Source organism: Oncorhynchus mykiss, chromosome 18, assembly GCF_013265735.2.
Source record: "Oncorhynchus mykiss isolate Arlee chromosome 18, USDA_OmykA_1.1, whole genome shotgun sequence".
NCBI classification, from domain to species: domain Eukaryota; kingdom Metazoa; phylum Chordata; class Actinopteri; order Salmoniformes; family Salmonidae; genus Oncorhynchus; species Oncorhynchus mykiss.
Genome location: NC_048582.1, coordinates 44,557,588 through 44,616,926, shown reverse-complemented (window position 1 = coordinate 44,616,926; position 59,339 = coordinate 44,557,588). Strand labels below are relative to the sequence as shown.

Here is a 59,339-nt window from a genome sequence, read left to right as displayed (position 1 = left end):
GATCACAATATTCATTTTAATCCAAAAATTCTGGATGTTACATTTGCCCCCATGCCACAGGCAATTGTAACAGTAGCTGGGGTCTAATGTAACACCCCAAAAATTATAAACCAGAAACTCACTTAACTTAAAAATCAACAACATTATCATAGACATATGCAGTATAATGATTTTGCAAGAAAGATGACTATTTTTGCGTATGTAACCAATATTTACAGTAACACCCCTGTTTGTGCACGGCCATTTAGTTCCTCTCTAAACGCATTTTGAATAGTATGATCGTGCCCAGATCTATTTACAAGTTCTTTGGCAACCCAACCCAACCCAACCACTGCCTTACAATTGCCCCCAACCCTAGCAGCCATGAAAAAACCTCATGTGCCTAGTAAGAGACAATAATAGTGACATGTCAATCATGTCAATGTTTAGCCAACATAGTGATGAAAATGATGCTAGTTTGAATTCTTGGACATTAATGCTCAGGACAGTATAACAAATATACAGCCGGCGCAAATAATACTTTCACCCCCCAAAAACAAACTATTGCCAATAAAATGATCAAATAGTGATATATTTAGCTGAAATAGATTTTGCTGAAATAATATAATATTTCAAGCACGGAGAGAATCTAAATGGGCATGTACTGAGTGAGTTTCATCACTCTAGCTTGTTTCTGTTTGGAGTAATTCAAGGTGATACAATAGCTCCCATTTACAATTGACCAGTCTCCCCTACGCCTCTCGTTAGTTTTGTTGTAAGTAATGCAATGTAAATCAATGCTACGCTGCCAATTTGCGAATGATGTAGAATGTCACTCAGACAGAATTATTCGGGCTGTGTGGAGATCCAATTATCTGCAGATGGGTTTGGTGTCTGTCACCGGCAAACAGCGGGCATTAATATATCGGCCGAGAGAAAGGCCAGCCAACATTTGTGATATTTGAATTCTCCAGTCAGTGAACCTGACAGACCCTTTTCAAGCTGTCAGAGACTATGAGACATGTCATAACAAAGCACAGCTATTTTTGCACAATATTTTTTCTACACCCTGGTTGAAACAGTCGAGGATTGGGTATTGATCACCAACTAAACAGACTTGCTTTAAATAAGCATGCTGTTATTTTTTGGTTTAAACTTTCTTTTAGCTGTTCAGCCAATTAGTTTGTCTAGACTAGATGATGCATGAGATGTAAAAGTTAAACTTTCCATAGCAACTCTATGAAGAATTTAAAAGAACGGAAGAGAAGAGTGGCATAGAATATCAACATAGCCTTGCTACTGTACTATTATTTATCATTAAAAGACTGGGGATTTATTGTCATGGTAATAGGGAGGGAGGTGTGAACAGGTCAATTCTAAAGGGCTGACATTGAACTAGCGACATTGGTCTGACCCCATTACCAATGTCCCTAATCCTAAAGAGAGTAGACGGCAGGTAAACTGTTCATCAAAGTGATAATGAGCATCAGGGATTCTACAATGAGGGAGAAAAAATATACAGTGCCTTGCGAAAGTATTCGGCCCCCTTGAACTTTGCGACCTTTTGCCACATTTCAGGCTTCAAACATAAAGATATAAAACTGTATTTTTTTGTGAAGAATCAACAACAAGTGGGACACAATCATGAAGTGGAACGACATTTATTGGATATTTCAAACTTTTTTAACAAATCAAAAACTTAAAAATTGGGCGTGCAAAATTATTCTCCCACCTCAGCTGTAGATCTCTGCAGTTGGTTCAAAAAAAGTAAGCAAACACATTTGGTGTTCACCAAAAGGCATGTGGGAGACTCCCCAAAGATATGGAAGAAGGTTTTCTTATCAGATGAGACTAAAATTGAGCTTTTGCCCATCAAGGAAATCGCTATGTCTGCCGCAAACCCAACACCTCCCATACCCCCGAGAACACCAGTGAAACATGGTGGTGGCAGCATCATGCTGTGGGGCTGTTGTTCATCAGCAGGGACTGGGAAACTGGTCAGAAATGAAGGAAAGATGCATGGCACTAAAGACAGGGAAATTATTTTAAATCTCTTGGAATGGCCTAGTTAAAGCCCAGACCTCAATCCAATTGAGAATCTGTGGCATGACTTAAATATTGCTGTACACCAGCAGAACCCATCCAACTTGAAGCAGCTGGAGCAGTTTTTCCTTGAAGAATGAGCAAAAATCCCAGTGGCTAGATGTGCCAAGCTTATAGAGACTAGAGGTCGACCAATTATTTGGAATGGCCGATTAATTAGGACCAATTTCAAGTTTTCATAATCGTAAATCGGTATATTTGAACACTGATTTGGCCGATTCTTTTTTTACACCTTTATTTAATCTTTATTTAACTAGGCAAGTCAGTTAAGAACACATTCTTATTTTCAATGACGGCCTAGGAAAGGTGGGTTAATTGCCTTGTTCAGAGAACGACAGATTTTTACCTTGTCAGCTCGGGGATTCAACCTTGCAACCTTACAGTTAACTAGTCCAACACTAACCACCTGCCTCTCATTGCACTCCACGGGGAGCCTGCCTGTTACGCGAATGCTGTAAGCCAAGGTAAGAAGCTAGCTAGCATTAAACTTATCTTTAAAAAAAACAATCAATCAATCATAATCACTCGTTAACTACACATGGTTGATGATATTACTGTTTATCTAGCGTGTCCTGCGTTGCATACAATCGATGCGGTGCGTATTTGCGAAAAAGGACTGTCCTAGCTCCAATGTGTACCTAACCATAAACATCAATGCCTTTCTTAAAATCAATACACAGAAGTATATATTTTTAAACCTGCATATTTAGCTAAAAGAAATCCAGGTTAGCAGGCAATATAAACCAGGTGAAATTGTGTCACTTCTCTTGCGTTCATTGCACGCAGAGTCAGAGTACATGCAACAGTTTGGGCCGCCTAATTTGGCAGAATTGTACATAATTATGACATAACATTGAAGGTTGTGCAATGTAACAGGAATATTTAGATTTATGGATGCCACCCGTTAGATAAAATACGGAACGGTTCCGTATTTCACTGAAAGAATAAACGTCTTGTTTTCGAGATGATAGTTTCCGGATTTGACCATATTAATGCCCTAAGGCTCGTATTTCTGTGTGTTATTATGTTAGAATTAAGTCTATGATTTGATAGAGCAGTCTGACTGAGCGATAGTAGGCACCAGCAGGCTCGTAAGCATTCATTCAAACAGCACTTCCGTGTGTTATGCCAGCAGCTCTTTGCTGTGCTTCAAGCATTGTGCTGTTTATGACTTCAAGCCCATCATCTCCCGAGATTAGGCTGGTGTAACCGATGTGAAATGGCTAGCTATTTAGCGGTGTGCACGCTAAAAGCGTTTTAAACGTCACTCGCTCTGAGACTTGGGAGTTGTTATTCCCCTTGCTCTGCATGGGTAACGCTGCTTCGAGGGTGGCTGTTGTCGATGTGTTCCTGGTTCGAGCCCAGGTAGGGGAGAGGAGAGGGACGGAAGCTATACTGTTACACTGGCAATACTACAGTGCCTATAAGAACATCCAATAGTCAAAGGTACAGTGGGGAGAACAAGTATTTGATACACTGCCGATTTTGCAGGTTTTCCTACTTACAAAGCATGTAGAGTTCTGTAATTTTTATCATAGGTACACTTCAACTGCGAGAGACGGAATCTAAGGTGCGAGAGACAAAAATCCAGAAAATCACATTGTATGATTTTTAAGTAAATAATTAGCATTTCATTGCATGACATAAGTATTTGATACATCAGAAAAGCAGAACTAAATATTTGGTACAGAAACCTTTGTTTGCAATTACAGAGATCATATGTTTCCTGTAGTTCTTGACCAGGTTTGCACACACTGCAGCAGGGATTTTGGCCCACTCCTCCATACAGACCTTCTCCAGATCCTTCAGGTTTCGGGGATGTCGCTGGGCAATACGGACTTTCAGCTCCCTTCAAAGATTTTCTATTGGGTTCAGGTCTGGAGACTGGCTAGGCCACTCCAGGACCTTGAGATGCTTCTTACGGAGCCACTCCTTAGTTGCCCTGGCTGTGTGTTTCAGGTCGTTGTTATGCTGGAAGACCCAGCCATGACCCATCTTCAATGCTCTTACTGAGGGAAGGAGGTTGTTGGCCAAGATCTCGCGATACATGGCCCCATCCATCCTCCCCTCAATACGGTGCAGTCGTCCTGTCCCCTTTGCAGAAAAGCATCTCCAAAGAATGATGTTTCCACCTCCATGCTTCACGGTTGGGATGGTGTTCTTGGGGTTATACTCATCCTTCTACCTCCTCCAAACACGGCGAGTGGAGTTCAGACCAAAAAGCTCAATTTTTTTCTCATCAGCCCACATGACCTTCTCCCATTCCTCCTGTGGATCATCCAGATGGTCATTGGCAAACTTCAGACAGGCCTGGACATGCGCTGGCTTGAGCAGGGGGACCTTGCGTGCGCTGCAGGATTTTAATCCATGACGGCGTAGTGTGTTACTAGTAGTTTTCTTTCAGAATGTGGTCCCAGCTCTCTTCAAGTCATTGACCAGGTCCTGCCGTGTAGTTCTGGGCTGATCCCTCACCTTTCTCATGATCATTGATGCCCCACGAGGTGAGAGCTTGCATGGAGCCCCAGACCGAGGGTGATTGACAGTCATCTTGAACTTCTTCCATTTTCTAATAATTGCACCAACAGTTGTTGCCTTCTCACCAAGCTGCTTGCCTATTGTCCTGTAGCCCATCCCAACCTTTTGCAGGTCTACAATTCTATCCCTGATGTCCTTACACAGCTCTATGGTCTTGCTATTGTGGAGAGGTTGGAGTCTGTTTGATTGAGTGTGTGTATAGGTGTCTTTTATACAGGTAATGGGTTCAAACAGGTGCAGTTAATACATGCAATGAGTGGAGAACAGGAGGGCTTCTTAAAGAAAAACGAACAGGTCTGTGAGAGCCGGAATTCTTACTGGTTGGTAGGTGATCAAATACGTATGTCATGCATTATAATGCAAATTAATTACTTAAAAATCATACAATGTGATTTTCTGGATTTTTGTTTTAGATTCTGTCTCTCACAGTTGAAGTGTACATATGATAAAAATTACAGAGCTCTACATGCTTTGTAAGTAGGAAACCTTCAAAATCGGCATTGTATCAAATACTTGTTTTCCCCACTGTACATGAAATACAAATGGTATAGAGAGAAATAGTCCTATAATTCCTATAATAACTACAACCTAAAACTTCTTACCTGGGAATATTGAAGACTTGTGTTAAAAGGAACCACCAGCTTTCATATGTTCTCATGTTCTGATTATGGAACTTAAACGTTAGCTTTCTTACATGGCACATATTGCACTTTTACTTTCTTCTCCAACACTTTGTTTTTGCATTATTTAAACCAAATTGAACATGTTTCATTATTTATTTGAGGCTAAATTGATTTTATTGATGTATTGTATTAAGTTAAAATAAGTGTTCATTCAGTATTGTTGTAATTGTCATTATTACAAATAAATAAGTTAAAAATACATTTTTAAAAATATCGGACGATTAATTGGTATCGGCTTTTTTTTGGTCCTCCAATAAATCGGTATCGGTATCGGTGTTGAAAAATCATATTCGGTCGACTTCTAATAGAGACATACCCCAAGATACTTGCAGCTGTAATTGCTGCAAAAGGTGGCTCTACAAAGTATTGACTTTGGGGAGGTGAATAGTTATGCACAATCAAGTTCTGATTTTTTGTCTTATTTCTTGTTTGTTTCACAATAAAAAATATTTTGAATCTTCAAAGTGGTAGGCATGTTGTGTATATCAAATGATACTACCCCCCCCCCCCCCCCCCCCCCCCAAAAAAAAATATATATTTTAGTTGTACGGCAGAAAATAGGAGAAATGCCAAGGGGGTGAATCTTTTCACAAGCCACTCTACAACCATATGTGTGTGTGGTACAATGTAAATGAGGTCTAAGTCACCAGCCCCCACCAGCCTTCTAATTAAAGAGAGAAGGAATTATCTGACCACTGCTTTTATTATCTATCCATTGACATGTACAAAGATCATGTGTTAGGGCCACTCTCTCTCAGTCGAAGTAGTCCAAGTTATCCTGGGTGGGAATTCCTCTCCAAGATTATAACACATGCCCTTTAAATGTAAGATTTGATGAGCAGGGGCATTGTCACATAGCCGAGACATGGGACACATTCCAACATTTGTCTAAAAGTCACCCAGAAACCGTGGGAAAGGGCTTAACTACTGTGTTCACAAAGTAATTCTAGTGTTGTTGTCACCTTCAGTTTACCTGGTTTCCTGAGGAAGGCAAGATTTAGAGCTTCTGAAATGGCATTTTTTGCATGTTTTTTTATGCTAAATTGGGTATTCATCTCACTCTATATATTTTTGGAAAGAAAAAGCTAGAGATATATTGAATGATCAATATCACATTATTAAAGGTACAAAATTAAACGTTACAACTCATAAGAATTTGTAATGGTACCCTCTGTATATAGCCTCGCTATTGTTATTTTACTGCTGTTCTTTAAAATGATTTGTTACTTTTATTTCTTATTCTTATTTTTTTTTTAACTGCATTGTTTGTTGAGGGCTTGTAAGTAAGCATTTCACTGTAAGGTTCAAACACCTGTTGTATTCGGCACATGTGACAAATACAATTTGACTTGAATGAATGTCTTCTTCATGACAGTTGAGTGTAACATTGTGGAACTGGATGCAGATATACAGAACATGCATCATTAATTGCTTTGTCAATGTCAACCTGAATGGAATGCACTGGATGCATTTGGGGGTGTGGGGGGTGTGGGGGGTGTAACCGGTCCAGCGAGGACAGAGTGTGATGATAAAATGTCTTTGATCTAAGATCTGTTAGTCCTTTGGCTGTGAATTCGTTTTATATTCTAAAAAGGTAGAGCTCCCTTTCGTACTGTATTGATTCCCCTCTCTTACTCCAAATTGTTTTCAAAAGTTATTATACTGTTAGTGAAGGTGGGAGTGTGCTAACAGATGGAGACTAATGACCTTGTACGTTTTTGTGCTCCTGAATTGAACGGCCATCCTGTATTTCTCAGATCAGATCAAAGCAGGTGTTTAAAAACCTATTAAATGAAACTAAATGTAAATCTAAAATGCAATCTACGTAATCCAACAAAGTAATTATTTACTCTATCATGAGAGGGCCATAAACAAGACTAGTTATACTGCCTACTCCAAGAAAGGTTAAAATCTTAACTTTCTGGTAAAAATAGTTATAAATTACTGAGATGTAGTCATTTGAGGATACAGTACACAGTACAAATGATAAAAATATGATTCAACAAAACTGTAGGAATCAGGCTTGAAATGACTTATATTTTTTCTAATTTTAGTATAATGAATTTATAAAATGACTATCTATAAGATATCACATTCCTTATAACTTTAAAATACATATTTGTATATTTATTGTTAGAGAAAATGTGCATATTTTCTGAAGGTCTCTCTTTATCAAAAAGTCTACCCCTATCGCTGAGAATGTCTCACAGAGCTCTAGCTTGGCTTCCTGAACTCGTCAGGAACTGTCACGAATCCCGCCGAAGATGGTGCCTCTTCCTGTTCGGGGCGGCGCTCGGCGGTCGTCGTCGCCGGCCTACTAGCTGCCACCGATCCCCTTTTCTGTTTCATTTAGTGTTGTCTGATTAGTTGCGCCTGTTTCTTGTTCGGGTTTTGGGATATTTAAACCCGGTAGGCATGCCGGCTTTTGTGTGGGCTTGTTTTTCTGTATTTGGTGTGTATATATTTTGTGGATTTTATTCCCCGAACCGTTTCGTCCTGTTTGTTTTGGACTGGGTCTTTTAGTGCCCGTGTGTGTGGCGTTGACCGACACTCTGGGAATAAATATATATCCACTTATCAAACTACCCTGCTCTCTGCGCCTGACTCCTCCACCCACTACTTCTAGAAGTCCTGACAGGAACTCGCCTTTCCTCCTGCTGTGTTCCGGTCGAATTGGACCGATTTACATGTTCATTTAATCTGATTGTCATAAGGTTCCATGACATTGTCCACACAGTGCATCTGAACACACAAAATACATTTACAATATTTTCATTACATTTTGGGTGTTTTATTTAAATTTTGTACACATTTTTTATTTATTTTTATTTCACCTTTATTCAACCAGATAGGCCAGTTGAGAACAAGTTCTCACAAGTTCTCATTTACAACTGCGACCTGACCAAGATAAAGCAAAGCAGTGCGACACAAACAACAAGGATGTGTTTGGCAGCATGAGTGAAGGATGCTTTTTTACGAAATAGGAAGCTGATGTTAGATTTCATTTTATATTGGAGATGCTTAATGTGAGTCTAGAAGGAGAGTTTACAGTCTAACCAGACACTTAGGTATTTGTCCACATATTCTAAGTCCGAACCATCCAGAGTAGTGATGCTGGATGGGCGGGCAGGTGCGGGCAGCGATCGGTTGAAGAGCATGCATTTAGTTTTACTTGCATTAAAGAGCAGTTGGAGGCCATGGAAGGAGAGTTGTAATGGCATTGAAGCTCGTCTGGAGGTTGGTTGACACAGTGTCCAAAGAAGGGCCAGAAGTATACAGAATGGTGTCGTCTGCGTAGAGGTGGATCAGAGAATCACCTGCAGCAAGAGCGACATCATTGATGTATACAGAGAAGAGAGTCGGCCCGAGAATTGAACCCTGTGACAGCCCCATAGAGACTGCCAGAGGTCCGGACAACAAGCCCTCTGATTTGACACACTGAACTCCGTCTGAGAAGTAGTTGGTGAACCAGGCGAGGCAGTCATTTGAGAAACCAAGGCTGTTGAGTCTGCCGATAAGAATGTGGTGATTGACAGAGTCGAAAGCCTTGGCCAGGTCGATGAATACGGCTGCACAGTATTGTCTCTTATCAATGGCGTTTATGATATCGTTTAGGACCTTGAGCGTTGCCGACCATCTCGGAAACCAGGTTGCATAGCGGATAAGGTACGGTGGGATTCGAAATGGTTGGTGATCTGTTTGTTAACTTGGCTTTCAAAGACCTTAGAAAGGCAGGGTACGATAGATATAGGTTTGTAACAGTTTGGGTCTAGAGTGTCTCCCCTCCACGGCAGCTTTCCAATCACTGGGGATCTCAGACGATACGAAAGCGAGGTTGAACAGGGTAGTAATAGGGGTTGCAACAATTGCGGCGGATAATTTTAGGAAGAGAGGGTCCAGATTGTCTAGCTCAGCTGATTTGTAGGGATCCAGATTTTGAAACTCTTTCAGAACATCACCTACAGTGCCTTGCGAAAGTATTCGGCCCCCTTGAACTTTGCGACCTTTTGCCACATTCCAGGCTTCAAACATAAAGATATAAAACTGTATTTTTTTGTGAAGAATCAACAACAAGTGGGACACAATCATGAAGTGGAACGACATTTATTGGATATTTCAAACTTTTTTAACAAATCAAAAACTGAAAAATTCGGCGTGCAAAATTATTCAGCCCCTTTACTTTCAGTGCAGCAAACTCCCTCCAGAATTTCAGTGAGGATCTCTGAATGATCCAATGTTGACCTAAATGACTAATGATGATAAATACAATCCACCTGTGTGTAATCAAGTCTCCGTATAAATGCACCTGCACTGTGATAGTCTCAGAGGTCCGTCAAAAGCGCAGAGAGCATCATGAAGAACAAGGAACACACCAGGCAGGTCCGAGATACTGTTGTGAAGAAGTTTAAAGCCGGATTTGGATACAAAAAGATTTCCCAAGCTTTAAACATCCCAAGGAGCACTCTGCAAGCGATAATATTGAAATGGAAGGAGTATCAGACCACTGCAAATCTACCAAGACCTGGCCGTCCCTCTAAACTTTCAGCACATACAAGAAGAAGACTGATCAGAGATGCAGCCAAGAGGCCCATGATCACTCTGGATGAACTGCAGAGATCTACAGCTGAGGTGGGAGACTCTGTCCATAGGACAACAATCAGTCGTATATTGCACAAATCTGGCCTTTATGGAAGAGTGGCAAGAAGAAAGACATTTCTTAAAGATATCCATAAAAAGTGTCGTTTAAAGTTTGCCACAAGCCACCTGGGAGACACACCAAACATGTGGAAGAAGGTGCTCTGGTCAGATGAAACCAAAATTGAACTTTTTGGCAACAATGCAAAACGTTATGTTTGGCGTAAAAGCAACACAGCTGAACACACCATCCCCACTGTCAAACATGGTGGTGGCAGCATCATGGTTTGGGTCTGCTTTTCTTCAGCAGGGACAGGGAAGATGGTTAAAATTGATGGGAAGATGGATGGAGCCAAATACAGGACCATTCTGGAAGAAAACCTGATGGAGTCTGCAAAAGACCTGAGACTGGGACGGAGATTTGTCTTCCAACAAGACAATGATCCAAAACATAAAGCAAAATCTACAATGGAATGGTTCAAAAATAAACATATCCAGGTGTTAGAATGGCCAAGTCAAAGTCCAGACCTGAATCCAATCAAGAATCTGTGGAAAGAACTGAAAACTGCTGTTCACAAATGCTCTCCATCCAACCTCACTGAGCTCGAGCTGTTTTGCAAGGAGGAATGGGAAAAAAATTCAGTCTCTCGATGTGCAAAACTGATAGAGACATACCCCAAGTGACTTACAGCTGTAATCGCAGCAAAAGGTGGCGCTACAAAGTATTAACTTAAGGGGGCTGAATAATTTTGCACGCTGAATTTTTCAGTTTTGGATTTGTTAAAAAAGTTTGAAATATCCAATAAATGTCGTTCCACTTCATGATTGTGTCCCACTTGTTGTTGATTCTTCACAAAAAAATACAGTTTTATATCTTTATGTTTGAAGCCTGAAATGTGGCAAAAGGTCGCAAAGTTCAAGGGGGCCGAATACTTTCGCAAGGCACTGTATCTGGATTTGGGTGAAGGAGAAATGTGGGATACTTGGGCAAGTTGCCATGGGGAGTCCAGGGCTGTTGACCAGGGTAGGGGTAGCCAGGGGGAAAGCATGGCCAGCTGTAGAAAAATGCTTATTTAAATTCTCGATTATCGTGGATTTATCGGTATTAACAGTGTTTCCCAGCAGTGTTTCCTAGCAGTTGGGAGGAGGTGCTCTTATTCTCCATGGACTTTATAGTGTCCCAGAACTTTTTGGAGGTTGTGCTACCGTTTCACTTTCACGCAGTAGGTTTTGCTTCCACACCTGACATTTTTAAAAACAGCAGACGGAGCTCATTGCCTTCTTCAATCATGCAGAGATGGGCATCATGAAGGTCTTGGCGTTGATTTTGATGGAAAGGGGAGAAATTGTGCTTTACAATGGTATTGATATTACAGTTGATCTGGAAGTATTACGTTTTTTGGGCGCTAAAATAAGGTCAATTGTACGGACCAGCCCAATGTACAAAAGTGAGTTAGTTACCATTAAACAATGAACCTAGCTAGGTTAACAATGCTTAAGATCACATACACGTAACACGTAACATAAGCTAATGAGCCAGCCAGCTAACGTTAAACAACAATGAACAAAGTGGAAACTTTTCATTAGCTAGCTAACATTAGACTAACTAGAAAAGCAAACGGCACTGGGAAACAAATAACGTCAGCTAGGGAGCCAGACAGATAATGTTAGCTAGCTAACAGAACACTTTAGCATGTAATGAAACCCTTTCTGTCAAAAGTAGAAACATGTAATATATGAAAATGCAGCTAGCTAACGCCAGACTATTTTACCTGCATACATCAACATGCATCATGGACGCCTCTCCCTGTCAGGAATGCCATACCACGGTTGACCTTAGTTTGAAAATGTAATCCGGAGACAGGTGTTTTCTCCATCTATCATAATCTAATTCCACTGATTTCAAAACTTGATCCTCCAGAAAATTAAGAGCAACACTTTTGCAGCTCCACAACACAATACATTCTTTAAAAAATCTGTGTTCGACAGGATTACCAACACAGACTGATGAGCTCAAATAGAAAGACGCCCTCAACATGGCAGACCTATCCGAAATCCTCTCTCGGCATGTCCAGCCCACTCCTTATCTCAGCCAATCATTGCTATTGGGATGGTTGCTCACTTTTTCTGTGGCTTAACCAACAAGGCTCGTAATTAACAATTGCACATGAAAGTTCACATGTTCCAGTAGGCATTTCTGGCCCCAAAAAATCATTTTGATAAAAAATATTTTTTATGTTCAAACAACTCTCCTGTGAAGTCTTGACTTGCGACATATGCCTAGTTTCCTGAATCGGGTTACAAATGTCCGTCCCCCTCCTTGTAGGATAAGTGACCCATACGCTTCTATACTCATAATCTGCCTGTCTTTGTTAATGTTCCATACAACTTCCTTACTACACTATTTTATTTAACTAGGCAAGTCAGTTAAATTATTATTTACAATGACACCCTAGGAACAGTGGGTTAACTGTTCAGGGGCAGAACAACATACCTGTTTTTTTACCTTGTCAAGGGGTTCTGGTCTAGCAATCTTTCAGTTACTGGTCCGACGCTCTAACCACTAGGCTACCTGCCACCCCAAATCTAAAATACAGAACTAAGCACCACTTTGCACTTTAAGTTAACGGCATCAAGAGACAATCCCTCAGTAAACGTTAACTTGTGTTTGTTCTCCTCTTTCACAAGGCTTTTGATACCCTTCGGATCCCCGTCTGTAAATAAGGATTTTATCTATACACTACAAGGTACTATGTAAGCATGGTTTTACAGAGCCAGTTCAGTTCTCTGAGAAACAGGGAACCTGAGGTGTTAAGAGGTCTAGAAATGGAAATCCAGCACCTCCAGCTGAGAGAGAACAAGGCTTCTGAGCTTTAACGGGCTAAGTGCCTCTGTGCTCCTACAGAGCACCTGCCACTGAATTTTAGCTGGATATAACTGAGAGGAAGGTCACCGTGACTGCTCAACACAGCTGGACCCTACCAAACCATGAATGGAACAGCTCAATGTCACAACAAGCAATAAACTGGTCAACAGGTCAATCCCACAAGAAGGCAGGAAACTGAACACAGCTCGATATTTAAAGCCAGAAACTGAATTTAGCTTGATATTACAGTCGTACAAAGCCATGAACTGAACAGGGCTCAATGTCACAAGACAGGAAATTGAACAAAGCTCAATGTTCCAACAAGACAGGAAGCTTAACATAACTTGATTTTCAAAACCAGAAAGTAAGCACAGCTCAATGTCACAGCAAGAAAGGAACAGAGCTGATGAAAAATAATGTGGCACAACACGTCCTGAGAGTCTTCAAGAGATGAAGAGAATATAAAATAAGAATGGCTGAGATTGAGACTTAATGTGAACTCAGTGCGCCCACAATGACATCTCAGTCACTCTGAGGCGTGTATCTGCAAATGCAATTGCCACTTATTCGTTTCCTGGGCCACTTTCACTTGCGTCACTTCTCTCATAAATCCAAAATTGCTCCATTTTGTCCAGCCGCTGTTCCCCCAAGGAATATTTCCCCCATTACTATTCAACGTTGCTCAATGACAGTACACTATCTCAGCTGAGAGTATGGAACTATTACCCCCTGCAAATGACCAACAAAATGTGAAAAGACTCGCAGAGCCTTAAAGGGTAGGTTAGTCTTTGATCACACATTTTCCAGCAGGACCAGCTGGTAAAGGAGTGTACTCCTTTTTTCACGAATACCTTTTTTAAAATATTTTTTATACATAACAGTAACTGTATAAAAGGGGGTAAATATGGGTTGCTTATTAAAGGTGTAACCTGAGACAGATGGTAAAAATCTGTGTTCACACAGGCAAACCAATTCTGATATTTTCCCCAATTATTTGCAAAAGAACTGATCTGATTGGTCAAAAGAGCAATTGGTGGAAAAAGATCACAGCTGCATTTTATTGATGGCAATAAAAGGACACTCTAAAAATGTGCAGTTTTGTCACACGACACAATGCCACAGATGTCTCAAGTTTCAAGGGAGCGTTCAATTGGCATGCTGACTGCAGGAATGTCCACCAGAGCTGAATGCACAGAAATACCATGACGTGATCCTGAGGCCCGTTGTCATGCCATTCATCCACCGTCATTACTTCATGTTTCAGCATGATAATGCACAGCCCCATGTCGCAAGGATCTGTACACAATCCCTGGAAGATGAAAATGTCCTGGCCTGTATATGCACCAGACAAAGAGCATGTTTGGGATGCTCTGGATCGACGTGTATAACAGCGTGTTCCAGTTCCCACAAATATCCAGCAACTTCGCACAGACATTGAAGAGGAGTGGGACAGCATTCCACAGGCCGCTATCAACAGCCTGATCAACTCTATGTGAAGGAGGCTATGTATGTGAGAGGTTATAGACCTACAGTCTGTGTCCAGTTTTCAGTTTCCATTTAACCCATTTGAACAGTAAGCTACTGTACAGTTTCCTTGACGTGCTATCGGACTATTGGAAGTCCCCATCTTGTTGAATTTGTATAGCCCTCACAATCATCACACATAACATAGCTGGCACTGCCATCATCCTCTTTTTCCAGTTCACCAAATCTCTTCCAAACATTACTTTGATGGCACTCCCTTCTCTTTATTTTCAACTCTCCATTTCGCAACTTTTCTCTTATTGTATATAACTTCGACATTGTCCTTTTTGCCTCTGTGGATTGAAGTTAACTTTTTCTGCCCGTTCCCAAAATAATTTGGTGATTGGCGTGTAGGTTATTCGGCATGCGTACAGTTTGGCCCTGAAGTTTATGCTTATGCACGAATACCAGATAGCCTAAAATAATGAAAGAAAAACCTCAAAGTAGCCTATAGATATATATTGCACAAGAATTACACATATATGGATTTCTTAAGGTCATGTTTTTCTCTGTATTCAACCTGCCTGTCACCCACCAACCCTTTATCCTAACCTGGTCTCAGAGCATTTAATATTACTCTGTATGTAAATCTGAGATACTCAATTTAGTATGATATGTTAGATTTCGTAGGATTACATAAGACAGATGGTTACTTAAGGTAAATATGAAAGTAGGGTGGTTGGTCAGGGTTGATGGGTTGATGGTAGCCATATAACGCAAACATCTAGCAACCCAACGTCTAGCAAATCTCATCACGGACAACTTCAGCATTTGAGCTAATTAGCAACTTTTCAACTATTTCCCCTAACCCTAAATACAATTTGGCAATGTGTTTTTTGTGTGATAATCCTGAACATACAGTTCCTTCAGAAAGTATTCATAGCCCTGGACTTTTCCACATTTTCTTGTGTTACAGCCTGAATTGAAAATGGATTACATATGGATTTTGTGTTACTGGCCTACAAACAATACCCCATAATGTCAAAGTTGAATTATGTTTTTAGAAATTTTTGTTTTGGCATGCGTAAATAAGTTCATGAGCTTAGCAACTCTGTGTCCATTAAAAGTGTTTAACAGGATTTTTTTTTCTATACCACACACATACAATTAATTATCTGTAGGGTCCCTCAGTCGACCAGTGAATTTCAAACACAGATTCAACCACAAAGACCAGGGAGGTTTTCCAATGCCACGCAAAGAAGGGCACCTATTGGTAGATGGGTAAAAATAAAACAAAGCAGACATTGAATACCCTTTTGAACATGGTGAAGTTATCCAAACTTACACTTTGGATGGTGAATAAATACACTCAGTCACTACAAAGATTCAGGCATCCTTCGTAACTCAGTTGCCAGAGAGGAAGGAAACCGCTCAGGGATTTCACTATGAAAACACTTTAAAAATAGTCATGTTTGAAAACTGAGGATGAAAACTGAGGATGGATCAACAATACTAACATAAATGACAAATATTCCAAAACATGCATCCTGTTTGCAATAAGGCACTAAAGTTATGTTATGGGTATACTTGTCATCGGCAAGGACTAGGGACAATTTTTTTTAAATAAAAGAGACGGAATAGAGCTAAGCACAGGCAAAATCCTAGAGGAAAACCTGGTTCAGTCTGCTTTCCAACAGACACTGGGAGACAAATGTACCTTTCAGCAGGACGATAACCTTAAACACAAGGCCTAATATACAATGAATGTTCCTGAGGGGTCTAGTTACAGTTTTGACTTAAATTGGCTTGAAAATCTATGGCAAGTCTTCAATTGCTGTCTAGCAATGATCAACAACCAAATTTAGAGCGCTTGGAGAACTTTAAAAAATAAAGTTCAAAAAAGCTCTTAGAGACTTACCCAGAAAGACTCACAGCTGTAACCACTGCCAAAGTAGATTATAACAGGTGTGTGAACTTATGTAAATTAGATATTTCTGTATTTCCTTTTCAATACATTTGTAAAAACATGTTTTCAAATTGTTATTATGGGGTATTGTGTGTAGATGGGTGAGAGAAAAATATACTATTTTTCAGGACCTTGTCTTTCAAAGATAATTCTTTAAAAATCCAAATAACTTCACAGATCTTCATTGTAAAGGGTTTTTAAACACTGTTTCCCATGCTTGTTCAATGAACCATAAACAATTAATGAACATGCACCTGTGGAATGGTTGTCAAGACACTAACAGCATTCAGACGGTAGGCAATTAAGGTCACATTCATGAAAACTTAGAATACTAAAGAGGATACTAATGAGGCCTTTCTACTGAAAAACACCAAAAGAAAGATGCCCAGGGTCCCTGCTCTTCTGCGTGAACGTGCCTTAGGCATGCCGCAAGGAGGCATGAGGACTGCAGATGTTGCCAGGGCAATGAATTGCAATGTCCGTACTGTGATAAGCCTAAGAAAGCGCTACAGGGACACAGGACGGACAGCTGATCATCCTCATAGTGGCAGACCACGTGTAACAACACCTGCACAGGATCGGTACATCCGAACATCACACCTGCGGGACAGGTACAGGATGGCAACAACTGCCCGAGTTACACTAGGAAAGTACAATCCCTCCGTCAGTGCTCAGAATGTCTGCAATAAGCTGAGAGAGGCTGTACTGAGGGCTTGTAAAGCCTGTTGTAAGGCTGGTCCTAACCAGACATCACCAGCAACAACGTCACCTATGGGCAGGAACCCACCGTCGGTGGACCAGACAGGACTGGCAAAAAGTGCTCTTCACTGATGAGTCACGGTTTTGTCCCACCAGGGGTGACCCCTGGACAAGGCAGTTAACCCACTGTTCCCTGGTAGCCTTTCATTATAAATAAGAATGTGTTCTTTACTGACTTGCCTAGTTAAATAAAGGTTAAATAATAAAAACATCACTTTGGATCTAAGCAATTACAATTAATACCTGACCATGAATGCCGTGTTCAGACAGGCAGTCCAATACTGATGATTTTTCCATTAATTGGTGTTTTGACCAATCACATCAGATCCTTTTCAGAGCTTTTGTGATTGGTCAAAAGACGAATTTGTGAATAAAAGATCAGAATTGTGCTTGACTGTCTAAATGCAGCCTAAAATACAGTGGAACATTTTAGCCGTGCATGGCATGTTGACAATAGTTGAATAAATCAGATTAATAAACAGAGACGATTAGGCTGAGAACAACACAAGACATTGAGAAAACACAAATACTTGTACATACATTTGTTCCTTATTAAACTATGACCAGTTGCCTACTCACTGGAGTTTGATTTTCTGGGGCTACCAGATAACGTCACTGGCTCCACGGAAACCTAAATTGTGAATGTCTTCCCTTTGACTGAAGCGGTAAACATTTTATTAGAAACAGTGTATCACAACACATTTTCTGTCTTTATATTATTAGCATCCCCATTAGCTGTTGCAAAAGCAGCAGCTACTCTTTCTGGGGACCACATAAAACATGAAACATGACATAATACAGAACATGAATAGACAAGAATAGCTCAAGGACAGAACTACATCAATTAAAAAAATAAATGAAGCCTGTGGACAGACTCACTCGGGAATTAGTTGTAATGAGTGTTTGGTTCAACAATGCATGTCAAGTGTGCCCAGTTCATCTTGATGTAATTCCAGTGAGATGATCCAGAGGACAGAAATTCAAGAGAAGTCCTGAAGTTCTGTCCTCCCTGGCCAAAGTCCCAAAGTATGTGGTCCAAAATGTTTTATAGTAACTATGATCTTCCTTGTGTATATAAGAGTGGTTTGGTTCGTGTCAGAAGCAGAGCGGTTTTCTAGGAAGTCTACACTGTTCTGTAAATATGATCTCATGTACTGCAAACAGGGTCTTCACTGCAATCTCAAAGTGCAAAGTAATTCAGTGAAGATATGGACTATTAATCGAAGGTACTAGTTAACTAGATATTCTCCCAGAGACTGGTTGAAAGGAAATGTTTGAGTCTTTTGTGTAAGACACTGGAGGTCTTTACATTCATAGTGGAACTGGCGAGATCCCCTCAGTAATAGGGGTAATGTTCTCGAATCCTTTCTAAAATTATCCCAGCTTTGTGTAGCTGTATGTGACACAGGAAATAGGGCCAGTTTTCCTGGTCCAGATTAAGCACAAACCAAGACAAAAAAGCTTTTTCAATTGAGTCTCCATTGTCCACGTGTTTGGTTAAGTCGTCTTAGGTCTCTATTCAATCTGTATCGCTGAAGCGTTACAGATTGCGCAATAGAAATGTAAAGATAATTTCCGATTGTGCTGACATACTGTATGTAGCGTTTACCGTGAATGCTAATGCGGGAACCATATCTTTAAATTTCAATCACACTGTAATGTTGAACTTCAGCGATACAAATTGAATAGAACCCTTAATTTGGGTCTGGGAAATGGGCACTAAAGAGTTCAGGGAGTAAAATAATCTGTATACCACACACTGTAAAAAAAAAAAACAATTTAACCAATTGATTAATCAGCATTATTCTGTTAGTTGAGTGGACTTCAAAAAGACAATAATTTGAGCTAATGTTTAAGTGTGTTTACTCAACAATCTCTGCTTGAAGTGAAGTCAGCTGAATTTGTAAAAGCTTGTTGAGAAACTCAAACCGATGCCATCATTATCATATTTCCCAGCATGCTCTCCTGCGGGTTAATTTTCAGAATTGTTTGTTTTAATAACTGTGTTTTTGCATGTACTTTGATTGGTTGATTCATCTTATGCTACACAAACATAAATAACATACATTTTTCTAAACGTATCCAATCTGTTAGTAGTGGACTTTTCTGAGATAGTTTATATGATTTAGGTAGGTCTCCATAATAAATCTTCCCTACCCCGCAGTCATTCTGAATGCAGGTTGCGTGCGATTAAAAGTTTCAGTTGTTGGATATCCTTACTCTGGCTGGATTCCAATAGGGATTACACATCACTGCAAGCCAGCATAATGTGATTTGTAGGTTTGATGTGGCCTGTAAATTAGGAGTTTCAGACTTCTGTGTTAGGGTCTAATTAGGCCCTCAGAGAAAGGCCTTATGATTTATGTAATGTATTGTCATAAAGAGTTGAATTTTAAAGATAACATATTCACTTAGACACTCACTTGGTGAAGGCTACGGTACTGAAAACCATTGAACACAACAACCATGTTTCTGTTGCTAACAAATACAGCCATGGGTGGTAATTACAATTCACTCGAAAGGCTGGGAAATGTGAACAGTTCTCTGGTAAATATGCAAATACGGTAGAATATATTCTCAAATTAAATTATATGTTCACTCAACATAAAATTCAAAGTCGAGTGAACAAATTTTGAGCAACCTCACAATCCTGTTGCAGCTGGTTGTCTTACAATTGTAGGTTGAATCAACTTCAATGCTATTTTGTTGCTATTTTTCTGCATTTTACAATGCAGTTAAACAAGAGGCCCACCGATATCTACCCCAGGTTTCCACTTGGCTGGTCGCCACTGGGGTTATCAGACTCTGCCTCACCGCTTGCCCTGACCCTCCGACACGCCAGGCGGTCCAGGGACCTTGGGGAGATGCTCTGCGATCGGCAGCGGCAGCAGCAGTGGACCACATCAGCCAGATCGGCCCGGAAGGAGGGCGTGAAAAAGCCGTATATCACTGGGTCGCAGCATGTGTTGAGGTTGCCGAAGACGAAAAGGGCGTGGTGGACATACTCGGGCGTCTCCTGAAGCATGGCCGGCTGGAACCAGTACCAGATACCCAGGAGGTAGTAGGGCGTCCAGCAGATCACGAAGGACGCCACGATCACGATGGTCATCTTCAGGGTCTTCATTCGGGCCTTGGGGATCATGTCTGTGCCACTTCGCCTCAGGCATGGCGCCCCACCTGGAGTGATTTCATACATACACAGTTTGTGAGTAGAAATGGAATAGTACTATGTAAATTGAAGGTTGTGATGCCCTGAGTCTTCCTGACCATGTGACCCGACCAGGACCTGCCTCTGTTTGATTGATTAATTTGTACTAGATGTACAAAAATATGAGATTTTCCTGATCAGACAGTAACACATTTTGGCCCTAAATATGACAAGTATGTGTTGTCAAAACGTTCCATAGTCAAGTATATCACATGGGAGCAAAGAATGAAGTGTGCAGTCTCTTCACCTTTTACACTAACACACACACACAGACAAACACACACACACCTTTGCCTTTGTGCATCTGACGGCTGATCTCGATGAGGATGCGGGTGTAGCAGAAGCTCATTACTAACAGGGGGAACACATAAAGCGTGACAAAGTGAAACATGTTGTAGGCCGTCTCTTGCCAGCGATGGTGGAAGCTTCCATGCGTCACACACTGAGTGAATTCCACTCCCTCTGCTTTGATTGCTCGAAAGATGAACAGCTATGAGAGAAAGAGAGACAAAGGGGAAGTGAGAAATCATGATAAAGATATATCAATCAATCAACAAAATGTGTCATCTCGAGCCCTTTTGACTCTAACAGTTGTCGCAAAGGTCTTTAAAGTAAACTGGACCTATGCATACTAAAGCACAGTGGCAAGGAAAATCTCCCTAGAGGGAAGAAACCTAGAGACAAATGAGATTCAGGGCTCAATTCAATCGAGATAGAGTGATTGAAATTTAAAGGCAATGTTTCTGCATCCTTGGAGACTGCATTCACAGTAAACGCTGCCTATGCTGGCTCAATCAGAAATTACCTTCAAATTCCAATAGCGCTATAGCGCTGAACTGTTGCGATACGGATTGAATCAAGCCCTCAGAGGGTGGGGCCCATTCTCTGGCTGTATAGGATAGAGGATATGTAGCACCCATCCGAAATAAAGGAAGAGTATTTCTGTCTGTAATAAAGCCCCTTTGTGGGGAAAAACACATTTTGATTGGCTGGGCCTGGCTCCCCCGTGCATGGGCCTGGCTCCCAAGTGGGTGGGCCTATTCCCTCCCAGGCCCACCCATGGCTGCGCCCATGCCCAGTTATGTGAAATCCATAGATTAGGGCCTAATGAATTTATTTAAATGAACTGATTTCCTCATATGAACTGTAACTCAGCAACATTTTGGCGTTTATATTTTTGTTCAGTAAGTGGAGTGAAGAAAAGTATAATTACAAAGGAATGACGCACATGCAGCAGCCTTTTAATGACCTAATCAGAAATCTATTACAAAATCAATCTATTCTAATCTGTTAGAATGATGATTCCTTTCAATCCAGTTTCTGCACCAGAGGTGATGATATAGAAGTGTTATAATACACTACATGAATGAAAGTTTGTGGACACCTGCGCGTTGAACATCTCATCCAAAATCATGGGTATTACTAAGGAGTTGGCCCCCCCATTGCTGCTATAACAGCCTTCACTCTTGGAAGGATTTCCACTAGATGTTGGAACATTTCTGTGGGGACTTGCTTCCATTCAGCCACAAGAGCTCTAGTGAGGTTGTGCACTGATGTTGGGCGATTAGGCCTGGCTCGCAGTCGGCGTTCCAATTCATCCCAAAGGTGTTCGATGGGGTTGAAGTCAGGACTCTGTGCAACTTCTTCCACACTGATCTCGACAAACCATTTCTGTATGGACCTCACTTTGTGCACGGGGGCATTGTGATGCTGAAACAGGAAAGGGTCTTCCCCAAACTGTTGCCACAAAGTTGGAAGCACAGAATTGTCTAGAATGTCATTGTATAGTGTAGTTGTCATGTATTGTCATGTTGTGTCCTGTTCCTGTTCTTTCTCTTCACCCTGTCTCCCTCTGCTGGTCGTATTAGGTTACCTTTTCTTCCCCTCTTTCCCCCAGCTGTTCCTTGTCTTCTCTAACTACCTCGTTCACCCCTTTTCCCACCTGTTCCCTTTTTCCCTCTGATTAGTTCTCTATATCTCTCTCTGTTTCTGCTTCTGTCTTTGTCGGATTCTCGTTTGTGTTACTCATGCCTGAACCAGACTATCGTCGTGTTTGCTGCAACCTTGTCCTGTCCTGTCGGAATCTGCCTGTTCATCTAACCTTGTCCTGTCCTGTCGGAATCTGCCTGTCCATCTGAGCCTACGTGTGTTTCGTCATTAAAGAAACTCTGTTTTGTTAATTCGCTTTTGGGTCCTCATTCACGCACCTGACAGAAGAATCCGACCAAGAATGGACCCAGCGACTTCGGATCCTCTCCACTCAGCCGTCGAGATCCAGGGAGCGATGCTAGGCAGACACGAGCAGGAATTGTCTGCTGCTCGACATGCCGTTGAGACCCTGGCCACCCAAGTCTCCAACCTCACAGAACAGGTTCACCATCTCCGCCTCGATCCACCGGCCACTTCCAGGGCTTTCGAATCTCCGGAGCCCAGAATCAATAACCCGCCGTGTTACTCTGGGGAACCCACTGAATGCCGCTCGTTCCTCACCCAGTGTGATATTGTGTTTTCTCTCCAGCCCAACACTTACTCCAGGAGCACTGCTCGTATCGCCTACGTCATATCTCTCCTTACTGGACGGGCTCGTGAGTGGGGCACGGCAATCTGGGAGGCAAGGGCTGAGTGTACTAACCAGTATCAGGACTTTAAGGAGGAGATGATACGGGTTTTTGATCGATCTGTTTTTGGGGAGGAGGCTTCCAGGGTCCTGTCTTCCCTATGTCAAGGTAATCGATCCATAACAGACTACTCTATTGAGTTTCGCACTCTTGCTGCCTCCAGTGGCTGGAACGAGCCGGCTTTGCTCGCTCGTTTTCTGGAGGGTCTCCGCGCAGAGGTAAAGGATGAGATTCTCTCCCGGGAGGTTCCTTCCAGCGTGGATTCCTTGATTGAACTCGCTATTCGCATTGAGCGACGGGTTGATCTTCGTCACCGAGCTCGTGGAAAGGAGCTCGCGTTCTCCGTTGCCCCCCTCTCCGCATCACTACCATCTTCCTCTGCCGGCTCGGGTGCTGAGCCTATGCAGCTGGGAGGTATCCGCATCTCGACTAAAGAGAGGGAACGGAGAATCACCAACCGCCTCTGTCTCTATTGCGGTTCCGCTGGTCATTTTGTCACTTCATGTCCAGTAAAAGCCAGAGCTCATCAGTAAGCGGAGGGCTACTGGTGAGCGCTACTACTCCTGTCTCTCCTTCAAGATCCTGCACTACCTTGTCGGTCCATCTACGCTGGACCGGTTCGTCAGCTTCCTGCAGTGCCTTGATAGACTCTGGGGCGGAGGGCTGTTTTATGGACGAGACCTGGGCTCGGGAACATGACATTCCTCTCAGACAGTTAAGGGAGCCCACGGCCTTGTTCGCCTTGGATGGTAGTCCTCTCCCCAGGATTCAGCGTGAGACGCTACCTTTAACCCTCACTGTCTCTGGTAATCATAGCGAAACCATTTCTTTTTTAATTTTTCGTTCACCTTTTACACCTGTTGTTTTGGGCCATCCCTGGCTAGTTTGTCATAATCCTTCTATTAATTGGTCTAGTAATTCTATCCTCTCCTGGAACGTCTCTTGTCATGTGAAATGTTTAATGTCTGCTATCCCTCCTGTTTCCTCTGTCTCTTCTTCACAGGAGGAGCCTGGTGATTTGACAGGGGTGCCGGAGGAATATCACGATCTGCGCACGGTGTTCAGTCGGTCCAGGGCCACCTCTCTTCCTCCACACCGGTCGTATGATTGTAGTATTGATCTCCTTCCGGGAACCACTCCCCCCCGGGGTAGACTATACTCTCTGTCGGCTCCCGAACGTAAGGCTCTCGAAGATTATTTGTCTGTAGCTCTTGCCGCCGGTACCATAGTCCCCTCCTCCTCTCCCGCCGGAGCGGGGTTTTTTTTTGTTAAGAAGAAGGACGGGTCCCTGCGCCCCTGCATAGATTATCGAGGGCTGAATGACATAACAGTGAAGAATCGTTATCCGCTTCCTCTTATGTCTTCAGCCTTCGAGATCCTGCAGGGAGCCAGGTTTTTCACTAAGTTGGACCTTCGTAACGCTTACCATCTCGTGCGCATCAGGGAGGGGGACGAGTGGAAGACGGCGTTTAACACTCCGTTAGGGCACTTTGAATACCGGGTTCTTCCTTTCGGCCTCGCTAACGCTCCAGCTGTCTTTCAGGCATTAGTCAATGATGTCCTGAGAGACATGCTGAACATCTTTGTTTTCGTTTACCTTGACGATATCCTGATTTTTTCACCGTCACTCCAGATTCATGTTCAGCACGTTCAACGTGTCCTCCAGCGCCTTTTAGAGAATTGTCTTTTTGTGAAGGCTGAGAAGTGCACTTTTCATGCCTCCTCCGTCACATTTCTCGGTTCTGTTATTTCCGCTGAAGGCATTAAGATGGATCCCGCTAAGGTCCAAGCTGTCATTGATTGGCCCGTCCCTAAGTCACGCGTCGAGCTGCAGCGCTTTCTCGGCTTCGCGAACTTCTATCGTCGTTTCATCCGTAATTTCGGTCAGGTGGCAGCTCCTCTCACAGCCCTTACTTCTGTCAAGACGTGCTTTAAGTGGTCCGTTTCCGCCCAGGGAGCTTTTGATCTCCTCAAGAATCGTTTTACATCCGCACCTATCCTTGTTACACCTGACGTCTCTAGACAGTTCGTTGTCGAGGTTGACGCGTCAGAGGTGGGCGTGGGAGCCATTCTTTCTCAGCGCTCCCTCTCTGACGACAAGGTCCACCCTTGCGCGTATTTTTCTCATCGCCTGTCGCCGTCGGAACGTAACTATGATGTGGGAAACCGCAAACTGCTCGCCATCCGCTTAGCCCTAGGCGAATGGCGACAGTGGTTGGAGGGGGCGACCGTTCCTTTTGTCGTTTGGACTGACCATAGGAACCTTGAGTACATCCGTTCTGCCAAACGACTTAATGCGCGTCAGGCGCGCTGGGCGCTGTTTTTTGCTCGTTTCGAGTTCGTGATTTCTTATCGTCCGGGCTCTAAGAACACCAAGCCTGATGCTTTATCTCGTCTCTTCAGTTCTTCAGTAGCCTCCACTGACCCCGAGGGGATTCTCCCTGAGGGGCGTGTTGTCGGGTTGACTGTCTGGGGAATTGAGAGGCAGGTAAAGCAAGCACTCACTCACACTCCGTCGCCGCGCGCTTGTCCTAGGAACCTTCTTTTCGTTCCCGTTCCTACTCGTCTGGCCGTTCTTCAGTGGGCTCACTCTGCCAAGTTAGCCGGCCACCCTGGCGTTCGGGGTACGCTTGCTTCCATTCGCCAGCGTTTTTGGTGGCCCACCCGGGAGCATGACACGCGTCGTTTCGTGGCTGCTTGTTCGGTCTGCGCGCAGACTAAGTCCGGTAACTCCCCTCCTGCCGGCCGTCTCAGGCCGCTTCCCATTCCCTCTCGACCGTGGTCTCACATCGCCTTAGATTTTATCACCGGACTGCCTTCGTCAGCGGGGAAGACTGTTATTCTTACGGTTGTCGATAGGTTCTCTAAGGCGGCTCATTTTATTCCCCTTGCTAAGCTTCCTTCTGCTAAAGAGACGGCACAAATCATCATCGAGAATGTTTTCAGAATTCATGGCCTTCCGTCAGACGTCGTTTCGGACAGAGGTCCGCAATTCACGTCTCAATTTTGGAGGGAGTTTTGCCGTTTGATTGGGGCTTCCGTCAGTCTCTCTTCCGGCTTTCACCCCCAGTCTAACGGTCAAGCAGAACGGGCCAATCAGACTATTGGTCGCATCTTACGCAGTCTTTCTTTTCGCAACCCTGCGTCTTGGTCAGAACAGCTCCCCTGGGCAGAATACGCCCACAACTCGCTTCCTTCGTCTGCGACCGGGCTATCTCCTTTTCAGAGTAGCCTCGGGTACCAGCCTCCGCTGTTCTCATCTCAGTTCGCCGAGTCCAGCGTCCCCTCCGCTCAGGCTTTTGTCCAACGTTGCGAGCGCACCTGGAAGAGGGTCAGGTCTGCACTTTGCCGTTATAGGGCGCAGACTGTGAGAGCTGCTAATAAGCGTAGAACTAAGAGTCCTAGATATTGTCGCGGTCAGAGAGTTTGGCTCTCCACTCAGAACCTTCCCCTTAAGACAGCTTCTCGCAAGTTGACCCCGCGGTTCATTGGTCCGTTCCGTATTTCTCAGATCATTAATCCTGTCGCAGTGCGACTTCTTCTTCCGCGATATCTTCGTCGCGTCCACCCGGTCTTCCATGTCTCCTGTGTTAAGCCCGTTCTTCGCGCCCCCGCTCGTCTCCCCCCCCCCCCCCCATCCTTGTCGAGGGCGCACCTATCTACAGGGTCCGTAAGATTTTGGACATGCGTCCTCGGGGCCGTGGTCACCAGTACCTAGTGGATTGGGAGGGGTACGGTCCTGAGGAAAGGAGTTGGGTTCCCTCTCGGGACGTGCTGGACCGTTCGCTGATCGATGATTTCCTCCGTTGCCGCCAGGTTTCCTCCTCGAGTGCGCCAGGAGGCGCTCGGTGAGTGGGGGGGTACTGTCATGTATTGTCATGTTGTGTCCTGTTCCTGTTCTTTCTCTTCACCCTGTCTCCCTCTGCTGGTCGTATTAGGTTACCTTTTCTTCCCCTCTTTCCCCCAGCTGTTCCTTGTCTTCTCTAACTACCTCGTTCACCCCTTTTCCCACCTGTTCCCTTTTTCCCTCTGATTAGGTCTCTATATCTCTCTCTGTTTCTGCTTCTGTCTTTGTCGGATTCTCGTTTGTGTTACTCATGCCTGAACCAGACTATCGTCGTGTTTGCTGCAACCTTGTCCTGTCCTGTCGGAATCTGCCTGTTCATCTAACCTTGTCCTGTCCTGTCGGAATCTGCCTGTCCATCTGAGCCTACGTGTGTTTCGTCATTAAAGAAACTCTGTTTTGTTAATTCGCTTTTGGGTCCTCATTCACGCACCTGACAGTAGTGTTAAGGTGTCCCTTCACTGGAACTAAGGGGCCTAGCCCGAACCATGAAAAACAGTCCCAGACCATTATTCCGCCTCCATCAAACGTTATAGTTGGCATTATGCATTAGGGCAGGTTGTGTTCTCCTCCACCAAAGACAGATTGGTCCGTCGGACTGCCAGATGGTGACGTGATATATCACTCCAGAGAATACGTTTCCACTGCTCCAGAGTCCAATGGTGGTGAGCTTTACACCACTCCAGCCAACATTCGGCATTGCGCATGGTGATCTTAGGCTTCTGTGCGGCTGCTCGGCCATGGAAACCAATTTCATGCAGCCCCCGCTGAACAGTCCTTGTGCTGACGTTGCTTCCAGAGGCAGTTTTCAACTCGGTTGTGAGTGTGAAAACTGAGGAGAGACGATTTTTACGAGCTACGCGTTTCCGCACTCAGTGGTCCCGTTCTGTGAGCTTGTGTGTTCCATTACTTCGCAGCTGAGCCGTTGGTGCACCTAGACATGTATATTTTTGTCAGCAAATTTTCACAAATCTTCTCCATTACCTGCACTGTAAATAAATACCACCTATTTATGCACCTGATCTACTGACTCCGTCTGCTTCTCTATTTTAACACTGAGCACAAGTGTGAGATGGTTAGGCCAATGCTTCGTGTTATTGTTGAGGGTGGCAATAAATTCATACACTTTCCGTAAGAGCTGGTACTAGATATCGGGAATGGAGGAAATTAACTGTCTATGCTTTTATCTTTTCCACTGTATTTTTTTCATTTTGCTGGATGATAACTTCCTATTAATGCAAATTCTTGCACATTCTCAGTAATTAATTTGATTAATGACAGACTGTCATACACTCCACTTCTTCTTGCTAGCTATTTTCCACTTCCTCCAGCACTAGTACACACATTGTCACACCCTGATCTGTTTCACCTGTCTTCTACTTGTCTCGATCCTCCACCAAGTGGCTCCTATTTTTCCCCATTATCCCCTGTGTATTTATACCCGCATTTTCGTTTTTTCCGTTGCCTGACTCGGACCAGCTCTGCAACACAGTCTCCCTCCAAGGAGCCACCATTGGAAGACATGAGGAGTTACTTCATAACCTTGTGGAGAGAAACTAACCTGCCGGGTGTTTCTCTCCCAGTGCTCCCTAATCTTCGAGCTATAGCCCTCTTAGTTTCCTTCGGATCGTTTGAAGATAGCGTATCTTATAATGCTGATGTCCGGGAGGGGGCTCGCATAGGCTACGGCGGTGTGGGAGCAGCAATCCACCATTTGCCTTAGTCTGGTGGATTTCATGGAGGAGGTAAAGAAGGTGTTTGGAAGCTACTTTGGCTGCGTCAAGACTCCCGTAGTGTGGCAGACTACGCGGTAGATTTTCACACATTGGCCACCGACAGTGCCTGGAACCTGGAGTCCCTGTTCGAAACCTTCCTTCGCGGACTATCGGAGGGAATTAAAGATGAGCTCGCAGCCAGGGAACTGCCCATGGACCTCGGCTCCCTCATAGCCTTGACCATTAGGATCAATGAGCTGTTACGGGAATGCAGCAGGGAAAGGTCTGTTCCTGGCCACACGCGCTTGTTCACGGGTTCCCCCTCGCCTCCGAAGAATCGCGGAAGTCCCCGACGCCTGCATTCCCTCGGGAATCATCGAGGACTGTCGACTCATCTTCACTGGAGCCCATGCAACTGAGCATGGCTAGATTGTCTCCTGAGGAATGTTTACACAGACTGAGCTCCAAAAGTTGTATTGTGGTACTTCAGGAAATTACATATCCACCTGTCCAATAAAATACCAGGCTCATCAGTACAGTAGGTATGAGTACGCTGGTGGGCCATACAGGGAGTCTCCCATCTCCCATTACTCATACTCCTCTCCATGCTATCCTGCTGTGGGGTGACCCCTCTCCATTCCCATGGAAGCCAGAGCGTTGGACGGATGCTCTATTGGCAGGGTCACTGACAGTACTGGTCCCATCAGTCTGCGAGTGTCAGGTCACCACAGTGGTTGTGGTTCTGGCTGCAGGGTTCATTCATGCATCCGCCTCCCCGACTGGCTCAGGGTTCTTCTTTGTCAAGAAGAAGGAAAAGGCCCTGCGCCAGTGTATCGACTACCAGGGCCTTAATGACATCACAGTAAAAATACCTTACCCTCTACCACTCCTCTCCTCGGCTTTCGAGCCTCTCCAGGGGGTGACCATTTTCTTGAAGTTGGACCTTTGGAACACCTGGGAATGAGACGAATGGAAGACAGCATTTAACACAGCTAGCAGGCACTATGAGTACCTGGTTATGCCATTCGGACTGACCAACGCTCCCGCAGTATTCCAGGCCCTGGTCAACAACATGATGAACAGTTTCATCCAAGAGAGCATGTTCTCCACGTCCAACAAGTACTCAAGCACCTCCTGGAGAACCAGTTGTTTGTTAAAGGATATTTTCTGGAATACGTCATCGCTGCAGGGAACATTCAGATGGATCCTAACAAGGTGAGAGCGATGGTGGAGTGGCCCCATCCCACATCGAGAGTGCAGCTTCAACATTTCCTGGGATTTGCACATTTCTACCGGCGCTTCATCAGGGGCTACAGCACGCTGGCTTCCCCCCTCTCTGCACTCACCTCACCCAAGATTCAGTTCATGTGGTCACAAGCTGCTGACTGGTCATTTTCGGATTCACTACAGGCTCCATCTTAATCCATCCGGACTCATCCCGTCAGCTTGTGATGGAGGTCGACGCCTCGGACGTTGGAGTGGAGGCCGTCCTGTCCCAGCTTTCTGCCCAGGATCAAAAGCTGCATCCCTGCCCTTTCCTGTCCCGTCGTCTTAATCCCGCTGAGAGGAACTACGACGTGGGAAATAGGGAACTTCATGCAGTCATGATGTCCCTGGAGGAGTGGAGACACTGGCTAGAAGGGGCGGAACATCCATTCTTAGTGTGGACTGGCCATAAGAATCTGGAATATCTCTGCACCGCCAAGGGCCTCAACTCAGGCTCGTTGGGATATGTTGTTCACTCGTTAGCCAGGCCCCCTCACGGGTCCGTCTGGGAACACTGCACCTTGCGAACCAAGTTCTCGATAACCCAGACGAGTGTAGCTGCCAGACAGGAGGTAGGGAGGATGGTCTCTGTGTCAGACGGTGTAGCTGCGGAGTTATGCAGGCGAGAAAGGGCATCAGGCTTCACATTCTTGGATCCAGAGTGGTAGGAGATGGTAAAATTAAAATGAGTGAACAACAGCCTGAGTTGAGGTTCCTGGCGTCTCCACGTTCGTCGCCGCCTGCACTGTGTGAGTGCAGAATAAGACTCTGCGGCAAGCTGTGGCAGGCCTCCTACAACCACTCCCTGTTCCTCACCGCCCATGGTCTCATATATCCCTGGACTTTGTCACTGGTTTCCCTCCATCTGATGGCAACATCACCATCCTTATGGTAGTGGATATGTTTTCCAAAGCCGCCTATTTCATTCCCCTTCAGCATGTCTTCCGGATCCATGGACTTCTGGTTGACATGGTCTCTGATCGTGGTCCTCATTTCTCGTCCCGATTCTGGAAGGCGTTCTGCACCCTCATTGGGTCATCTGCCAGCCTGTCCTCAAGGGTTTCATCCTCACTCTAAAGGCCAGTCGGAGAGAGCCTATCTGGACCTGGAGACAATCCTTTGTTGCCTCGTCTCTGCCAACCCCACCACCTGGAATCAGCAACTTGTGTGGAGTACACCCGCAACACCCTTCCCTGCTCGGCCACTGGTGTCTCGCCCTTCGAGTGTTCCGTCCACTCTTCAACCACCTCCATGTACGGGTGACAGGCTGACCACCACCGGACCCCGGTTCCCTGCTATCATTAGGGGCAGAGGGTATGGCTCTCCACTCAGGATCTGCCCCTCTGGGTCGAGTCCCGTAAACTTTCCCCTGCTTTATCGGCCCTTTCCCAATCTCTAAAATACTTAGCCCCACGGCAGTTGGTCTTCTGGTCTTCTACCAGAGTGTTTCCTGTTTCTCCTGTTCTCAAGTTCTTGTTTTCTAGTCTTCCCGGTTCTGAACTCTCTGCCTGTCCTGAACCTGCATGCCGTTCTATCCCTGGGTCATATCCTGAGTCGTGACACATCAATGTTAATTAGAATATTTTCTCTGGCTTTGTCAGCTTTGCAGACACCTCTATCAGACACACTAATCTCCTATAATTACACAAAACACAATGGCACAGGGAACCAGATGATAATAACTTCCCTTCCCTTGTAACACATTCCATCATAATTTCCCCATATCTATAGCTATCCTAGCAGGCAAAAGTTGGTGACATAATTTATTATGATGACATATGATTGTAAATTGGTTTTCTGGTTGTAGAAACGTCAGAGATATTACATCTAGGTAAATGTTTCTTTCTGGGCTAGTTTAAAAATAGTATATACCCATGACGTCAGAATAACGCCACTGTAACCAGTTTTGCCAGCTGGGATAGCTTCACTTCGCTATTGTATTTTTGCCGCTGTTTTTGATGAGGGTGTTTGCCATTGTTCTGCTGTATTGAAGTGCTAATTAAATCGGCCTGCAGTTACCTCCCACTGGGCACAGACGTCATTTCAACGTCTACTTTGGATTTACATTTGGTAGAGTTGTCAACTAACATGAATTCAACTTGAAATCAACAAAAAAATGACCATATCATTGGATTTAGGTTAAAAGTTGGGTGAAAAAAATACGAATCCAATCCATTTCCCACATTGAGTCAACATCATCACATCTCTAAATGACGTGGAAACAACTTTTATTCAACCATGCTTTGTGCTGAATTACTTTAACCGCTTGCCATCTCCACCAATCCTTGAAAGTCATTGGTCAATTAGTACGCATGAACAAGGAAACACTCAAAATGAGATGGCTTCAGTCGGCACATATCTACTTGATTATCATAATGTAAAGTGTGTGCGTGTGTGCCTGCGTGTGTGCGTGCGTGGGTGCTTAGTAAATTAGATGGACTCTTCACAGCCGCAGTCAACAGTGCTGTGTTTAGTCACCATAAGATGGGTTGCCTTAATTGCTTAACCAGGAACATGCATTTGCTGTAGAATGACCATCCATGTCAAGCATGTGCGTGTGGTTGGGAAAGGGGGCATATTGATCTGTCCACAACTCACCACCAAACCTCCTGTCTTAAGCTGTCTAACATCTGTCCCTTCTCCACGTTCGACTGGCTCCCCCGCCTTGTGTCTCTCCCTCTGTCCCTCTTCCTACAGCAGAAGTTCTGTGTTTTTCCCTTCTTCCTGTTCATTTGGAACACCATTTACTGACTAGCACCTCAAAGGTCGCATCCACTTACAGCCAGAAAGGTCACCTCTACGAGACTCTGACATTAAGGGGATTGGATTTGTGGAAACTCTCTCTCTCTGTGACAGTAAAAACAAGGAGGGAACACTCAGCTTTCCTTCCCAGCATGGTTAGATTTCTATTTTCTCTTAGTGCAGTGTAAGGAGACCTTCAACTATGAACTGTAATTGATGGAGTGTTCAAAGTACTTTACGTCCGACTACAAATTGATCTGTGAGCATGGAATAAAATCTACTCCCACATTTAAAACAATTCAAATCAAATTCAGTGCTTATTGGCATGAAATACATGTAAATAGAAAAATATTACAAAATAAATTATTTGAATATGAGTAAAATTGCATAAATCCACATGCTTTGTTTCTAAAGACCAATTGACAATACATCTCATATTTTTGGATATACAGTACTTACATTTGAGTGAACACAATCTCTGTCTCCCTCCCTGCCTTCTCTCTCTCCCTACTTGTCAGGGTGGGTAAAGGCTTATGTCATTCACAGCCCTACTGTTTGGATTGAGGTGGGACTATTATCAATATGCAGGTGACCTCCTGAGCCAATTTAATCATTTTATTTGATCATAGAAACACTTTGTTACCAAACTGACAAATGCTTTAGCTGCTTCCATTTCTAAGCCATTCAACTCACATTACTAAAGCCATCAATCAAGAGCTGGTGTGCTTGTCCTATTGAATTAAAGTTGAATACACTGAATGCTCTCTATTTTGCTGAGAGATTATTTCCTAACAATGCACCACCCACCTACCCATAGGACTTAATTTGATTGGCAGATCACTGACAGTATGCTCTATTGTGTGAGGAAGACAGTGAACAACTTAAGCTCGATTGCTGCCCTGCAGTCTTACTAGCCAAGAATCCAAACAGAATAGCGCTCCATTTCACTATTGCTCCAATACACTGATTCATTCTGGACCTGTTCCATCAGAAGGGCACTTGGACCGGCTAGAGAGTATTCCTCTAAGAAAATATAGGAATGTTTAGTCTACAACTCACGTGGACAAATGTTGCCCAACAAAATATTTTTGTTGGGCAACATTTGTGGATGGTGATCCTGTCATCGACCGATTCGTTATGCATAAACGTTACAGACATAGGCGCAAATGATTAATTGAATGCGTGCGTGCGCAAGGTGATTCAGTGAAGGGAAACCATAATGAAATAGAGTGATAATCAGTGTGGATAGCAGGCTAGTAACAGCAATCTCAAATGGACCACTGACTTCCTAACATAAGAGAGAAATACAAGACTTACTAATGAATATCCATGTTGTTATGTTGTAGTCTGAGAACAATGTAGTGGCTACCGTATGTACACCCACCTGTGGGGAGGCCAGGAGCAAGCTGAGGACCCAGGCAACCAGCAGCATCCTCTTGTTCCTGCGTCCGGCGTCCAGCGCATCCAGTGGATGCAGAATAGCATGGTGGCGATCCAGGCTGACCACCACCAGGATGAAGGCAGACGAGTGCATGGCAAACAGCTTGAGGAAGCACAGCAGCTTGCACATGGCATCACCGGCGTACCACTGTACGGTGACGTTCCACGCCGCATCCAGCGGCATCACCACGAACGTCATCACCAGGTCTGCAGAGGCCAGGCTGGCAATGAGTGGACGGAGATGGGCGGCCAGGCGGCGCCCGCGGCCCCGTGCCACACTGATCAGCACAGAGAGGTTGGAGAAGGCAGCGAACACAAAGAGGACCATGGTGGCGGCCACGCGGACGCGGGCAGCGGCGGTGAAGGTGGGAGCCTCCCAGTCCATGAATGATGGAGGGAGGGAGGTGTTAAAAGAGGAGTTCACTACTGGGAACATTGGAGTCACCGATGACATCCTGTCATCCGACATCCTAGGAGGAAGAAGGGAATAAAATCATTATCCTTATCGTCATCATATCCTCATCATCATAATAGTTTTCATTTGTAATGAGCTTTTCATAGGAAGAAATCACTGTTCAAAGTGATTCCCTTTACTTGATTTGGTTTATCTGAAAGGGACAATGCACATTAGTCAACATTTTTATAAATGTGCCAGATTTAGCCAGCCGGATCATTTTCAACGGTTCTAAGTGAAAACATAAATTAATGTAACATTGGCCCAACAAGGACAACATTCTCTTGGCACTAATAATTCATTTTGGATGATGAATATAGGAGCACAGGCACACTGCCAGCTTACTGCCTAAGTGCAGTTTCAGCCTCCTAAAGCTGATATACGGTTTGGCAAATGATAAATGGTTTGGCAGCTGATACCGGTTTGGCAACTGATAAACAATTTTCCAGCTGATAAACGGTTTGGCAGCTGATATACAGTTTGCCAGCTGATAAACGGTTTGGCAGCTGATATACAGTTTGCCAGCTGATAAACAGTTTGGCAGCTGATATACAGTTTGCCAGCTGATAAACGGTTTGGCAGCTGATATACGGTTTGGCAGATGATATACGGTTTGGCAGCTGATAAACGGTTTGGCAGCAGATATACAGTTTAGCAGATGATATACAGTTTAGCAGATGATATACAGTTTGGCAGATGAAAAACAGTTTGCCAGCTGATAAACGGTTTGGCAGCAGATATACAGTTTAGCAGATGATATACAGTTTAGCAGAGGATATACAGTTTGGCAAATGATATACAGTTTGCCAGCTGATATACGGTTTGGCAGCAGATATACAGTTTGCCAGTGTATTCCTTTGCAGCTGCAAAATAAACTAATGATGGGTCCGTTATTTTGACCTCAGTAATATTCCTTAACACCTGCAGTATTTTAAATTATGATAAAGCTTTATAGCTAAGGCAATATAGAATACCAGTATAGATGGGACACCAACTGCTAAGCTAATGGTTGATCAAATATTTTCTCTTCAGTAATGTTCCCTAACAACACCCATCTTAATTTCTGAATTAGGCAGGTTCAACAGGTCATACATACAGTACCAGTTTGGACACACCTACTTATTCAAGGGTTTTTCTTTATTTGTACTATTTTCTACGTTGTAGAATAATGGTTAGAGCGTTGGACTAGTAACCGGAAGGTTGCAAGTTCAAACCCCCAAGCTGTCGTTCTGTCCCTGAACAGGCAGTTAACCCACTGTTCCTAGGCCGTCATTGAAAAATAAGAATTTGTTCTTAACTGACTTGCCTAGTTAAATAAAGGTAAAATAAATGTATTAACCAAAACATTTTTCATTTAAATCATTTTATATTTTATATTCTTCAAAGTAGCCACTGCATTGATGACAGCTTTGCACACTCTTGGCATTCTCTCAACCAGCTTCACCTGGAATGCTTTTCCAACAGTCTTGAAGGAGTTCCCACATATGCTGAGCACTTGCTGGCTGCTTTTCCTTCGCTCTGCAGTACAACTCATGCCAAACCATCTCAATTGGGTTGAGGTTGGGTGATTGTGGAGGCCAGGTCATCTGATGCAGCACTCCATCACTCTCCTTCTTGGTCAAATAGCCCTTACATAGCCTGTAGGTGTGTTGGGTCATTGTCCTGTTGAAAAACAATTGATAGTCGCACTAAGCTCAAACCAGATGGTATGGTTTATTGCTGCAGAATGCTGTGGTAGCCATGCTGGTTGAGTGTGCATTGAATTCTAAATAAATCACAGACAGTATCTCCAGCAAAGCACCCCCACAACAACATGACAATGGGCCTCAGGATCTCATCACCGTATCTCTGTGCATTCAAATTGCCATTGATAAAATGCTTAATGTGTTCGTTGTCTGTAGCTTATGCTTTCCCATACCATAACCCCACTGCCAAGGTTGACATCAGCAAAATGCTGCAATCTGCCCGATACAGTTGAAACCGGTATTCATCCGTGAAGAGCACATTTCTCCAGCTTGCCAGTGGCCATCGAAGGTGAGCATTTGCCCACTGAAGTCTGTTACAATGCCGAACTGCAGTCAGGTCAAGACCCTGGTGAGGATGACGAGCATAAAGATGAGCTTCCCTGAGACAGTTTCTGACAGAAATTTGGTTGTGCAAACCAACAGTTTCATCAGCTGTCCGGGTTGCTCGTCTCAAATGATCCCGCAGGCGAAGAAGCCGGATGTGGAGGTCATGGGCTGGCGTGGTTACACTTGGTCTGCGGTTGTGAGAAATGAACATTATATTTTCTGGCAATATCTTTGGTGGACATTCCTGCAGTCAGCATGCCAATTGCACGCTCCCTCAAAAGTTGAGACATCTGTGGCAAAACTGCACATTTTAGAGTGGCCTTTTATTGTCCCCAGCACAAGGTGCACCTGTGTAATGAGCATGGTTTTTAATCAGCTTCTTGATATGCTACACCTGTCATGCTACACCTGTCATGTGGATGGGTTATCTTGGCAAAGGAGAAATGCTCACTAACAGGGATGTAAACAAATTTTTGAACAAAATGTGATAGAAATAAGGTATTTGTGCGTATGGTGCTGGGTTTTTTATGCGCAACAGTTTTCCATGTGCATCAAGATTGGTCAACCACCCAAAGGACATCCAGGCAACTTGACACAGCTGTGGGAAGAATTGGAAGAATGGAGGGGATGGCTGCCATTTTACCTGCTCCTAACAAACTATGCCATATTAGTTTTTTTGCGTTGTGACTTATTTTTTACTTATTTTGGACATTCATTTGCTGCTACCGTCACTTATGACCAAAAATAACTTCTGGACATCAGAATAGCGATTACTCACCTCGAACTGGACGAATATGTTTTCTTTAACGAGTATTGGCGAGAAGCATATACTGCTTTCTCGGGAACGGGCCCTAATCCCCATCATTTGATTGAAGAAAAGAAGGATAAAAAGATGAGCGGAGGACGGGCTGCCTTCTGAGAAATCGTAGTGAGTCAACCCCCTATACCATCAGTCCTATTAGCCAACGTGCAATCATTGGATAACAAAATGGATGAGCTACAATCAAGAAAATCCTACCAACGGTACATTAAAAACTGTAATATCTTATGTTTCACCGAGTCGTGGCTGAATGACGACATGGATAACATACAGCTGGAGGGGTTTTCGGTCCTTCGGCAAGATAGAACAGCTGCCCCCGGTAAGACAAGGAGTGGAGGTCTGTGTCTATTTGTAAATAACAGCTAGTGCACGAAATCTAATAGTAAGGAAGTTTCAAGGTTTTGGTCGTCTGAGGTAGAGTATCTCATAATAAACTATAGACCACATTTTTTACCAAGAGAGTTTTCATCTATATTTTTCGTAGCTGTCTATTTACCACCACAAACTGATGCTGGAACTAAAACAGCACTCAACGAGCTGTATAGGGCCACAAGCAAATTGGAAAATGCTCATCCAGAGGCTGAGCTCTTAGTGGCAGAGGACTTTAATGCAGGGAAACTTACATCTGTTTTTACCTAATTTCAACTAGCTTGTTAAATGTGCAACCTGAGGGGAAAAAAACTCTAGACCACCTTTACTCCACACACAGAGACACATACAAAGCTCTCCCTCGCCCTCCATTTGGCAAATCTGACCATAACTGTATCCTCCTGATTCCTGCTTACAAGCAAAAACTAAAACAGGAAGTACCAGTGACTCGCTCAATGAGGAAGTGGTCAGAGGATGCAGATGCTAAGCTACAGGACTGCTTTTCTAGCACAGACTGGAATACGTTCTGGGATTCTTCCGAGGGCACAGAGGAGTTCACCACATGGCACACTGGCTTCATCAATAAGTGCATTGATGACGTCGTCCCCACAGTGACCGTACATACGTAACCCAACCAGAATCCATGGATTACAGGCAACATTCACACTGAGCTAAAGGCTAGAGCTGCCACTTTCAAGGAGCGGGACTCCAACCTGGACGCTTATAAGAAATCCCACTATGCCTGCCGACGAAACATCAAGCAGGCAAAGCGTCAATACTAGACTGAGACTGAATCGTACTACACTGGCTCTGATGCTCTTCAGATGTGGCAGAGCTGGCAAACTATGACGGACTACAAAGGGAAGCACAGCCACGAGCTGCCTAGTGACAAGAGCCTACTAGACGAGCTAAATAACTTATATGCTCGCTTCGAGGCAAGCAACACTGAAGCAAGCATGAGAACATTAGCTGTTCCGGACGACTGTGTGATCATGCTCTCTGTAGCCGATGTGAGTAAGACCTTTAAACCGGTCAACATTCACAAGGCCGAAGGGCTAGAGGCATTACCAAGACATGCACTCCGAGCAAAAGCTGACCAACTGGCAAGTGTCTTCACTGAGATTTTCAATCTGTCCCTGACCGAGTCTGTAATACCAACATGTTTCAATCAGACCACCATAGTCCCTGTGCCCAAGACCACCAAGGTAGCCTGCCTAAATGACTACTGAACCATAGCACTCACATTTGTAAGCATGAAGTGGTTTGAAAGGCTGGTCATGGATCACATCAACACCATTATCCCTGAAACCCTAGACCCACTCCAATTTACATACCACCCCAAAAGATCTACAGATGATGCTATCTGTATTGCACTCCAAACTGCCCTTTCCCACCTGGACAAAAGGAACACCTACGTGAGAATGCAATTAATAGACTACAGCTCAGCGTTCAACACCATAGTGCCCTCAAAACGTATTGCTAAGCTAAGGACACTGGGACTAAACACCTCCCTCTGGAACTGGATCCTGGACTTCCTGACAGGCCACCCACAGGTGGTAAAGGTATGTAACAACAGATCTTTCAAACTGATCCTGATGTGCGGGTCAACAGAAGACGAACAGCAGAGGAGATAAGAATCTTGGAGATGGGGAAAGGGCCAATAAAATGTGGGGAAAGTTTGTGGGACTCCACCCGGAGCGGCAGATCTCGAGTGGACAGCCATACCCTCTGCCCTAGACAATAGTGGGGAGCCGGGGTCCGGTGGCAGTCCGCTTGTCGTCGATAGCTGGAGGTGGTCTTGAGGAGAGCTGACCGGGCTCTCTTCCATGCACGACGACAGTGGCGGATGAATATCTGGGCCAAGGGTATGCCGACCTCTTCCTCTTGCTTCGGGAAGAGCAGGGGCCGATAACCCAGGGAACACTCAAAAGGCGAGAGACCAGTGGCAGAGCAGGGGAGGGTGTTGCGGGCGTATTCAACCCACACGAGTTGCTGGCTCCAGGTGGTGGGGTTGGCGGAGACAAGGCAGAGAAGAGTCGTCTCCGGGTCTTGATTGGCACGCTCCGACTGGCCATTAGACTGAGGGTGGAACCCTTGAGGAGAGGCTGGCCGACGACCCAATGAGTGTGCAGAATGCCTTCCAGAACCGGGACGAGAACTGAGGACTCTGGTCAGAGACCATGGCCACTAGGAGTCCATGGATCCGGAAGAAGCACTGCACCATGAGCTGGGCCGTATCTTTGGCAGAGGGTAGCTTGGGGAGAGGAATGAAATGGGCGGATTTGGAAAATGATCGACTACTGTCAGGGGGACGGTGTTGCAATCAGACAGGGGGAGACCCGTGACAAAGTCCAGCGATATGTGTGACCAGGGACGTCGAGGGACAGGAAGTGGTTGAAGGAGACCAGCCGAAGCTCGCCGAGAAGTCTTGTTCTGCGCACAGATCGTGCAGGCAGTGACAAACACGGAGACGTCAGGGACCACGGTAGACCACCAAAAGCTTTGTCGCACAAAGGCCAGGGTCTGATGGGAGCCCGGGTGGCTGGCAAGCCTGGAAGAGAGGGCCCACTCCAGGACCGAGGAGCGGACAGCATCAGGGACAAACATCCGGTTATCTGGGCCCCCATTCAGCTGGGAACGCTGCGCCTTGCGGACTTGATTCTCTATTTCCCAGTGGAGTACCATCGCCAGGCACAAGGTGGGAAAGATGGTCTCGGGATCCGAGGGTGTAGGCTTGACATTCTTGGATCCCGGTCGGTAGGAGAGGGAGAAGTGAAAAGCAGGGCACCCCTAGCTTGCCTGGAAATGAGACACTTGTTGGTGCGGAGATATTCTAAGTTCTTGTGATTTGTCCACACAATGAAAGGATGTTCTGCACCCTCCAACCAGTGCCTCCACTCCTCCAACGCCATCTTCACCACGAGAAGCTCACGATTCCCCACATCGTAATTCCTCTCCGTGGTGTTAAGACGATGTGAGAACAAGGTGTAGGGATGTAACTTGAGGTCCAGGGCAGAACACTGGGACAGAACAGCCCCCACTCCGACAAGCGTCGGCCTCCACCACGAACTGACGGGATGGGTCAGGATACACCAATATGTGAGCTGTGGTGAAGCGGAGCTTGAGGTCCCGGAAAACCCAGTCAGCAGCTGGGGACCACGTGAATGGTGGGGAAGCCAGCGTGCTGTAAGCCTGGATAAAGTGTTGATAAAAGTTGGCAAATCCCAGGAAATGTTGCAGCTGCACTCTGGACGTAGGCTGGGACCAATCCACCACCACTCTTACCTTTCCGGGATCCATCTGTACATTCCCACAGTGATGATGTACCAAAGAAGGGCAAGGTGGAGCGATGGAATTCACACTTCTCCGCTTTCACAAAGAGCTGATTCCCAAGGAGCCGCTGGAGGACCTATCGGAAGTGAAGCACGTGTTCTTGGGCTGAGCGGGAGAAAACAAGGATGTCGTTGAGGTAAACAAAGATGAACCGGTTCAACATGTCACAGAGAACATCATTAGCCAGGGCCTGGAACACAACTGGAGCTTTGGCAAGACAAATTGGCCTGACCAGATATTCATAGTGACCGCTGGCCGTGTTGAAGGGAGTCTTCCACTCGTCCCCTTCCTTATCCGCACAAGGTGGTAGGCGTACTGCAGGCTCAACTTGGAGAAAATGGTGGCCCCCTGGAGCGGCTCAAAGGCCGAGGCTATGAGTGGTAGTGGGTAGCGGTTCTTAAAAGTGATGTCATTGAGGCCCCAGTAGTTGATGCACGTACGCAGGGTTTTGTCCTTCTCCACCAAGAAGAACCCTGTGCCGGCGGGGGAGGCAGAAAGACAGATACACCCTGCAGCTAGGGAGTTCTCGATGTAAGTCTCCATAGCCTTGGTCTCCGGAACCGACAGAGAGTACAGTCATCCCCGAGGTGGTGCCTGGGAGATTGTCGATCCCACAGTCATAGGGTCGGTGCAGAGGAAGCGTTGTGGCCCGGGCCTTACTAAAAACCTCCCGGAGGTTCTGGTGCTCTGCGGGAATGGCGGAGAGGTCTGGGGCAACTTCCAAGCCCACAGGAAGACGTCCCAGGGCAGTCTGCGCTACCTTTAGGCAATGGGCATGGCAGAACGGGCTACAGCCCATGATGGCACCAGCAGTACAGAAAATGAGGGGATTGTGTTGCTGGAGCCAAGAGAATACCAATACCACGGGAACCTGAGGAGACTTAATTAGCATGAATTGGATAGCCTCGTTGTGGTTCCTTGACACTGGTAGGTTGATAGAATACCCGTCCAGTGCTCTAACATCCATGGGAATGGAGAAGGGCTGAGTGGGGATGCCCAGCTAGGACGCCAGTGTAGTGTCCATAAAACTCTCATTGGCCCCAGAGTCGATGAGTACCCAGAGAGATTTTGACTGGTTCCCCCACAGCAGGATGGCGAGTAAGAGGAAAGGAAAAGTTCTCCGTATGGCCCATCAGAGTACTAGCCCCTACCGGTGAGCCTGATCTTTTAGTGGGCAGGAAGACACAAAATGACCAGTAGTCCCGCGATACAGGCAACCCTTTTCGTGAAGCCTGTGTAAAAGTTCGGCTGGAGACAGCCTAGCTCTGCCTAGTTGCATCGAGTAGCCTCGGGTTCGGCAATGGAGACATTTGGGGACTTCTGGGATGCCTTGGAGGCGAGGTGGAATCCTCGGGCGGGCGAGTGGAATTGGACCTCCTCTCCTTCCTACGTTCCCGTAGCCTCCCATCAATCCGGATGGTCAAGGCGATGAGCGAGTCGAGATCCATTGGTAGTTCCCGGGCTGCTAGCTCGTCCTTAACTTCCTCTGATAATTCATGCAGGAACATGTTGAACAGCGATTCCGGGTTCCAGGCACTCAATTTCCAAAATGCAGAAAACCACCGCATAGTCTGCCACACTGCGGGAATCTTGCCGAAGCTGGAGTAACTTCCAGGCAGCCTCTCTCCAATGGAGAATCAAAATCCTTCTTCACCTCCGCCACGAACTCCTCCAGACTGAGGCATACGGCCGACTGTTGTTCTCCCATTGCCGTAGCCCAGACGAGAGCGCTCCCTGGCAGCGTGATGAGGTACGCTATCTTTGAGCTGTCCAAGGGGAAGGAGGAGGGCTGCAGCTCGAAGATGAGAACACTGAGCGAGAAACGCCGACATGTTTCCGACTCTCCAGCAAAACATTCTCGGGGAGGTAAGCAGGGTTCTCGGGAAACCGGGCTGGCCGCGCTGCTAACAGCCAGGTTACTGAGGGGCTGGGAGGTTACCGTCGTGGTAGGCTGCCTGACAAACAACCCGCGGAATTGCTCCAGCAGTGTGTTCAACACGCGGCCATGGCATTCGGCCAAGGTCTGGAACCCCTCCATAAAACCACAAAGCATCTCCTTGTGCCTTCCAATGGTGGCTCCTTGGGAGGAGACGGCATTGCAGAATGGACTGGGTCCGTCATGGCCAGTTCGTACTATCACAGCTCAGGAGAAGACCCAGATGCAGACAGTTCGAAGTAACAAAAGGCATACAAACGACAGGTCAAGGGCAAGCAGAGGTCAGTAATCCAGAGCAGAGTCCGAAAGGTACAGAACGGCAGCCCGGCTCAGGGTCAGGGAGGCAGAATGGTCAAAACCTAGAAAACAGGGACTGGGGAAAAAAAACTGGAGTTCGACAAGACGAACTGGCAATAGACAAACAGAGAACACAGATAGAAATACACAGGGGATAATGGGGAAGATGGGCGACACCTGGAGGTGGGTGGAGACAAGCACAAAGACAGGTGAAACATATCAGGGTGTGACAGTAGGAACACTTACAGCAGTCAGCACACTTAAAGCTCCTGGTTGTTTGTGCTACAGTATATTGGTTAATATAATGTAGGTTTATGTTCCCTGACAGAATGATTGAACCTGTATGTATCCAATTCATGTACTCTAATTCTAATGAATGAGTTCAATTGTAAGTGATGAACAAATTGGGGTTTAAAGACAACCCTCTACGGCTATTGAATACTAGCAAGACAATCAAAGTATCAATAAAAGGGTTGTTCATAGTAGGCATGAAATTTGCTACATTGGGTCCAATAAGGAAATATTGGACCAACAGCTTTGAAAGTGCCCACCTATACTATTATCATCTTTTAAAGGTACGAGACTAAATAATTTACTCACATTTTCGATAAATGATATGGCTGACTGTAAGGGAGAGTGGGTTGAGTTGAGCAATATGTGTAAATTGAGCCACCATTGTTTTCTAGGAAACCATACACAAAATGAATTATTTGATCAAATATTTAGGAAGAGTTCATAATTTCAAGGAGTCAGTGAAAGAAGAAACCACATTGAAAAAGTGATACGCATGTTAGATCTAAAAATAACAGATTTTCACCAAGTCAAATTAATTTATTGTTTGCCTGTATCTTAACCAAAGTAAATAATTTTAAAATTGTTCTAGAAATCAGTTGGGGTCTCTAAAGCTTCAATATGCGATCCTAAATCAAGCATGGAAGTGCATCCTTGTAGCTGTGTGGGCTGAAATGTTCAAAATGTTTGGTTTGGGGTTAGTTGATCCAATCGTTAGTTGATCCAGTCCAATGGTTGAACCAAGGCAAGTTGAGCAAATTCAAGTGTTTTCTATTGAGGTAACAACACAGCCTGACCTATGGCCTAAGTGTTTAAGTGTTATGCCTGTGTTAAAAAAATGCTTAAAATGTTTAAAAGGCAAAAGAAAATGAATGTGATTGTGTTGAATTGTGTTTGGGAAATAAAGATCTACATGGTTTTAAAAAGGTAGTGGTAATATTTCATTCAGTACAGAAATCTGTAGGCATAAATTGTGCCAAGAGACCGCTTTTTGTTGGACATGTTACTAAAATTATGTTACTAAAATGTGTATTTCAAGTAATTTAGACATGAGACAGACAATAAAGATGCATTATTTAATATAGGACCTTTCACTATAGGCTATGGGAATTAGGTTTATATTTTCTGTACGCTGCGCTGCCGCTGTCCATGGTACTGTAGCTCCTCTACTCAAGGCATGGATAATGTTCCTAAGGCTTTGACAGGCGGACAATTATATAGCAGACAAAAACATATGTAGGCTAGAAATAAGTGATTATCAGTGTCGACTCCTTAAGATTTCAAACTCAAAAAAATAATAATTAGATGTGAGGAAATGCAACGCAAGAGGCAAAAATGACTTCTCTGATTATCAAGACACATGCTTACCCGATTAGTTTGGCACAACACAATTGAACAATTAAATCATTCCAAATAAGTCCGATGAGTCGACTCAAGTCCCACGAATTCACTCCTTCCAAATTCTGTCATACAAAAACAGTGAGTTGGGCTTTTTTTCTGAACTGTTTGACACAGTGCTTATGTTTCCATCTCCCAAAAACATAAAAAAAGCGTTCACTCTCAAGTGGTCGTGGTCAATGACGGCTCAATTCCTAGTCCTGACAAGTCTGCCACGATATTCCACAGTTGTCCAAACTGACTGTTGTCAAAATATCTCTTTAAGAAATATGAGTTCATGCATTTACAATATAGTGCACTTCCAAACAATGCACACTGTAGGGTAGGCTACTTACACTGAAAGAATAGAAGAGGTTGGGTGTGCATGGCACTGCGACAAAGACCAACCTGGCAGCATAGAGAGGAGCTGTCCGTGCACCAAAGGCTGAAGCGCGACTTTTTAACCATCTCGCGCGAACGTGTTAAAGAACCTCCACATGTCAATCCATACATATCGAAATTCACTATAAAAACAACACATTAAATGAAGCATTCAATTCATATGCGATTAATATGGGATTAATATTCAACTTTCTTATCAGCAGCAGAGAAAAACGAAACTTGGTTGATGTATTCTGTAAGAAATGTTCAAATCTATTGCCAAAGATTTATAGACTCCAGTACAGTCCGCTATTCGAGATTTATCTCATCGACACAGGCGCCTCCCCTCTTCCCATCCCATCCTCCTCGTCACGCACCAATGACATCTCAGGCAAAACTTCACGTCTGACCTATCAATATTTCACTGCATTGGAGACAACAGGACCGCCTGCGGTAGCCAAATCATCCTGAAAATTCATAATTCCATATGTCTTTGAGGCAATTATTCTATTTTAGGACTCTTTTTAATACTATTTTTGTGAAAAGAAAGACATTAGTAATTATTTCGATCTAGAAAAATGTGTGAATAGTCTTTTGGCACAGATCTAGGACCTGTTTTTACCCTTCACAAATTCCAACCACTACCATTAGTGTATAATTTTTCATAATTTTTTTCTGAAATGTTAGAACAATTTTTTACATTTTGGCATTACAGAGTATTAGGTGTAGATCGTTGACAAAAAATGTCAATTAAATATGTTTTAATCCCACTTTGTAACAATAAAATGTGAAGAAAGCCAAGGGGGCGAATACTTATGGTAGCCACTGTATAGGCCTATATCAGATTGTCCACTTGTGGTTGTCTACTTGTGTTATTGTGTGTGCGCGCATTGATACGTGTGCCTGCACATCTTTAAGTCAGAGAGTTTGACACCTCTCTAAGCTCTATATGCTACTTACCACCCCATGAGCTAACTAGGAAGTGGAAAAGTGGAGTCGTCAGGAAGGGAGGAATGCGTCCCTTGAGAGGGCAAGAACAAGATGTATGTCAGGAGAAGTGCAGTATTATCATAAGGAGACGTATACTTGGAATATGGATGAGGAATGGAGGGGAAAGGAGAGGCTGAGGAGGTAGAAGAGAGAGAGGGAGGAAGAGGGTGAACTTGAATAGGTTAAAAATGGTGGGAAAATGGGACATGGTTTGTTTTATAGAAGAATGGTAGAAAGTGTAAGCGGAGTGAGCTGTACACCGGATCTAAGACAGGAGGAGAAACGGAAGTGTATGAGGGCGAGGTATCGGGGGGGTTAGGTGTGGGGAAGTTCTCGGAGCCTGAGACTTGCACCGAAGGTTAGGATTAAGATGAGTCTGTGATGGTAGGAGTGACATTTTTGGAAAAAGTGGACCCTTGTCTTTTGGCTGATCCATTTGTGGTTTCAGGGTGGGTGAAAACAAAATTACGTGATGTGGAATCGGTGAAGGTAACCAAAACTGGTCTTGTGATAATTGTTTGTGTTTCTGCTGGTCAGAGGGAGCAGGCACTCCGCGTCAAAGGAATGTGAGGTAGAGATGTGAATGGTTTGGCTATCAAGAAAAGGGCACCACTGAAATGTGTGATTACTGGGGTAGCGGTGAATGTGAAAGTTCACAACTGAAGGGGAAGAGTCCCGGTGTTTGTGATGCTCGTTGTTTGGTTCAACGCAGACAGGGTGGCGTGAGTGGTGAAACAGAAGAGTCATTGTCTGTTCTTTTGAGTTTTGATGTTGAGTCTTTGCCCGACGAAGTGATGTTAGGATATATAAGTTATCCCATACAAGCTTTTGTGTCGAATACATTACGTTGTTAGGGGTGTCAAGTTTCTGGGCATGTGGCAGCAGAGTGTAGTGTAGTGGTGTGGGGGCTGTGCTTTGGCAAAGTGGGTGGGGTTATATCCTTCCTGTTTGGCCCTGTCCGGGGGTCTCCTCGGATGGGGCCACAGTGTCTCCTGACCCCTCCTGTCTCAGCCTCCAGTATTTATGCTGCAGTAGTTTATGTGTCGGGGGGGCTAGGGTCAGTTTGTTATATCTGGAGTACTTCTCCTGTCCTATTCGGTGTCCTGTGTGAATCTAAGTGTGCGTTCTCTAATTCTCTCTTTCTCTCTTTCTTTCTCTCTCTCGGAGGACCTGAGCCCTAGGACCATGCCCCAGGACTACCTGACATGATGACTCCTTGCTGTCCCCAGTCCACCTGGCCGTGCTGCTGCTCCAGTTTCAACTGACCTGAGCCCTAGGACCATGCCCCAGAACTACCTGACATGATGACTCCTTGCTGTCCTCAGTCCACCTGACCATGCTGCTGCTCCAGTTTCAACTGTTCTGCATTATTATTATTCGACCATGCTGGTCATTTATGAACATTTGAACATCTTGGCCATGTTCTGTTATAATCTCCACCCGGCACAGCCAGAAGAGGACTGGCCACCCCACATAGCCTGGTTCCTCTCTAGGTTTCTTCCTAGGTTTTGGCCTTTCTAGGGAGTTTTTCCTAGCCACCGTGCTTCTACACCTGCATTGCTTGCTGTTTGGGGTTTTAGGCTGGGTTTTTGTACAGCACTTTGAGATATCAGCTGATGTACGAAGGGCTATATAAATACATTTGATTTGATTTGATTTTGATTTGTAGGAGGGAGATGCCTTATTGTGAGAAGTGTGCAGTAGGGCATGAGACAAAGGAATGTGTAGCATTGAGGAAAGTAGTGGTACGTGTTAATTGTAGGGGTACGTATGGGGCTTGGGATCAGAAATGTCCAGTGCGAGAGAGGCAGGTTGAGGTTTCCAGGGTTAGAGTATTGCAGAAGTTGTCGTATGCTGCGGCAGGGTAGCCTAGTGGTTAGAGCGTTGGACTAGTAACTGGAAAGTTGCAAGTTCAAATCCCAGAGCTGACAAGGTACAAATCTGTTGTTCTGCCCCTTCTCCCCTTCCTAGGCCGTCATTGAAAATAAGAATTTGTTCTTAACTGACTTGCCTAGTTAAATAAAGGGAAGAAAGTATAGAAGGATAGGTCAAAGGGGAGGGATCCTGAGAGGAGTGGTCTGAGTAGTAGATCTGTACCAGTATGGAGGGATAGGCCAACAAGTCATATATGCTTCAGTAAGATTGGATTTTTAGCATTTATAGCAATGGTTATCAACTGTACTTCAGGGGTAGAATTTAAGTCGCAGAAAATGGAGGTTGTGGTGGCAGCTACAGAGAAGTATTTGGGTGTACAAGACTTGATGTCAGAAGAGTTACAGGGTGTGTTCAGTGGTGCTGTCCCATCTTTTCAGGCTGTTGGCCTGATGTAGGACCAGATGGATTTAAATAGTGGAGGAGGGTGGTGGGGTTTTAGTGAGTGTAGGGTTAGATGGTATTGTATTTGTTTATTTTCAAGCAAAGTACAAGGGAGTTATACTCCAGTCTAGTAGGCGGTGGTAATACAACATTCTTTGGATGCCAACTGCCATTTAACCTCATCGAAGAATAAGAAGAAGAACATGAGCTAACTAGAAACAGACAGGAAATATATTAATGGCATAATCATAACGAAAGTTATTTAAATTTATGAGGAGACATGCAAAGCACAAACGCACAGATTTCATTTTCCTGATTAAAAAGTGATTTCCTCTTTCATTTTCCATCCGCCCTGTAGGTCATTAACAAAATGGCAACTGTGGACAAGACAGCCTGATCACTTGTAAATGCTGTCTTCTAAGTACAAAGGTTGCTGATTAATAAAGGCCAATTATGCCACTTCCAGTGCGTCAAGTTCCCACAGTCAACGAGACTTTAGTCTGGGCATTTCTCAAAGGAATCTTTGGATGCATCCTACTTTCCTCTATAGGCTACTCGCATTGTTTATCAGCGGACTTGACTGCTTTTGAAAATACAGTCAAAATGATTTCGTAGCCCTACACAGGTATAGTAGGCCTAGCCTAGTGAATGATTTTGGAAGTTGGAAAAATATATATATTCTTTGTTTCTACTTAGATCTGATAGATTGGTATGACTAGAGTTTCCTGCGTGCAATAGTTGTTGTTTTTAGAGTTTGGGTTTAGGGTTTGACTAGAGCAGGTATTCCCAAACTTGTTAAAGCAAGGCCCCTGAACTCTCATGTATTTTCTGCATTATGCAATGATATGGGCAGCGACCATGTAACGCTTTTACAACATACAGAAGTGCGCTGGTTATCAAGGGCCAAAGTATTGACACGTTTTTTTGAATTGAGAGACGAGCTTAAAGTTTTATTTACTGACCATCATTTTCACTTGTCTGACTGCTTGAATGATGACAAGTTTCTCACACGATTGGCCTATCTGGTTGATGTTTCTTCTCTCCTGAATGATCTGAATCTAGGATTACAGGGATTCCCCGCAACTGTATTCAATGCGTGTGACAAAATTGAGGCTGTGATTAAGAAGTTGGAACTGTTCTCTGCTTGCATTAACAAGGGCAACACACAGGACTTTCAATCGTTGTATGATTTTTTTGTGTTTGCAATTAAACTCAAGTTTATGGACAATGTCAAATGTGATATAGCAAAGCACCTGAGTGAGCTGGGTGTGCAATTACGCAGGTACTTTCTCGAAACAGATGACACAAACAACTGGATTTGTTATCCCTTTCATGCCCTGCCTCCAGTCGACTTACCAATATCTGAACAAGAGAGCCTCATTGAAATTTCAACAAGCGGTTCTGTGAAAATTGAATTTAATCAGAAGCCACTGCCAGATTTCTGGATAGGGGTGCGCTCAGAGTATCCTGCCTTGGCAAATTGATCTGTTAAGACACTGACGCCCTTTGCAACCACGTACCTATGTGAGAGTGGATTCTCGGCCCCACTAGCATGAAAAACTAAATACAGGCACAGACTGTGTGTGGAAAATTATTTAAGACTGAGACTCTCTCCAATACAACAAAACATTGCAGAGTTATGTCCATCCTTTCAAGAACACCCTTCTCATGAACCTGCTGTGAGTTATTCATAATTTTTGATGAACAAATAAGGTTTTATGTGTAATATGGCTAAATAAAGAGCAAAATTATTGATTATTATTATATTATTATTTGTGCCCTGGTTCTACAAGAGCTCTTTGTCACTTCCCACGAGCCGGGTTGTGACAAAAACTCCCACTCATTCTTATGTATAATAAATGTATTGTATAGTGTGTGTGTGGCAGGCTTACAATGATGGCAAAGAACAACATTTGAGAGTGAGCTGACCCTGGTACGCAGCTGGAGGTTGAATGTTTGAAGGGGTACGGGACTATAAAAAGTTTGTGAACCACTGGACTAGAGAATTAAGTAAGTGAAAGGAGAATACTGACCTCTGCTGTTCATATTCATAAGGTGCAGCTGGGTGTGCTCTTTATTTTGGGGGGTTTCCAATCGTCACATAGTGGCACCATGGCCCTGTTCAAACACCTTTTTCTTTTTTATAAGGAGTGGGGCAAGTCCAACTCCTTACACATTTTTATTTACTGGATAGCAAAGAAGTAGAGAGCCATGAGGAGAGTGTGTTGAGATAGCAGTGGGCCTGATGATTAAAATTAAAATGAATTCAAATCCACGATGCAGTGGTATATGTGCACTGTAGACAGCGGCTTCGACCGCTAGGCCACACAAATACCTTTAAAGTACATCCATCTTTCCTCCCTTCCTTGCAGTAATCACTGTCCTGGAAGTGGATAGGTGAACATGTATTTTACCATGTCAGATTGGCGGTTACCTTGGGGAAAGAAGGGTGCATTGTTACATTATTAATCAAACTGAGCCCAGATATAGTTAAAGGTAGGCACCAAGTTCGAGCGTTTCATTTATGCTTTTATTTTGAGCCCAAATGTCACATCTATAATGCTGGAATTGTCCTTATCATTCTTTTCACACGTTATTACACCTACCCTTCACCTATTAACTTTATGAATGTGAGTACACTATTCTGACCAGATGTCCTGTCTCCTACAATGTAACTTCATTTTCAGACCAGGCCTCAAATATGTTTAGACCATTTTCATACATACGGTGCCTAGTGACAGTGCTCACTTGCACAATTTTTTCCCCTTAAATTAGAAAATTCATGAGATGTGTATTTCTGTTCAGCAATTCCTTTCTCCACACTCGCAGATTCTCTTCATGTACAGTGGGGCAAAAAAGTATTTAGTCAGCCACCAATTGTGCAAGTTCTTCCACTTAAAAGATGAGAGAGGCCTGTAATTTTCATCATAGGTACACTTCAACTATGACAGACAAAATGAGAGAAAAAAATCCAGAAAATCACATTGTAGGATTTTTAATGAATTTATTTGCAAATTATGGTGGAAAAAAAGTATTTGGTCAATAACGAAAGTTTATCTCAATACTTTGTTATATACCCTTTGTTGGCAATGACAGAGGTCAAATGTTTTCTGTAAGTCTTCACAAGGTTTTCACACACTGTTTCTGGTATTTTGGCCCATTCCTCCATGCAGATCTCCTCTAGAACAGTGGTGTTTTGGGGCTGTTGCTGGGCAACACAGACCTTCAACCCCCTCCAAAGATTTTCTATGGGGTTGAGATCTGGAGACTGGCTAGGCCACTCCAGGACCTTGAAATGCTTCTTACGAAGCCACTACTTCGTTGCCCGGGCGGTGTGTTTGGGATCATTGTCATGCTGAAAGACCCAGCCACGTTTCATCTTCAATGCACTTGCTGATGGAAGGAAGTTTTCACTCAAAATCTCACGATACATGGCCCCATTCATTCTTTCCTTTACACGGATCAGTCGTCCTGGTCCCTTTGCAGAAAAACAGCCCCAAAGCATGATGTTTCCACCCCCATGCTTCACAGTAGGTATGGTGTTCTTTGGATGCAACTCAGCATTCTTTGTCCTCCAAACACGACAAGTTGAGTTTTTACCAAAAAGTTATATTTTGGTTTCATCTGACCATATGGCATTCTCCCAATCTTCTTCTGGATCATCCAAATGCTCTCTAGCAAACTTCAGACGGGCCTGGACATGTACTGGCTTAAGCAGGGGGACACTTCTGGCACTGCAGGATTGGAGTCCCTGGCGGTGTAGTGTGTTACTGATGGTAGGCTTTGTTACTTTGGTCCCAGCTCTCTGCAGGTCATTCACTAGGTCCCCCCGTGTGGTTCTGGGATTTTTGCTCACCGTTCTTGTGATCATCTTGACCCCACGGGATGAGATCTTGCGTGGAGCCCCAGATCGAGGGAGATTATCAGTGGTCTTGTATGTCTTCCATTTCCTAATAATTGCTCCCACAGTTGATTTCTTCAAACCAAGCTGCTTACTTATTGCAGATTCAGTCTTTCCAGCCTGGTGCAGGTCTACAATTTGGTTTCTGCTGTCCTTTGACAGCTCTTTGGTCTTGGCCATGGTGGAGTTTGGAGTGTGACTGTTATGATGTTGTGGACTGGTGTCTTCTATACTGATAACAAGTTCAAACAGGTACCATTAATACATGTAACAAGTGGAGGACAGAGGAGCCTCTTAAAGAAGAAGTTACAGGTCTGTGAGAGCCAGAAATCTTGCTTGTTTGTAGGTGACCAAATATTTGCAAATAAATTCATAAAAAATCCTACAATGTGATTTTCTGGGATTTTATTCCCTCATTTTGTCTGTCATAGTTGAAGTGTACCTATGATGAAAATTACAGGCCTCTCATCTTTTTAAGTGAGAGAACTTGCACAGTTGGTGGCTGACTAAATACGTTTTTGCCCCACTGTAAGTTATTTTTTATTCACAGTGGAATAGGGTAGAAAGCAACTCTTTTCATTTTTGATGCAGACAAGGTTATGTAACCCTCATAAACTCAATGTATGCACCCTCTGTTTGTTTACATAACTTGTGTGTGTCAGACTACAGGTAGATCCTTGGTTCCATGCCCTGTGCTATTGATAATGTGGGATCCTCTGTTTCACACGAACAATGATTTCATACTTTGGCATTCCTTGTGTTATGGAAAAGAAGAGCAGGAATATGTTTCCTAAACCATACTCCAGGATATTACAGAAGTTAGAGTATGGAATTATTTTGGAGTACATCGTCAGAGGTAACTTAGATGCTGCCATTCATATTGCAAGTGATTAAAAGGGTACAAGAATCCCCAGTGTTTCTTTAGGGGTTACTGAGAATTAAAGGGACAGTAGCTCAGGCTTCATTTATCTAATGGTTTGGTCTGAGGATGAGGAATGCAACCACTCTTAAATGCATAGACAGAGCAATGGATGCATGGACTGACAATCAATGAGATCTATGATAGGGAAAGGCAATTGTACTAAGCCCATAATGTATTTATTCCTTTTATTGCATTCTTCAATAATCAATGGTCATATCATTCATTTAAATAAGCATTGAACAATAGGAAACATCCCAGATTGCTCCCTTTAATAATGTTAAATTGAATATATAGAATATCCAATATGAACCAAAGCACGTGGCCTTATTAGACAATAATACTTTTAAATATACGTACAGTGCCTTGCGAAAGTATTTGGCCCCCTTGAACTTTGCGACCTTTTGCCACATTTCAGGCTTCAAACATAAAGATATAAAACTGTATTTTTTTGTGAAGAATCAACAACAAGTGGGACACAATCATGAAGTGGAACGACATTTATTGGATATTTCAAACTTTTTTAACAAATCAAAAACTGAAAAATTGGGCGTGCAAAATTATTCAGCCCCCTTAAGTTAATACTTTGTAGCGCCACCTTTTGCTGCGATTACAGCTGTAAGTCGCTTGGGGTATGTCTCTATCAGTTTTGCACATCGAGAGACTGACATTTTTTCCCATTCCTCCTTGCAAAACAGCTCGAGCTCAGTGAGGTTGGATGGAGAGCATTTGTGAACAGTAGTTTTCAGTTCTTTCCACAGATTATTGATTGGATTCAGGTCTGGACTTTGACTTGGCCATTCTAACACCTGGATATGTTTATTTTTGAACCATTCCATTGTAGATTTTGCTTTATGTTTTGGATCATTGTCTTGTTGGAAGACAAATCTCCGTCCCAGTCTCAGGTCTTTTGCAGACTCCATCAGGTTTTCTTCCAGAATGGTCCTGTATTTGGCTCCATCCATCTTCCCATCAATTTTAACCATCTTCCCTGTCCCCGCTGAAGAAAAGCAGGCCCAAACCATGATGCTGCCACCACCATGTTTGACAGTGGGGATGGTGTGTTCAGCTGTATTGCTTTTACGCCAAACATAACGTTTTGCATTGTTGCCAAAAAGTTACATTTTGGTTTCATCTGACCAGAGCACCTTCTTCCACATGTTTGGTGTGTCTCCCAGGTGGCTTGTGGCAAACTTTAAACAACACTTTTTATGGATATCTTTAAGAAATGGCTTTCTTCTTGCCACTCTTCCATAAAGGCCAGATTTGTGCAATATACGACTGATTGTTGTCCTATGGACAGGGTCTCCCACCTCAGCTGTAGATCTCTCCAGTTCATCCAGAGTGATCATGGGCCTCTTGGCTGAATCTCTGATCAGTCTTCTCCTTGTATGAGCTGAAAGTTTAGAGGGACGGCCAGGTCTTGGTAGATTTGCAGTGGTCTGATACTCCTTCCATTTCAATATTATCGCTTGCACAGTGCTCCTTGGGATGTTTAAAGCTTGGGAAATCTTTTTGTATCCAAATCCGGCTTTAAACTTCTTCACAACAGTATCTCGGACCTGCCTGGTGTGTTCCTTGTTCTTCATGATGCTCTCTGCGCTTTTAACGGACCTCTGAGACTATCACAGTGCAGGTGCATTTATACGGAGACTTGATTACACACAGGTGGATTGTATTTATCATCATTAGTCATTTAGGTCAACATTGGATCATTCAGAGATCCTCACTGAACTTCTGGAGAGAGTTTGCTGCACTGAAAGTAAAGGGGCTGAATAATTTTGCACGCCCAATTTCTCAGTTTTTGATTTGTTAAAAAAGTTTGAAATATCCAATAAATGTCGTTCCACTTCATGATTGTGTCCCACTTGTTGTTGATTCTTCACAAAAAAATACAGTTTTATATCTTTATGTTTGAAGCCTGAAATGTGGCAAAAGGTCGCAAAGTTCAAGGGGGCCAAATACTTTCGCAAGGCACTGTATGTGTATGTAGTATTTATAAATAACACTTTATTTCACAGCCCAGCTTTTTAACAGGTAGTTACTTTGAAAGCACCTGCAATAATAGTGTTTACCTAATAATTACAAAGTAGCCTAATTAGGCTACACTTCGGTTTCTTTGAGATGCAATGACAATACAGGGTCGCTAGCTTGCTTGGTATGTTGAATAAAGTGTGTATTATTGTTCTCTCTTCATATTAATGTGTGTTGCATAACAGTCTGAGGACATCCATATCCAAACATTATACAGTAGGCTATTAATGAGTTGGTCACATTGCTAAGGAGGAGCAGGCTGGAACAGTCGTGGATACAGCTTCAACCGTCAATGGTGTTCTGGAAGCGGGCATCTTGTAAAAATCTCCCCGTGAAGCATTTGAACAAACACACCTACAATATGGAGGACAGGACCATCCACACCCTTACTGAATACAGGTTGAGCAACTCAAACTCACAACTGATTAAATGAATTTATGTAAAGGATTGCAATGCCAGAATATGGCCACTAGATGGAGAACTCCCCTTGAATCTTCTCTTTCATGTATTTGAATCCCCAAACCCGAGTCACCAGCAATGAATGGGTTGATACATTACATGTTTTTCTGATTGCTTAGGCACAATCTTTGAAACTATAGGTTATTTTTACAAAACTGTACACACTAATCACAAAACCTTACGCCAAACCAGCAAAACATTATACAACTCTTGCAAAAGCAAACAATTCTTGCAAAACTCTTCAAACTCTTTTAAAGAATTGTGTTTTTGCGTCAATACAGTACACACAAACCATCATTTGAATAAGCACACGAAGCACCAACTAGGTTCCTGTGGCTTTTGCTTTTTCTGTGTGCAGGGCATAGGAGTTTGCAATAAAGTTGTCATACATGTAGTAAGCACACATACACACACGTATCCAAATATGTAAAGTATGGATGTGTATTCTGAACATAACACACTATCAATACAAATAAGGGGGAAAAGTTCATTACATTTTTTCCTCAACATTTTCTAACACTCCTCAAACAACAAAAGTGCAGTAGAAGAAAACAAAAACAATTGTGCTAGAAAAAAAAATAAAACATCTTGCCTTCGTTGTGGGTCTGGCCAGAAGACTTCATCCACATCACATGTGATGTTGTCTTGAGTTAGGCAGCATAGAAAGTATCGCCTGGAGTGCCGTATCCAGGCCTAGTGTGACCCCTGATCTCCACAAGCTGTTACATCTGTTCCTACCATGCCCTCTACTTCTCATCTTGGACCTCCCTAAATATGCCACCACTTCCCCAGTGCTCGCTCCCTCTCTCTCTGTGTGTACGTGATTGTGTGAGTGGAGACAGGTGTGCTGGAAGCAGAGCAGATTCCCACCAGCTGCAACCTGTTCCAGAACCCTACAAATACTCAGCCCTGCCACTTCCACACTGCCAGATCGTAGCCTCTACTCAGTCAGTCTGTATCTCTAGTTGTTTGTTCCTGCACAGATTTTGTCATCCTGTTGTGCCTGCTTTCCTTAGCCTCGCACTGCTTTTTCACTCCGCTACAGTACCATCTGTTCAGACTCTGGTGCCTGTCTCCTCAGTCCTGCTTCCCTGCCCTGGATCCATGCTCTACTGCTTCTTTGGATTCCGCTCCAGACCTGCTTACCCGGTTCCTAATCTCCTTGCCCCCAGCCCCAGTCCGGATTCCCTACTACCCACCTGATATTCCCCAGGACTGCACCTCATCTCCTCTCCCGCTTTTCAATAAACACATTGGTTACCTATCCTTGTCTCCTCGTCTGAGTCTGCATTTGGGTTCACCTGCTCCGCCCCATTGTATCACAAGCCTCCTCCATTAATTGTAGAAGGGGTTTACGTTGGTGGGGCTGGCGATCATACACCTTCCAGTGCCATGCAGAGAATAATTCTTCAATAGGATTCAAGAACGGAGATTATGGGGGGAGATTGAGTGCAATAAAAGGGGTTGACCTGTGAACCAATTGCGGACCACAGCAGCCCGGTGGAAACTAACATTGTCCCAGATGATAACGTACCTGGGCTGCTCTGGCCCCTGGTCATTAGGGATTAGTCTGTTGTGGAGGGTGTCTAGAAATGTGATAATGTGTGCAGTGTTGTATAGGCCTAGGATTACATGATGACTAATAGCCGCACACATTGTTATGTTGCCACCACGTTGTCCCGGGGCGTTGATGATGGCACGGTGTCCTACTATAATTCTGCCGTGGCCCCTTGTTTTTGCAATGTTGAAACCTGCCTCGTCCACATATATTAGCTCATGATGCACTGCATCTGCTTCCAGCTCCATGACTCTCTGAAAGAGACAAGACAAAACAATGTAGCACGGTACGAAAAGACAGGGATCAGTCAATATGATGTAGCACCATACACTTCCAGATCCAGTGTAACCGATGTGAAATGGCTAGCTAGTTAGCGGTGGTGCGCGCTAATAGCGTTTCAATCGGTGATGTCACTCGCTTTGAGACCTTGAAGTAGTGGTTTCTCTTGCTCTGCAAGGGCCTTGGCTTTTGTGGCACGATGGGTAACGATGCTTCGAGGGTGACTGTTGTTGATGATGTGTGCAGAGGGTCCCTGGTTAGGGGCGAGGAGAGAGACGGAAGCTATACTGTTACACCAGCACCAATGATAAGATAGTATAGCTTACCTGCACATATTCATATCTCAGTTGTTTTACACGGTCTGAGTTTCTTTCGAAAGGGACTCTGTACAGCTGCTTCATCCTAATTATATTGCATTTCAGTAGACGAGACAGTGCAGAGAGACTGTAGACGTTTTGGAATATGGTGTTATCTGCCATTATGTGGTCCTGCAGTTCTCTGAGTCTGATACAGTTATTTGCAATGACCATATTTACAATGTGGGTCTCCTGCTCAGGGGTGAACAGTCAACCGCTTCCACCAGATACTTGTTCTTTTGCAGTTTGCTAAAAACATTTGAATGGTTTTAGTGATAGTACCTTCTCATTATGAAAGCACAGTACATATTACCGTGCCAGTAAGACTACAGCACTTACAGTTACTTACCGGTTCTCATTTCTGCAACAGTATAATGGCTCAGATTTGGTTGAACCCGTTGCCCAGCCTCCCTCCTGCTCATCTCATGGTTGACAACATGGTCAACCACAGTCGCTCTGATTTAAATCAGTTATTGTGTTCCTGACTCCCCTTTCTCTTCCTTTTCCCTGTCCTCTCCTTCTCCTCTTGTCACGCCCTGATCTGTTTCACCTGTTCCTGTGATTGTCTCCACCCCCTCCAGGTGTCGCTTATTTTCCCCAGTGTATTTATTCCTGTGTTTCCAGTCTCTCTGAACCAGTTCGTCTTGTATGTTTTCAAGTCAACCAGTGTGGTTTTTTTTTTTGCATTCTCCTTTTTCTAGTCCTCCTGATTTTGACCCTTGCCTGTTTCTGGACTTTGTACCCGCCTGGACTCTGATCTGGTTTTGACCTTTTGCCTGTCCACAACCATTCTCTTGCCTACCCTTTTGGATTAACAAACATTGTAAGACTCCAACCATTTGCCTCCTGTGTCTACATTTGGGTCTCGCCTTGTGCCTTGATAACGCTGTCCTACTTCATCTCTTCCTCCTCTTACTTCTTCACCATCTCGTCCACCTCGTCATCCTCTTCCTCCTCTAGTTCTCACCCCGCTTACTCTCTGGCCAATATTGGCCTCCATAGTTGTCCAAACCAAATGTTTACCTGTGGCCTATTATTTTTTTTAATTTCACCTTTTATTTAACCAGGTAGGCCAGTTGAGAACAAGTTCTCATTTACAACTGCGACCTGGCCAAGATAAAGCAAAGCAGTGCAACGCAAACAACAACACAGAGTTACACATGGAATAAACAAACATACAGTCAATAATACAATAGAAAAAGTATATATACAGTGTGTGCAAATGAGGTAGGATAAGGGAGGTAAGGCAATGAATAGGCCATAGTGGCGAAATAATTACAATATATCAATTAAACACTGGAGTGATAGATGTGCTAAAGATGAGTGTGCAAGTAAAGATACTGGGGTGCAAAGGAGCAAAATGAATAACAGTAT

The 59,339-nt window shown here is 44.1% G+C and overlaps 1 protein-coding gene across 1 annotated transcript; it reads right to left on the bottom strand.

Moving 5' to 3' along the window:
• Positions 1-17,385: 17,385 nt before the first annotated feature.
• Positions 17,386-34,292, bottom strand: LOC110496352 (gonadotropin-releasing hormone II receptor-like). Its single transcript, XM_021572194.2, has 3 exons — positions 33,768-34,292; positions 20,487-20,688; positions 17,386-20,167 (listed from the first exon to the last, which is right to left on the bottom strand). The coding sequence occupies exons 1-3, from the start codon at positions 34,290-34,292 to the stop codon at positions 19,749-19,751; spliced, it is 1,146 nt and encodes a 381-aa protein (XP_021427869.2). The 3' UTR covers positions 17,386-19,748.
• Between the last annotated feature and the right edge of the window lie 25,047 nt (positions 34,293-59,339).

Coding starts and splice junctions, on each gene's coding strand:
- LOC110496352 (XM_021572194.2), bottom strand. CDS start 34,292: ATGTCGGATGACAGGATGTCATCGGTGACTCCAATGTTCCCAGTAGTG. Junction 20,689..33,767: donor TGCTCCTGGCCTCCCCACAG/GTGGGTGTACAT, acceptor TTTCTCTCATAG/CTGTTCATCTTTCGAGCAAT. Junction 20,168..20,486: donor TCAGATGCACAAAGGCAAAG/GTGTGTGTGTGT, acceptor AAATCACTCCAG/GTGGGGCGCCATGCCTGAGG.